This window comes from Manihot esculenta, chromosome 8, assembly GCF_001659605.2.
Source record: "Manihot esculenta cultivar AM560-2 chromosome 8, M.esculenta_v8, whole genome shotgun sequence".
NCBI lineage: Eukaryota > Viridiplantae > Streptophyta > Magnoliopsida > Malpighiales > Euphorbiaceae > Manihot > Manihot esculenta.
In genome coordinates this window covers 37373025-37443268 of record NC_035168.2, presented here as the reverse complement: position 1 = coordinate 37443268, position 70244 = coordinate 37373025, and the positions used below count along the sequence as shown (strand labels likewise).

Genomic DNA, 70244 nt, shown 5'->3' with positions numbered 1-70244 from the left:
GAAGCTCGGCGAGCAATGCTTGCCATCAATCGGAGACGAAAAAACCTAGTGCATCCAAATTGTCATGAATTATAATTTACACAGCACAGCCATTGTAAGTATGTCTATAATGCAACAAGTGGCTCAGCCAATTTCACAGAAACCTTAGTTATAAGGAAGCATCATTGAAAGTCCCATATTCTATGATGGCAACAAAATTGTATTCTACAACATTATCTAATGCAGACCCCACATTCCAGTTTGAGTTACCCAACTGATATTTATACTAAGTTTAGATATAGAAGTAGAGCAATTAAACCAAACACGTGCTGTGTCAGCATCAGAAAACAATTAGAATCTGCCATTGAAGACTTTGTACCCCATGCATATAACAGCCATATACATTTATATGGAAACAAGTATGGATCAGGAAAAAAAAACAGTGCATAACTGATAAGCAACTGTACACCACTTGAGCCTAGTTCAGATGGCAGCAGATGCATTGAGTAGAGATCATAGGTTCAAGCCACAAAACTCTTGTCTTCCATCACATAAAAATTATGAGTGATGATGGGGAACAATTATGCCAATACAGAAAATGAACCCATTATCAAAGAGATAACATGAATATATTGCATGCCACTAAAATATTATTTCCTATTGCTCATAATACTTGATCCATGTATCAACAAATAAAAAGGCAACCTTTAGCTCAAGCCATTTAACTTGTGTATCTATAAATTAACTAATGAAGTTAATACAAATAATAAAAGCAAATAAAAACACATTAGAAAACTAGTATTAGTGAAAAGAATGCCACTTTCAAGAAGTTCATGAAAGTACAAACATGAGTTCAACTATTAACTGATAGTGTTCCATGTAAACATTTAAATCATGCCCAAAGCGTCTATTGATCTGTGAGGTTCTTATAGAAATCCGAACAAAACATAGAGAAAACCAAAAGGCTAAAGCAAACACCAATTGCGTCACATAGAGCATTGGAACACAGAGGGGGCTTGTATATCCACTGAGTCACTAACCACAAACTTGACATAAAAAAAGTAAGTAGTGACAAACAGAATTGAACAATCATAAATTCATAATCCCACTTCACAAGTAATCCTAACAAACTGAGACCACTCCACAAATTATACAGGCATCATAAAGACCACATAGCCTCATAGGTTCAGCGCTCATCTTATCGAAAAATAAACATGAAGCACCAAAGTAAAAAAGAAAAGCCATACTCATATACAAGCATAACCACCTCACACATTACAATTTGATCTGTAGAATCAAAAGCCAAAAGCCTTGCATAGATAGAGTTAATCGCAATAGCTCACCTTAATCCAAATCTGCTTTAGCGTAGTTAAGAATAAAACTTTCTAAAATAAATAAATGACACCAGGTATGATAAAATGTCCAATTTCTGTTTGCAGAAAAGTAAGCCAAATCTAGATGGCTTATTGGGGGACAGCCACAGCTCACTAGAAAGCAAGCAATCCAAAAAAAAAAGGTCACAATTATTCAAGTAATATAACCATACCCAAAACACAAAATCGCCACCACATAAACAGTAATCGTCAATAGTTCAACTTAATGCAGATTTTATGTTCACTGAGGTTCAGGACATACTATTCCCAACAAGCCAAAGCACTTCTGAATCACACATAAAACCAGTCGATCTCAAATTACCAAAAAAAAAAAAGGTAACACAAAGCACTTCAAACACAACAGCTTACCAAATTAAAGCACAAAGTAATCTTGACACAAAAGGGGTAGCCGTAAGCAATGTAAATTTTCATCTAAACGAAATAGGTGCTCCTGACACCGGGAGCTCAGAGAAAACAAAGCAATCATAATGGGGTTACTAAAATAAACTATATCTCATAAAAATAACTTCCGCTAAGCAACTAATAGTTTAACTTTAAACAAGGATTTTTAATCGCCCCAAAAGAAACCCCCAAAAAGAAAAAAAAAAAAAAAACAGAACAAGGAAAAGAAAACTAAAGCAAGCAAAATCAAACAAAACAGCAATGAATATTAGAAAAAAGGGAAAGAAGAAAAATACCACAAATCTTGATGGGCGCTTCAAGCTCCAATAAATTAGGCTGTTGCAAAAAAATCTCTCTAGAAACAACACATAGCTGCCGGATCTCAGCCTCGGATAACTGAACCTGCTTTCCGGGCTTACCCCTAACCTCTAAAAGACGCCTGATAATATCATCGAGAACCGCTTGGTCCATAATCCGTTACTTCCCTCTTTTTTATTTCGTCTAAAAATCAAAGCAGGAAGGAAAAAAGTCAACGGGTTTATCTAATGGATGTGACAGAGAGACGAAAAAGCTGGGAGAGAAGGAGGAGGAGGAGGAGAGAGAGAGTGAGGGAATAACATGCCTTTAGAGGGATAGAGAAATGGGCAGTGCAGGAAAGGGGTGTCGTTTTGAGGAATGAGAAATGCCGTTTTGGGAGAAGGAGGAGGAGTCTGAGACGAGAGGCTTTGTGGTGGGAAGAGAGGAGAAGAGGGGAAGTGGGGGTGAGGTCCCGAGTGAGTCCAACTGGGTCTCTTTTGGTAAATTTCTAAGAACCCGCCCTTTTTGTTTTTCTACTTCCACTTGCTCTATCCTCCATCTACCCACTTGTGATTCTCACACCATGTTTTCACCATGTACATGTATTTTATTTAATAAAATATTTTCACATGTATGAATAATTATTAAATTTAGTTAAATTTTAGACTAATTTTTTAATTTGAAAAAATCAGATTGGTAATTTATTTTTATTTGGTAACTTTTAGATTTAATTAAACTTTTATTGAAATTTATTATTTTTAAAACAACTTTAATACTATTTTGTCAATAAAATATTTCGATTCTTTTTTTAACACGATAAATGAATTCTTTTAAAAATAAATTCACATAAATAATTCAAGCTTATAAAAATTATGGCCTAAAAATAAAAAATCAAGTATGAAAAGTCTGAAAGTGCAAAGATGGATGATGGAGTCAGCTTAGATACGGATGTGGATTTCAAAGAAGAGGTCTAGGTGGTGCACACTAGACCTGTTCCTAAAGTCATCTTCTCCTATGAATTGGAGAACAAGCTGGCAAGAAAATGGAGAAGAGTGGTGGTGTAATCAAAGTCCTTGGGAGGAAAATTTGTTATAAAAGCTTGTTCTCTAGGCTACAAATCCTACGGAAGGTGGATCAATTGCAACTCTTGGACATTGAAAATGAGTTCTTCCTGGTTAAGTTTAACTCTGATGAGGGCTATTATAGAGAGTTATCGGAAGGACCATGGACTCTCATGGGTAGCTACATCCTAACACAGCCTTGGAGTCCCAGCTTTGATGTTGATAAGGACTCTATTTATCATGTTGCTTTGTGGATTAGGTTACCAGGCTGTCTATGCATCAATATAACAAAAAATTTCTTAAAAGAGTTGGTTCTGCTATCGGCAATGCCATAAAATTTGATTATAACACCGTTGCTGAGTCTAGAGGTAGATATGCGCGGATGGCTGTCCCTGTGGACTTGAGGATGCCGCTAGTCTCGAAGGTTGAGGTCAGAGACCGTACTCAAGTGGTTGAATACGAGTGTCTTTATCAGATTTGCTTTTCATGCGGACATGCATGCCATAATAACACATATATCTTTTCAATCTGCATGAAGGGGGAGTTCCACCGGCCACTGTGGTAAAAGAGAAATCAGTACCATCGTCGCAAAGAGAAGATTTTGGTGACTGGATGGTGGTGCAAAGGCTGAGATGAATTGCCTAAAAAAGGAATGGCAAGGAAAATGCAACTAACACGGGGAGTGGATCTCACTTCGAGATTCTTGGAGAGGACAAGGCTCTAGGTGATCTCGAGAAATCGGCTAATTAGAACATTGCTTTACAAGAGACAAATAATAAAGGGATAATTATTCCTGAAATCCGTAAAAGGGATGCGATAGGTACTAAATCCAATAGGAAATCCTTTCAGAAACCCAAAAAAGGGAAAACTACTGGTGCACACTTGGATGCTCCTAAAGCACAGCGGGCCTCACTTGTAGAGGGTTCTAATTAGGTGGACCCCATCTCGAGATTCATTGATCAGGCCATCTGGATCAGATCCTCCTTTGACTCAAAGTTCTACAAAGTTATCAAAGTGGGCCCATCCAACTTTTCAGGCCCACAGGAGAAGGTTAGTGAAGGGGTTTTTTCCAAGCAGCCCCAGGTGAACCCTCGGATAAGTCAATTCTAAATCAGAGGCTCGCTCCTTCTCCAACGGCACATAATTCAGGCCCCTAAACATGCATGCATGGGGTTTCTTTAAGACACTCCAACTTCCTCTAGTCTTACATAATCTGGAGGTTGGTAAGGAGGGTATTAGAGTTGAGGATGAGCCTTCTAGTTCAAATTCCTTGGATGAGGATGGAAGTGACTTCGAGGAAAAACCCTTTATAGACCCTTACCTTAGGGACTAAAGTATGTGTCTTCTCTTTTACTTGTTTATTTTCTATGTCTATGTTTTTTTTGGAATTGCCAAGGGGCGGGAAGCTCGGCTTTTATCAGGTCTTTTAGGTTGTTGATGAACTGCCACAAGCCTAGTCTCATTGGGCTTCTGGAACCTCACATAAGTGGTATTAGAGCAGACAAAGTGGTGAAGAAGTTGGGTTTCACGTACTCTCACCGTGTGGAGGCCGAAGGGTTTTCGAGGGGAATCTGGCTTCTGTGGACAGAGGATTGGAATGTAGATGTTCTAACCAATCATCGTCAGTTTATCCATGCTAAAGTTAGATATAAGAGTGGAGATGAGTTCCTTATAACCATGGTATATGGTAGTCCCACTCCCAGCATTAGGAATATGTTATGGCATAACCTTAACTGTTTGAATGTTAGACAATCAAATGCCTAGGTTCTTGCTGGACACTTCAATGCCATTTTAAGAGTTGATGAAAGAAAAGGTGGTTCTTCCTCTCATATGGGCATTAGTTGTGATTTCATTAACTGGGTCTCTCATGCAGATATTAGGGACCTGGATTTTCGTGGTCCAGCTTTCACCTGGCAACATGGTTCTCTCTTTGAGAGGTTTGATCGTGTTCTGTGTAATGAGGAATGGCATCATTATCTCCTTGAGGCTAGTTTATTCCATCTGCCAAGAATTAGTTCAGATCATAGGCCTCTCCTTATGCATCTATACTACCCGTCGCAAGCTTTAAGCAATGTTCACCCCTTCAAGTTTCAGGCAACTTGGTTAACTCATGAGTCTTTCAAGCAGTTTGTTAAGGATAATTGGAGACAGAGGGAATGTTTTATGCGGACTGTGGCTTCTATCACTGAAGACCTCCAAATCTGGAATAAGGAGATCTTTGGCCATATTCTCAAACAAAATAAAGTCATGTTAGCTCGCATTAAGGGGATTCAGAGAAGCTTAGAGAAAATTTTTTCCTCAAATCTCTATGAGCTTGAGATTAGATTAAAGAAGGAGCTGGAGATCATTTTACAGAGGGAAGAGATCCATTGATTTTAAAAATCCAGGTGTTACTGGTTGCATGTTGGCGATAGAAATACATTCTTTTTTCATGCCAAAACTCTATCCAGACGAAAGTAGAATAGAATCAACATGCTGAAAGATGACTATGAAAATTGGGTTCATAGATAAGTTAAAAGTTATTGCTTGTAATTTTTATCACAAGTTATATACCGAGGAACCCACCGGAACTGTTTGTAACTTTCCACAGGTATGTTCCTTTGTCTTTCTGATGCAATTATTGATTCCCTCGCTGTCTCAGTTTTTATAGATGAGATTAGAGTTACTTTGTTTCATATGAAACCTTGGAAAGGCCTTAGTCCCGATGGGTTTCATGCGGGTTTTTTCAAAAACATTGGGATATTGTGACTGGCTATTTCTGTGTTGAAGTCTGCAAAGCTTTCATTGGGCTTCCTCTGGAGATGATGCTTAATAGCACTCTCATTTCCTTGGTTCCAAAAGTCTCCCTGTGCAATGTGGTATACAAGACTATTACAAAGGTCACGCGAATAGAATTAAAGGCCTTTTGCCTAGCATTATTAGCCCAAGCCAAACTAGCTTTATTCCAGGCAGAAAGATTACAAATAACATCATTATTGCTCAAGAAGTAATCCATTCCATACGCAGTAAAAAAAGGAAAAAAGGGTTTTGTGCCATCAAGGTTGACTTGGAAAATGCCTATAACAGAATAAGATGGAGTCTGAGGATTTGAGAAGATATTTGGGAGTTCCTTTCGAGTGACCACTAAAACATATCAATACATTGTGGATAAGATTAAAAGTAAATTGAGCTCGTGAGATGATAGGAAACTCTCCCTTGTTGGGAGGGTCACCCTTGCCTAGTCAACCCTAGCTATGATCCTAGTATATGCCATGCAAACTTTAGTTCTTCTCTCCACAGTGTAAGAGGAAGTTGACAAGCTCTGTAGAAATTTCATTTAAGGGGTTTCTAATAATACAAGGAGTATCCATCTTGTGCCCTGGAATCAAGTTCTTATGCCTAAAGAATTTGGAGGGCTAGGCTTTGGAGACTCGCGCACGACGAACAGTGTGTTCCTCATGAAAGTGGCTTAGGGAATTCTTAATGAACTGAGTGCATTTTGGGTTAAGCTTCTCTACTCAAAATATAAGCTTGATGTTGATAACCTACCTCAGCATATTACTCCACAGAAGTGCTCTAATCTTTGGAGAGGGGTAAGCTTAATGTGGAAGGACTTCACGAAAAGTTTGTCATGGTCCCTAGGAGATGGTAAAAGAATTAAGTTTTGGTTGGATTGTTGCCTTCCAAATGGTTTAAAACTTATTGATGTTGTGACTATGTGAGTACTCAAAAGCATGATTAACTATACGATGGAAAAGTACATTACTAGCATGGGCAGTTGGAATTGGCAGGTTTTTAGTGGTTATCTTTTGGCTATATCCCTCTTGCTCATTTTTGCTATACTAGTACCTACACAGTCTTTGGGTCTGGAAAATGTAGTTTAGCACATGTGAAGCTCTAGCCAGTTCTCTATCAAAACAACATATTGGATGCTTATGGAAGATGAGGTCCTGCAGATCGATCGGAGATGGAAGCTTGCAAGGAAATAGGAAGGGCTCCAATGTGTTCGCCTCTTTCTTTGGCTTGCCTTCCATGAAAGAATTCTCACTAACCTAGAAAGGGTAAGACATCACATGAGTAGGGTGCTAACTTGAAAGTCTGCAACCAAACCAAAAAAATCCTTATGCATGTTTTAAGAGATTGCCATGTGGCAAAGCATAGTTGGAGGTTGATTCTGCCAGAGAACTGTTGAAATATTTTTTTTCAATTCTGGTCTTACAGTACAAGAATGGCTTACTAATAACCTCAAGGATAACTCAGTGCTATCAATGGATTTCCAGTGGAACAACCTTTTCGGGTTCATGTATTGGTTCTTGTGGAAACAATGTAACGAGGTGATCTTCCAGGAGAAATTCATGCAATCTGATATGTTCATCTCAATAGTTATATCTTGGGCTAACGCCTACATAAGGGTCGTTAAGGAAGTGTGTCCCGCAGCTCATGAAACAACCAAGAAGGTTGAGTGGTCAAAGCCTCCTAGTTGCTGATTTAAACTCAATACAGATGCTGTTGTCATTGGACCAAATGGTCGAGCAATAGGAGGAGGTTTGTTTCGCAATGCTGGAGGAGGATAGCTAAAGGGTTTCATAACGTCCTTGGTAAAAGATCGGTTCTGAGTGCTGAGCTATTGACTATCTTGGACGGGGTTAGACTCGCGCACCAATGGGCCTTTCATTGGTTGATAGTCGAGAGAGATAATTTAAACACGATCAACATGTTGTTGGGTAAGCAGGAGGTTCCATGTGCATATCATGCAACGATAGAAACAATAAGAGACACAGCTCTGAACTTGTATCATGTCTCGTTTTTGCATATTTATTGAGAGGCGAATAGATGTACGGACATCCTAGTTCATACCACGAGCACTCATATGTCAAGTCTCCAAATCTCAGATTTTCCACCTAATAGCGTGAAAGTGTGGCTCTAGCATGACAAGAGTGACATCGCTATAAAATCTATATTGTAATCTAGATTAATGCTTTATTTTTTACTAAAAAAAAGTATAACAACACTAAAAAAATATTAAATCTAGCACAATGGCTATGAATTAGGACCCAGAAGATGACAAAATGATGAAAGGATTAACCAGACAGGGGTGGCAGGCTTCGCTTTTCATAAACTAGTGGAACCATGCTTAGATATGCTATTAAATCTCACTTGCCATAGCTAAATGGAAGAAAGTGTCGACATTTTGGTTGTCTAAACAAAGGTATACAGATTGAAGGAAGAGGTTTCCTAAGAGATCAACCAAGACCTCCCAACTGAGCTTTTCGCCTCCAAAACTTGCAAAAACCCAAAAACCAATTAAGATGTGAAAGAAACGTAATCGTATGATTTTTTCATACTAGCATCTCCTATTGACACAACTATGGCCACAACACAGGAAGATAAAAAAAAAAAAAAAAAAAAAAAAAAAAAAAAAAAAAAAAAAAAAACTTTTTCCAGAATATTCACATTTGCCTCTCATCTTTTCTATTGTATTTGCCTTCCTCCACCTACACAACTAAGAAAAAGCTATTTCAATTGATATTTCATAGAGCACACAATCTCATATTTGGTCAAAAACCACTTGTGCAAGTATTTTCAAATGTATTTATAAAGCTATTTGTAATTTTAAATTTATATTCTATTTCTTATTAATAGTTAGTATTTCACATTAAATGATAAAATATTTTATTCACATCATTTTAAAAAAAAAATTATAGTCTCTATTTAGAAATATATAAATGATTAATTTAATTTTAAATTGAATTTAGCGTGTAAAGGATTTTTTCTGATATTAACATGGAGAGATGATAGAGCGAGAAGTGATATTGGATAACATATGATTATAATTAAAAGTGAAATTCTAGCAATCAATTATGTCAAATAGATAACACTACTAAGGAAAACACAAAAGACAGCATGAAAAATGGAAAAGGATGGAAGAGAATGTTCACTTACAACAAATAAGAGTTACTTTTAATTATTGTTTTAATTAAAATCTATAATTGAATCAATTAATTTATTTTATTAATATTCAATTGAAAAAAAAAAGTGAAATTTTTTAGCCAAAATGATAAGATTAGTAGTTGGGAAATGAAGAAATTTGGCAGTTGGAGCTATACATGGGTGGTCCACGAAATATATGTCCTATAATGTTATAGATTTATATTTTTATATAATGGTCAACTAATCTTATGAAAATGACCCATCACCAACTTATTATTTGGATTCCACTATTTTGTCTCGAACATTATCCAATTTCATATAAATCTTTAATAAAAAAAAGAAAGTTCAATCTATATAATCCTGTCAAAATTCAGAATGGACAAATAAATATATTCAAAATTCATAGTACAAAAAGACATTGAATGTAAGTACAACCGATCTCAGTGATTGAAAAGAACTCATCTCTATATAGATCGGGTGAGCTGAGCACGACCTGATGAGATTGGAGTGGGATGACAATCTCCTACACATTGGTCGTCTTCTTGGTACATTACCGAGATCATGAATACGCATGCAGTAAAACAAATCAACGTGACGTACACGATAGATAGGGTATGAATTAACTGACTTCATATTTATTAGCTGACCGCCTAACATTAATGAGTCGTTTGACATACCTAAAAGAGGATATTTTCGTTCAATTCGATGGGATATAACACAAGAGGTGTCAAAATGATCGACTAGTATATATCCCTGATTTAACCTAAAAGAAGAGGAAGTTCTCCGTCGGATCAAACTCTCTCTCTCCCACACTCACACGAAAACTCCCAAATATATTTTATCTCTCTTTTCTTTTCCTCTCTCTTTTATTTTTTTTTACACTATTAAAAAATCTCAAATCTGACTTGAGCATCAAAGAATCTCCACCAAAATATTTTCAATAGACATATGATCATTTTTTCTATATTTTGCAGACTCTTATTTTAGAATCGAGCGTTAGGAATCTATATGAGATTTTAAAGGCATTATTCTCTTATCGAGAATCACAGTTCATTCAACACCCACTAAACCAAACTACAATAAGATGTCCGCATTTCGTCAACCTACCCAATTTCTGTTTATCACATTCTCTGATAATTTTTTATAAAATTCTGTCTATTTTTTTTTTTCAAATAAATACGTAGCCTGATTTGAGAATTTTATTAAGCATGAGATAAAAAAAATATTTTAATGTAAAATGAGAAATAATCATTATGAAAGGTTAGGATACTTGTAGAAAAAAGGGAGTAATTTTTATTTGATAAAATAATTTATTATTAATTTTAAATTTAAAAAATAAAAGATATTAATAAATTTTATACAAAATAATATTAATAAATTTTCATAATACGGAAAATGACTTTTAAAAAAAAATTAATTTTACTTAAAAATGCATTTGATAAGAGAAATATTTTTTCATTAATTAGTTTTCTTGAGTTTTTTAAACGTTAAAATTATAAAATTTAAAATGCAAGGCAGTGTGTCTCCATGAAAGCGAGAAGGAAGTGATTCGTTGATTCTGGAGAAGAGAACCCTTAGATGCTCACCATCTGCAATCCTTAAATTGCTAGAATTTTAAATTGAGGAACTCCATTGCGAAACCCTTAATTCAAGGGTTACTCCAAATCCTTAGTGGCTCCCAAGGTGGCAATTTCAATATGTTAATCCTTATCATCACTAAGCTTCTGTTTGGATAAGAGGAAAACAGTGGCAGAAAGAAAATAATCAATGAAAAATATCTTTGATAAAACATTTTTTCCCTGTTTGGTTAATAACAAAAAAAGAATGAAAGAAGGAAAATTTTATTCTATTTACCTCTAGGTGTTGTCTCTTTGGGAAAGATGCATCTTATATGTAAAAAAAAATTTGTATATTTAAAATTACTTTTTATTAATTTAACATTTTTTTATAAAATTATTAATTTATTTTTTAAATAAATAAATTTATAAAAATATAGTTTTTATTAAATTTAAACCTTATAATTTAAATGTGTTAATTTTTTAAAAAATAATTTAATTTAATTAAAATAAATAAATTATTTTTCTTTCATTAAAAAAAATAAAAAATATCAATCAAATAAAAATAATTTTTATACTTATTTTAAACTTTTTATTCTTAACAGAGTTATATCCTAACTAAATAAGAAGTTTAGTGTATTCCTATACAGAAAGTAAAATTACTTTACATTATCCAAACCGAGTTGAAACTGTAGAAACTCCCTCTATATATACGCATTAGTAATTCCAAAACGAGTTGAGACTGTCAACCTCGAGAAAAGTTTCCTCACTGATTCCGCAACCTGAGAACACCGCCAACGCCCTTTGAAGACGAAGAGGAAAGCCAAGATAGTGATACCCATTGCCCAGTGATGAGCAGAGGAGGAGGTGGTGGTGGAAGAGGAAGGAGCCATGGTAATTACACGAACCCCTGCTTGACCATGCACCAACCATGGGCTTCCCTGTTAGTTTATGGGATCAAGCGCATTGAAGGCAGGTCATGGCCTGCTCCTATTCGAGGTAAATCAGCTATTCAACTTTTCAATTTGCTCAAATATCGATACCCATTTAATATAGGTACCAACAGGAATTTTTAGTTGTTTATGTTTTTAAATGCGGAGGTATGTTGCTACAAATTTGGAAAAGAAGAGAAGAAAAAGACTGGATTTTTTTGGTGTTTAAGAGGCTTTTGTTTGTATCTTATTTTTTTGAATTTCACTGAGTCAGCTGAAAGTTAACTCATGTCTTTGGTTTCTGGCTGAATTATTGTGTTTTTGTTACTTTATGACCAGAAAACTGCCCTATTGATGATCATCGTCAGTGAGTTTGTTTTTAATATATTGCTACGATTGCCCCCTTCTTAAAAAAATTTTAGGAGTTTAACATAATTATATTAAATTTAAACTTATTAAATATATACTTTGCTCATAAGTACTTTGTTAGTGAATATTTTGGCCTCTAAATATGCCCCCTTTAGTGTAAATGCTGGGTGGGTCACTGATCATGGTAGCAACTTAATTTGGAAAACAAAAGTTTAATCTTGTCTTTTGTTTCCCTTTTTATACTTCCTATGCAAACAAAGGTTTCCTTTTTTTACCATGTATTGAAATTATATTGGGCAGTGACTTCTGCAAGGTAAAGAGTGTGAGATGGTGATCCTGCCTATTCCCTATGTACTATCCCAAAACAGCAGCAATTTTGATGAGTTCTTGACTGAATATTTATTGTTTTTCATTTAGTTGATTTTAAATCATTGGAATTTCAGGTGTATTTAGGTGATAGTGTATATTTGCAAGATGCTTTTTCTTTCTTATCGTGTGTATCTGGAAATTTAAGTAATAACTGTATCTTGAGAAAAAAAATCTTATTCTAGTTGAGTTTGGACAGGAACTTTGTACTTAGAAACCTAAATGCTTTTAGTTCACATAAGAAACAAGCGTAAACTGCTTTGAATTCCGTTGAAACGCTATTACTTTGACTTCACTCCATCTCATATCTGAGTAAACAAGTTATATATTATGTCTGTACTCCGAAATTGGTTTATAGAGAAATTTAAATTGAGAGGCAAAAAGTGGTTTACTGGCATTATGCCTGAACAACTCAATCCCTCTAATATAGTGCTTGTCTGCTTGAGCAAGCAAGGCCATGAGCCTTGAATTGTGTATTACAATGTGTTATTGCTTCACATTGCATCCCCCTTTTCTAGTTAAAGATGTTATTAATTTTGGGAGTTTTGTCTTGTGTGTTGAAGGCCGCCTTTGGATTCATGCTGCAAGTAAAGTTCCAGAAGAAGCTACAATCAAAGCAATGGAGGACTTCTATAAGGAAATCTATGCAGTGAATGGCATTACTGAAATTAAGTTTCCAAAGCATTATCCTGTTTCGAGACTTTTAGGTATCTTAGTTTTTATTGTTGTTTGCTTTTCTCCTTGGTGAATTCTTTAAATTCTTGAAATGATTTATTTTGGCTTGCTGTTGCTACCTTGGGCCATTCTGTGTTTCTAAATACGGATTCATTGTAACCTATTATTTGCTGTATTGGATAATTGTATTTCCTTCTATGACATGTATATGTATCAAACCTGGAATTTACTCAAACTTGTGGAGTCAACTGCTTCCATAATTTATATTCATTGAGAAAGGAGGAAGTAAATTAACTATCAAAAACCACGTACTATGTCTACTATCATTGGTTTTTGCATTGTGACCTGAACATGTGTCCCTGTTGACTAATGTAGGGATTAGTTTGTGGCATAGGTTGCTGAGGAAGAAAAAGAGAAGTGGTCATAATGGCGCTTCCTGCGCATATAGATATTTGCACTGAAATCAATCAAATTTTCTCTTCCTTTGTAGGATGAGCTGGCCTAAGTGTAACTTCTTTCATACATTTTGATGGCAAATTAGAGTGTTCATGTGTACAACAGACCACCTTATATACCCATCAATATGATGAATATAGCATTCTAGGCTTAGGACAACCAGTTATCAGATCATACTTGGACTAAATTCTATAAATATAGCATCTAGATTTTGGGCTTTAGACTGAAAAAAACACCCTGATTTACTAAACTGTGGGAAGTTTTTTAGAACATTCTTAAAATGATTGTTCTTAATCCTGGCAATTCTTACATTTTGATAATTTATAATGTCTTCACATATCTTTAGGGTGTGTTGAAGTGGTTGGCTGTGTTAGACGCGAAGAACTTGCAAGCTGGGAGGCAGTACCTGAAGGGGTGGGTAAACTAGCTTCTGACGTTTTTCATCCTTGCACTGGATTTCAATTGATGATCCTCTGCACTACATTCACTAATTTGTGTCGGTTCTTCCCTTACAGGCAAGGTTAGAAGGACAAACTGATTTTTGCTGGCTTTGTGAAGAGCCACAGGTATGCCCTTTTGCACTTGTCGTACTTCTGAAAGCATACTTAGACATTAATTATTTGCTTCTTGCTCGATGTAGAAATTGTTAGTTCCATTTGAGATGCGAGGCTATCAAGGTGTTTATAACTTGGAAAAGAAGGTAATTTGTTGTGAAAAAAGTTAATGCACCCGTCTGTTCGCGTGATGCAAATATAATAATGGATAAGTGTTGTGCATTTGACAGATATATGAAGCTGCTGTTAGAGGGCTCGCCCCAGTTAAAGGTCCAATGCCAGTAAAATTTCCCCTTCCAAATCCTCGCAATCGTTTTTCCTTAAAACCAGGGTCTGTTTTGATGCAATTACCTGAGAAAGCATCTGAAGTGGAGAAATCATCAAGTCTCACAGCAGCCATTGCTGGTGCACGTGCGGCAGCTAACCAGTTCAACAAAAAAGTTCAAGAACCGTTAGTAAATACCGTCCAGAATACCAATTCTAATTCCGGACGAAGTGACCAAGTGAACAGAAAGGCTCTGGAAGTACATAGAGAACCTTCAGTGTCAAATGAGACAGAGCAAAGCAATTGCATAAAGTGTGAGAAAAGCAGGTGTGGTCAAACTCGTCCAGATATGAAACGGCTTCATGGAGGCCCTGCTAAGGTGTGCATCTTTAGTACTTCCTTTTTTAATTAATTTTCATGTGAAGGGTATTTCATTTCTTTTCTTTGACAAGTTTCATCTATGGATTTGTAGATTTTTGCTGCCGCAGTTAGAGAGCTGAAGTTTTCCTGATCTTATGTTGGACCCCATTGGAAATGAGTTTTGCATAGTAATTCTCCTATACAAGTAGTCTCCAAAAGTTTATCGTTTCTCGCAGAGATTCAAGTCAGCTCTTGTTCACTAGTTTAGGTTTACAGTAAATATATTTTGATAGAATTACGTATTAGGATTCAATAATGGTAAGATGCATAGATTTTTACAGAGTTGAGATTGTCGGAAGGATTTTAAACTTGGATGTATTTCACTCACAGAATTGTCTTAATGTATGGGAACTTCAAAATGTTTGTCTATGAGAAATTCTTTCTTGATCTCTCTGTTCACACGTTTATGTCAGCAGCTTTAAGTTGCTTTGAATTTATTAAAAGAAAAGGCCCCTCTATGAGCTGTCAGATCTAGTGTGGCTGTAAGATAACATGATCTAGTGTGGCTGTAAGATAACATACTTTAAAATACATCGTCTTAAATCATGTATGGGATTTGAAATTATTTATCCCAGAATAATTGAAGGTCAACAGATTCCCCGAGTGCCGAAGCTCTGTAAGCACTAAGCACCTCAATGTTGAATTTAATGGAGCGACATTGACAGCCCACTGCTCTTTGACGAGTTTCGTTGACAAATTGTAACCAGCTTAGGTACTATACCTTGTAGTTCTTTATGGACCGTGAACGAATATAAATGAGATTGCATCGCTTGCTAGCCAGCCATCAACTAGGCATCAACAATGAATTTCGTCTCGTATTTGTTAGCTTTCTTCTTGATTCATGGGCTGCTCTTGCAATCTCATGCTCGTTTCGCAGGCGAGGTCTCTGCATGGGAAGCTCCTTCCTATGCATTTTCTTCTCATAAGTTGAATGTGGTGACTAGAAAGGTTAACGGAAGATCCCCACCACCGGCTCCCAGGCTTAATCCTCCTTTTATGTTCAAAAGCCCTCCTCCTCGGCCGCCGCCACCACCATCACCAGTGGCATACTCACCACCGCCACCACCACCGTGTAATTATTGATCTGCCAGCATATTTAATAAATGGTTCAAAAGCTTATCGAGGAAATCTTTTCACTGCAAGGGCTTCTTTTGCTTTCCTGTATGTACGGATGTTTGCTATAGTAATGGTACGAAATTTGAGTGTAATTTTTCAGTGAAGTCTATGTACTTGGAAATTCATATTGTAAACAGTAAGTGGTTTGAAATTTATCACAGTCAATGTTCAACACTTGAATCTTCCAAAGATTGCGAACTCCGTTGGCCGATCAGACCTGCCAAACCATACAAGTGCTTCAACTTTTAGATCTATAAGACCATTGATGAAGTCTTATATGTTAATCTCAACAAATATAAATATAAAATGGCATTTTTAACTTTCCTCTTGATTCATAGGCTGCATAGTTATTAATGGAAGGCCTTTGAATGGCCTGAAGCTGAAGGTGATGACAACATCCTAGGCTTAATTCTCGTCCTCATCAGAAACCACCTCGGATACCACCATCACCGCCACCTTCTCCAATATAATCACTACTGTTGACGCCATATTTCATGAATTTTTCTTTGACAATTACAAAACATGCCATATATATTATAGGGGACTTCTGCTGCAAACTTAGCTTTGAGAAAATTCATATATTTTTCAGGATTCTCCTTCAGGCAACAGTAGTTGGCTCTTTCTAGCTCCTGATATTGTAAGAAGGTTATTTTTCTTTTAGTTTTCTGGGGTCAACTTATATTAGGTCTAGGATTCGATGGTTCAAAAGCTCTGTTTGAAACTGTAAGATTTCTTTCTTGCTTTTTTCAGTGTTTACTTTGCTGATCTTTGTGTGGTAAAGGTTAAGGAGAGCCATAAATTGTGAGAGCCCACAAAATCAAAATGGGTTAATCCATTTTGACGATATAAGGCCCACAGTTCAAGATCGATACGGCAGTCTCAAGGTTCGCTTCCACTGGAGAAGCATGGATATGTTAGTTATAATGCAGGGAGATGGGCCATTTTGATTGCTAATTCCACATTCCCGAGGTCCGGTCCAAAGCTGTGCGTTTGAACTTTTTAATTAACTTCTTCTACAAAGTTTTTTTTTTTTTTTTTTTTTTTTGGGTACCACTTCTAGGAAGATATTTTATAGTATCTAGAAGTTTACATCCATTATTGGCATAAAGGTTATAAATTGTAATTAATGCCTTAAAAAAATTTAATTAATTCCATAAAAATGACAATATAGAAGTGACAATCATAACTCTTACCAAAAAAGAAAAAGGAAAGCAAGAACATGAAAGCTACTATAATTAAAGATTATTCACATGGCGTTGTGTATTTTAGCTAGGTGTCACTCTCATTTTTCTTTCTTACATGGATACTTCCCTAGTCTACAGGACAGTAATTCAAGACTACTCTTCATTTATCTGCAACGACGACATGTACCAATCACAAGCTCTTGAATCCGTTTTCCTACAATATCTGCACTGCCCCAAGTGTAATTTTCACTGTCGACATCCCATCAATTTATAATCACAAGAGAACAGATTTCCACAAGAAAATCCTGAGACCAAAAACAAACTTAAATGGCCGTGGATACAGTTGCAAAAGCTCTCTCTCTCTCTCTCTCTGCTTGTTGACCCATGTCGAGAATGGAGCCACTATATAATAGATCACTTGCAGGGAGATATGATCTCATACAAATTGGCTTTAAAACCAGAGGTTGTAGAAATGGATGCCATTTCTTTGTGGTTCTGCAGGTTTACGTTAATTTATTTTCAGATATTTTCTTACATGATAGAGTCAGGAGATGCGTCACGTAAGTTTAAGCTACTTCAAGAAGTTGCGGTGATGACACCACCAACCGTTCTTCCACCTGTAGAAACGGAACATTGTGGACACAGAATTTGTCCTGGGTCACCGGCGGCACCAAATATTCCACCTCCTCGGGTGTGTGCACCAGCACCACCGCCGCCATGTTCTCCACCGCCGCCTCCGCCATGTTCTCTACCCCCGCCACCGCCACGTTCATGTTCATCACCAGTACCATCACTACCACCACTGCCACCATCTGATCTATTTCCACCACCTTCCATTATAAAAGATCCTTCTTCTCCACCTGAAATCAATATTCCTCGAATTCCTTCAAGTCCATTTCCATTTCCATTTCCATTTTCACCACCAGCACCATCTTAATTAGTGTCTGCCAATATGTACAAGTGTTTTCGTTCACCGCTATGACTAGAATAACGTGGAAAACTTGTTTTCCTCAAATAACACCATTGGAATTTGTTGTCATTAAGATTATCATATAATGTTTTTATTTTCTTCCTTGTGGGTAGAATTATTTTTCAATATATTGATTTGTGCAAACAAAATTAATTTTTGACCGAATGACTTTTTAGGTTGAGCATTGAGACACCAAAATTATTTTGACTTGCTAGACGAAGACAGTGCGAGAAGCAATATTAATGTTAGTGAGTGTTATAAAAATAAAAGCTAGCTAGTGGATGGACTTATTTGGTTTAATTTGTTAATTAAATACAAATTGCCACAAGCCATGACAGCACAATTTGCTCTGGTTAACTCTAAATGCAGCCCAAGCTGATTCACAGTTGGCAAAGTTGACTTGAACTTTAATTATGGAGTAATAAAATTTAGGGCATTTATAGCTATAAGTTTGAATTTCAAACCTATAATTAAAAATGGAAAAAATAGAATGCACGTAAAATAATTTATTGTCAACTTTCCATTATATATATGCTGAGATATAAGAGAGTGTAAATGAATTAAATCGTTCATGATCTATTCGAGGTTCAATTCGATAAAAATTTGATTCAACTCGATTCAATTTTTAAATAATTTAAATTCGAGCTTAATTTTAGATTCATTTGGTAAACGAGTCAAATTTGAACTCTATAGTATTCGACTTATTAAAACTTGTAAGTTCGGCTCAATTTTGAATTTTTGAATAAACTCGCGACTACATTTGTGAACAGTCTCGTTAAATAAGCCGAAATTATTATCATAAGAAAAATAAATTCAAATCCTGCATATATTTTCATGAGCCAAATCTAAATTTTTTAAAATTCAGTTTTATATAGTTTAGTTACACTCTTAAACTTACATATATTTGGATTATTAAGATTTAAAAATTCATCTTTATAAATTTACGAGCTAATTTATAAATATACTTATTTAATTAAAATTATTTTAACTTTAAACTAATTAGTTTTAAACTAAAATTTATTATACACGTAAATAAATTAAATTATTCGTAAACTATTCGAAATTAAACTCAATAAAAGTTCAACTCGTCTAAACTCATTTGCTAAACGAGTCAAACTTTAACTTCTTAATACTCGATTCGAATTCAAAATGAGTAAAATTCAAATTCAGCTCGAATTTAAAAATATTTTAACAAACTAAATTTAAACTTTTCAAAATTCGATTCGGTTCTGTTTATTAAACTAAATTTAAACTTTTCAAAATTCGATTCGATTCCATTTATTAACACCTTAAGATGGAGCCAGCTTCAGCTCAGCATAAAATCACCGAATTGTAATTTAATTAAAATTTAAATTTAATAAAAATAATTAATTGATTATTTGCATTCTTTAATATAAATATTTATAATTTATTAACCTTAATATTTTTTTAAAACAAATTTAATCAATCTTGTTGATCGAATGACAAATCATTAACAATTTACAAAAATAAACCAAAAAAGAAAATCACATTGCACAACTTCCTGGAAGGTTCTTGCATGGTTTAATGGAAAGTGGAGGGTTAAACTTAAAAAATAGATATTATTTGTATTTGACCTTGATATACTCATACATAGTTTTGTTTTTCTTTTTTCTTTTTTTTGGTTTGAAAGAATATAAAGTCAATTGTTAGATAATGGAATTTGGAAATTAATTAATTATTCCAATTTGGATTTGAAATTAATTTGGAATTTGGAGAATTTTTACAAGTTGGGACACAGCTGGTTTAGATCAAATTAAGCAATCCACAAAATAAATATGCAATTATATATATTCCATTTCCTTAAGACCTCAGCAATTAATTATTAATAATATCATTTTAATCCCACTTAATTATTATTAATAATTACATAATAGTCTTTCAGTGGTAAAGATTTATTTATTATTTTTTCATAAAATATGTATATAATTTAATAATTTTTACACAATTTACCAGGTTGCATGCATGTATCTTTTCCCTATAAATATGATTCAGAGAACACTAAAAAATCTCACAATCGACACGTAGCTCTTCAACGGCAAAATAGCAATGGAGACTCGTGGATGTATGCTTGTAATTATATTGCTGATCGGAGTTTTGGAGCTAGCTCACGGCGGCAGGGGTGGAGATGTTTTGCATTTCTACAAAATGGAGCGTGAAAGAATGGCCTTAGAGGTTGCTGAACGTCTATCATTTAGAAGGATAATTCCCATAGTTATCAAGTTGTCTCCTCCGGCCGCCGCAACTGCCCGTCATCAAGGTGCACCGCCGAACGCACCACCTGGTGTCAATAATTGAAATCAATTTATGTCCCACTTCTTTATATATAGAGTTGAGTTGCTGATTGAATAATTTCATGTTTTATATTCAAATAATATTCTATGTTTGGTTTTTCTTCATTTATATATAGAAAGTTTCAGATGAATTGATTTTTAAATTTATTGTTTTATATTGAAAATTATTATAGAGATTAAAAATTATATTTTAATTATGATAATTTATTTAATATAATTACAATATATTTTAAATTAATTTTTTCAAAAAAAATTACCATTAACAATTAAAATTTAAAAAACAAAATTATTGCAACAGCAAAGAATTAATACAAAATTATAAAACGCTTAAATTTTTAGAAATGGTCGTCTTTCTAGTTTTAAGCTCAGCAGGCCCATTAAACAACAGGCATATAAGGAAATTTTAGCCACCATACGGGCCAATAGAAGGTCCTAGCTTCTACACGTCCATCTAAAACTATTCGAACCCAAAATGGGCTTGCTACTTGTGCATCTCAATACTACTACTAATTATTATTATTATTTGAAGACAATGCGAATAGAATTTCATCAATCAAAATAAAATCAATACCATAAGGATATGGCTTTTTTCTTAAAATTTGATATAACACAAACAAATAAACTACAAGCTGTAAAATCAACTACTTTGGGTTGATGTAGCAGAGAAATAACAGGAATTTAGCCTGTGTCTCATGTAGAGAATAGATGAATCTGGGAAGGGAATAGGTGAGAGAAAGGGGAGAAAGAAGAAAGCCTTAATCATAGAGGTTGAAATTGTGTTATACGTAGATGATTGTTTATACTTTCAAAGGCCCTACTTTATGTTGTATTTTATTTTCTCTTTTATACTTTTTTGTTTTATGGATTTGGAGTTTGTTTACGGTTGTTTTGTTTTTATGCTGATTGTTTGCGGTACGCTTTAGATTCGGTGAAGTTTTCAATCCTTGTATTGATGTTGTCGGTTTGATGCTTTATTTTTATTTTTGCTTATTTATGTCCACACTTGCTGCGATAGTGTCTCCGTGGGTCTATGGTCCGCCAAAGGTTCCTGTGACGCATGCGATGCGGTGTAATCGGTAGTTTTTGACCCTTTGATTCTCTTTTGTTCTTATGTGATTTGATTTGTTCTACTTTGTTTTGATTGGATTGGGTTTGATTTGTTCAGTTTTTCTTTTTATTTGTCTGTTTGGTCTTTACTTTCTTTCACCCTTCTATACTTAACCCTTGCTGTATATGAGCATTCATCAAAAACAGGAGAAATCACATGAAAGAGAAAAAGAAAGGGAGAAAGGTCGCGGATGGAAGGAGATCTCGATCATTATTTGCTCTAGATTTCGTTTGGATTTCATCTTTGTTGCTTTATTGTTTTGAATATATTTTAGTCTTTTTCTACCTTTGGGCAGGAGAGATTTCTCCATCCTTTGTACATGTCCCTCGTCACAGGAGGATGGTGTTAGTTTCGTTTCATTGTTTTGAGTTTTGTTTTGCAAGTTTGCGATAGTTTCCAAAAAAGGGATGTTTTATTCTGATATAGTCTTGAGGGTTGGTGGCTCAGTTTTGAAAAGCAGGGAGGTCTTGATTCGGTTTGATGCTGGCGATTTAGAACTGCACCAATACGTTGAATGGTTCGCGCTCCTCTAAATCAATGTTCGGCTGAGTTTCTGCGATGTCGCCTCTCACTTTCATTTTGCCGCCTCTTAGTTCTCCTGCGAAGCTTTCTTATTTCTGCTAGTGCATGCATAATAGTTGTCCCTTTCTTGCCGCCCTTTGATTGTTTGAATGCTGGGTTGGATGTCGGTTGGGTGGACATTGCAGCTCCGTTGATCAGTGGCTACAACGGTGAAAGAGATGGCCATGCAAATTGGTGTTTTTGGGAGTCATTTATTGGGATGGGTGTTTCTGGATTGTGAACTATGATTTCTGGGCCGTAGATTATTATCGGCTGATTATGTTTAGAACAAAAACAGGCAGCATTTTTCAGTCTTAGCTATTTTTTTTTTAAAAAAAATATGTGGGTAGTTTTGTATTTGACTTCTTGAATGAGTGCATGGGCAGATATGATATCTATGGATTAATAACTGTCACAATCTAAGCATAACTTTCTACTTTCAAATAATTAATAATTACTTTAGATTAAACAAAGATTAGTGAGATAACATTTGCTCCCCTCTCTTTAGCCAAATGGCCCCACCACCATCAATCATAATCAAAAGCAATTCTATATATAATGAACCAAAAATATATTACCTAAGGAAAAGTCAGAATCTCCATCATCTAAAAATTGTACCATTTATTTAAAAGGACTTAGAAAATATTTAAAACCAATTGAACTATTCAACTAATAATTGGGTATTCATTAATAGAGCTTTAACTTGGTGATATTGAAACCGAATTCAGGTCGAAAGTTTTGAGTTTAAACTCCGGTTAGAATTGATTGTATAAGGAAGAAAAATAAAATTTAGAAGTCGAGTTTTAGCATAGAGTCACCAATGAGTAGCGGTCTCGGAGAAGGTTAGAAGCTCCTCCAAGTACTCAGCTCCAAGGTCTTCTAATACCACCACATTTTCATTTCTCATTTCCTTTCCTTTATTTTTCTTGCTTTCTGTTTTCCTCTTCATTGAATGTATCTTTTTCAATGCTAAGACTGGTGAATAACCTTCCTTGAACTGGTAGTTCATTTCTTGAAGTGACTCGACAACTTTCTCCATAGGAAAATTTAGTACAGCCGTTGTACCTCTGATAGCCAATGCAGCTTGATCATAAGCTAAAGCTGCAGCTTCAGCTGTATCAAATGTTCCCAGCCACACTCTTACCCCATTCCTCGTTGAATCTCTAATCTCCGCCGCATATTTGCCCCAAGGCCGTCTTCTAACCCCTCTATAAGCAATTTCTTGAATGGGTTCCTCTTGATAATAATCACCCCTTGAGCTTACCTCCTCGTAGTGGGTAGCGTTGGTGGAGGAAATGGTATCAAAAGAGTTCATGGGTGCTTCATTAAGAACTCCGAAGAGAAGCATTTCCTCTGAATCATTTTCATTAAAGGGAAGGGATTGGTTGTAGAAGGACTCAAGGGAGCTGAAGGAAGAAGAAGATTGATCAGGAGAGAAATGGGAGTAGTTTTGGTATTGAAAGAAAGAAGAATAAGAATCCATTTGTTGAATAACTTGAATGATTTTGAAGACACTTAGATAGTGAGGTGGTCTTTGGTCGTAGGAGGATTTTGAAGGCAAAAGGTTTATATAGGCACAAGAGAAAGAGAACAAAAGCGAAGCATAATGCAAGCAAATGAATGGAGGGCGAAAGAGATAGATTACATGAATATGGTTAATGGCGGGCACTTTCAAAATTTTTGGTCGTTAATGGGGCCTGCAGAGGAGTTAATGCACGTGGGTCAAAAAGGTCATTGTGGGGCATGGCGGCTAGGTCAAATGAGGGCTCATGGTGACATCAGCTTGGTGATTTCATGAAAAGTAAGGTGGCTACTGGCTCCTCCGGTCCTCCTCAAGGGTACCTAGCTTGTCCGGTAGGACCAGCAAACTCCACTTGGCAAATTTCCGATCATTCCTTGTCAATTTATCTTACCTGATTTATTATGAACTCAAAGTATAAATAAATAAATTCTTTCATTAAAAAAAATTAAAAAATCCACTTTCATGTGTTTTTATCCGTAATGTACCAAATCCATATGAGAATTTTTCTTTTTCCCACCATCTGCGTGAATGATTCCTTTTGAAGCAAACAGATCATGCAGAGAATATATACTCGATAACAAGGTTTTATGGATTCCACAGTTGATACTTCCACGTTTATGTTCTTGTTTTGATAGTTTTTTTTTAATCAGAAATTAAGAATTGAAGGAATAAAATTTGAGATTTAGTTAAATACACGTACCATTAAACTAAATTTGTGGGTACAATATATTTAATTTTGATAATTTTATCTAAATTAAATTATAAAAAATTATTTTATTTAATGAATTAAATACAAAAAAAAAAAATCATAGTTATAAATGCATGCATGATGATGATATTAACGTAGCAAAACTTAATAACACTATACTTTATAGAAATACGTAAGTTTATATTACAATAATTATGGAAATGATTAATCAATTTACCTATACATAGAACAGAATTTTGGATCATTTTCTTTTCCATGGCCACTTTATATTTCCATTGATAATTTACTTTGCTTGATAATTAAATTTCGTCAAATACATGATTTTTTTTTGTTAGAAAAATATTAAAAAAAGGGAAGGAAGCGTTTGGTACAGGAGAATACACAACAATCTCACTAACTTTAATCATTATTCTAATAGAATTTAGTGAGTTCAGCATGAACAATTAAGTGTATATAGTAATTTTTTTATGATTATTAATTTACTGGAGATGGTTGAGTTCATATTAATTTTTGACCTCTCCACCAATGCTATGATATGTTCAACTTTATTTGGGCATTGCCAAACTAAAGAACCCATATAAATATTATCCAGTGAAAGATTGTGATTACTCAGTGGAAAATTGTTCGACTATAGTATTATATATAATGATGGACTGAAGGTTACCCTTTTTTTTTAAATTTTAATTTTTAAGTAAAAATAAATTGAATATAAATTTATTTTTACCCTTTAAATTTTATTTTCAGATATTACTGCTGAATTTTTATAAAATTTGTTGAAAATTAATTTAGGTAAATAGACATAAAAGCTATAATATGTCTCCACCAATGGCTTAAAATTATTAGTGGTGAGAAATAAAGTTGGTCAATATATGCATATTAAATAGCTAGGCCTCCACCCAATGACTATGATTGTGATTTGTGAAGGAAATAAAATAATAAGGGATTGTGATATGGCTGATGTCTTCTTTGAGTTTGGTCAATTTCTCAAATTATAGCAGATTATGTTTTGAAAGTCTTTGGAACTTCTAATTAATGTTCACACACATATTGATTTGGTCAAAAGTTTCAATTTCATTCATTAATTAAAAATATATTGTTATTATTATTCATTAATTAACCCTCTCTAATTAATTCACTTGCAGCTAAACCTCTGAATTTAGAGATGTAAAATCAGCACACAGATGCATGCATGCCTTCTATCAAATCAATAGGTTCTTACTTTTTAAATTTTCTTTTTTGTCCTAATAAATGATTTATTTAGTTATTTGCTTCCATTAAATCATGTTGTTGAGGTTCAATTTTGAATAGATGAAAGCCACTCTCAAGATTTCAAAATTAATCATGGATTAATGTAGGGAGATTCTATTTTTGCATCTGGGTAGTGATGGATCATGCTTATTTTCTTGGGGAATAAAGATGGTGCATGCATCAATAGTGACACCACCTGGATCTTGATAATTCAATTATATGCTTATGTTTGATTTTTTTTTCTTTGAAAAAATTCTGTTAAACAATGTCAAATCTTGCCGTTCACGCTTGATTGAACTAGCCAAATTGATGTTTATTGATCCCTTCTTTGACTAATTCCCCACAGCATAGCCCATTAAAGTCTCAGTTTGAATGCCAAGCATAAGCTAAAATGAGAAGATTATCAAGTTTTAACACTTGAAAGTGTACAAATCCAAACTCTAAGTTGATGCAGCTTATGTAGTAATTGCCGAAACAGTTAGCTCTTTATGTTTTTCTAGAGAAATCGGAAAAAGGTTGAGCATGCACCTATCTTTTCATCCTAAGTTCTAAATTTAATTTTCATGAGCTGCTATATAAATCAATATTTTACATTATGGTCAGCTACTGAGTGTATTTAACAGAATTTCCAGAACAAATCAGTTTCTTCAAGCAACAAATGAAGATGATCCAACACCCACTACTGAAATCGGATCTTATAAAGGAGTTTACGCAGATCAATTGAATGTACAACTGGCTCAAAAACTGTGGCACATTCAGGCCACATCTTATCATTGGATTAAAAGGTTAATTAGATGAAACCTACATTCTCGTTCTAACTTCTAAATCAGCAACATTGCCAGCCCTTTAGACCTCCCTCTCCTCTCCCTGCCCAGTACCGCTCCCTCGACACTGCCTCTCTTCGCCTTGGATCTGGTACATATACGTCCCTTTGATCTTCTCTCATTCAAGTTGGCTTCACCCCACCATCCACTGAGGAATATGCTGGCACTTCTGGGGTTGAGCAGAACCGTCAAGTGGTTGCAGCTCAAGTTCGCGAAGCTCTTGTTCAATCTAACACCGACCCAGCAATTGTCGCTGTCAATCTAGCATTATGATAAAGAAGGAAACTTCATCCTCTTTATCAATTCATAGCATGCATGTGCAGCCCAGCCGTTTGCTATGTTCTTGAATTATACGATTGTATTAGTTATAATTAATGTGTTCAATTTTGTTTAGCACGTTATTCAACAATGATAATCAGCATGGTTAAAATTTGCAGGGAATCAAATGTGTCTCAGAACACATTAATGTGTATTATTTCATGGAGAGGGATCAAGGTTTTTGCCTTCTTGAAACAAAGCCACCATGCTCAATTTTAACTGAAAGAGGGGACTGAATTGAAAATACATGGCCTTTTCGATTTCAGAAAGAACAAAAACACCTCATTACAAATCTATTTTCCCATATATACTCCAGAAGGATCACTGCCCTTTGACAATTCGGTAGAAAAGTTCAGGCCGACCTCAAAATGCAAGTGAAATAAATGACAAAGCATTCATAGATTTATCTGAAATTTGACCTCAACCCTCTGCAAATGTAATATCCACTCTACAAGTTCTTCCTAAGAAGAAACATATATCTATCGTCTACAATGTAGCATTCCTCAGTAAACGGCCGCAATAAAATCCCAAACCTTGGGCAGGCACATTCAACTTCAAGAACTTCAATGGCTAATTACTGACTTGTATTTCAAACCTTGTCTTATCAATTCTCTGTTATCTGACCACAATCTTCAATGACAACAGTTTTTCTAGTCCTTCCACTTTCTGAACCTACCTCCTCCATCTCCTTAACCACACTGTAGCCATCAACAACTTTACCAAATACAACATGTTTTCCATCAAGCCATGAGGTCTTCTCAGTACAAATAAAAAATTGGGAACCATTGGTGTTTGGACCAGCATTTGCCATTGAAAGAACACCAGGCCCTGTATGCTTTACCTTGAAGTTTTCATCTGCAAACTTCATTCCATAGATTGATTCTCCTCCAGTACCATTCCCTCTTGTGAAATCCCCACCCTGGCACATGAAGTTGGGGATTATTCGGTGGAAAGTAGAGCCCTTGTAGTGTAGTGGGTTTCCAGATCTTCCAATCCCTTTTTCCCCAGTACAGAGAGCACGGAAATTTTCAGCAGTTTTTGGGGTGCTATCAGCAAAGAGCTCCATAACAATGCGACCAGCTTTCATCTCGCCAATAAGAATATCAAAGAAAACCTTTGGATTTGACATTTTCAATCACCAATTAAAGTCCTGTTAAATCATATAAAAAAGAACAAAAAAAAACAACAACAGAAGGTGAGTGCCCAGAATCACAATCTACCATATGCTAATCCAACATTTCACATTGACACCAGAAACAAATAGTAGGTGCTTATGCTGAAGTGGAAAATGGAACTAAATCAGATAGTAAAGCCAACCAAAGAAATATTCAGCAATGCAATCATAGAATACATAAAACGGCTTTATTTCTGATACCTTTCAATACAAAAACAGGACAGTGCACTGCAAATGAGCTGTATAGTTAAAAAAGGAAAAAAATTAACTTACTATGTCTCTCTTTTATTCTTCTTCAAATAAAAAGGAATTGAAGAAAATGTGCAGCAGAAAAAATTGTAGCAACTTGTTCGAGGCCATAATCAAAATGAAATTAAGCAATATGATAGGCACGGAGAATTGCCATTTATATTGCCAACCTTCAATGCAAATCACGCCATTTTCAACGCCCTTGCTCTGCAAATTGGCTTGGTAAGATCAAGAAAAGAAACACAAAAATGCATCCACATTTTTTATTAACATCACAACACATATTCAGAACTGATACTTACACTTGAACGTAAACTAGAACAAAAAAAGTCAAAATCCACAGTAAATATTTTATTCATTCTGATCTATACATTATCAACTAACAATTCCAAATACACGGATAAAATAAATCGGAAATAATCACAACACAAAGTGGAGTATACATTTTTCCCACTTCCAAGATGGAAAGTAGAGATTAAATAAATAAATAAAAATTTAGCAATTTGTTCGAGGCCATAATCAAAATGAAAATGAGAAATTTGATAGGCACGGAGAATTGCTATTTTTATTGATATTGCCAACCTTCAATGCAAATTTCGCCATTTTCGACGCTCTTGCTCTGCAAATTGGCTTTATAGAAACCGAAGAGGAACAGAAAGACCAATCTAAGCAAACGATATGTACATTAACTCACATAAAGATAATAACATAAAATAGAAACAGACTCAATATATTCACAAAGAGATAACACGAAATCCCACAAGGACATGAAATGTACATCATCCAGGGTAGATCCTCAAGCAAAACAGTGAGATAAACCTAGAGGGTATTATTTGCTGGATGAGTTATAATATTGCACAGGTTTTGAGCTAACAGAAGCTTTAGTAAAATCAACTGCAAGCCTTCGATTTGTGCGTACAAAATCACACATAAGGATATAGCTTCCCATTGATCAAGTGAACGTCAAATGCAATAACGAGAGGTTAAACGGAAATGTAAGAATAGCGCAGAGAAAGTACTCACTGTAGAAGAGGGCCCTGAGGTAGCAGCTGGAGACGCCCGATTAGAGATGGAAGAGTAGGGTTTTAGCGGTGATATATATAGACGGAGGAGTGATGACCGAGGTTTCGGGTTTTATTCCTCGTTGCTATATTACTGACTCTGGTTTTTCACATAATTTCTATTTCGCCCTCTATTTAGATAATTACATATTTGCCATTTTCCCCTTTACCCAATATCTGTTCAATTTATTTTTTAAAAATTACTTTGATAATTAAATTATCTGCATATTTTATTTAATCTCATTTTTAATAATTTTAATAACGTATGTTTTTTTAAATTAATTATTATCAAATAAATCACTTATAGTAAATTTTGCAATATAGTAAATTTGATGGCTTTTGCAGTCTCCTCTCCCTCGGTTTATCCTTGGTACCCTTGGAAATTTCAGAGGATACCCACAGTAACTTTCAACTCCATGATAGTGAGATTTTTTTTCTAACTTGATTTTGGAAACAAGCCAAAGAAGGAAAGCATAACAAGTGAAGCAAGAAGGAAATCCTGAAAAAGAATGTTTTACAATGTAATTCATGTTATATTGGAATACACATAACTTCACTTGAGATTTTCAATTTGCTTCCGGGTGGTAGCTGTCATCAGTACTGTTGTATTACAATGTGAAATAATGTATTAACCAAGCCACTGTTGAGCGCGACGATCTCCACTGCCACCAACAGAATGTCGAATACTGATTTTTTCAGTTGCATATTTCTGTTGAAGCCATTCAAAAGCAGTCACATCAAGTTTTCCATTTACTGATTTCCCTTGTTTTCTACGAGTATGTTGTTCCCGTATAGAAGTCCAAAGTTTCTCTATTGCATCCCTTTGTCGAGATGTGAATCTTGCAACATTATCAAATGCATGTTTTACCAAAATGTCTATCACTGTTTGGCACCTAAAAAGAAAACATTTGATTTCCCAATATAATTATGTGATCAACCAGAGAGAGAGAGAGAGAGAGAGCAGCCTTGTGCAATAGTAAACAAAAAAGTTACACATAAGCAACAAAAGCATAAGACTTACCATGGAATTTTATAACGACGTGCAGCAATCTCTAAACAAATAATCAAGGATTCTCTCTGACCTTTCAGGAAGCTCTTTTTCCCTTCCTGATCCTCCTCCTTACGCATCTTGGCTAATGTATCTGTCTTTCCCTTTGCCCTTTCATCTTTCTTTGTATGACTCATAAAAGCATCGAGCCCAAATGGATCAGACTCATCCATTTTATTTCCTTCAGCCGAAGCACCCAAACATACATCCAGCTTGTTTTCGTTATCCTCATTAGTTGTTTCTTTCAGATCATTTAGCGTTGCAGCCTCTTCCGCGTCATCATCCTTGGATGCAATTGGAAGACTAGTTATGGATTCTTTTATTCGTCCTGCTGCTTTTGAAAACTGCATGAAGGTCCATAAAACCATTAAAACCAAAAAAAATTTCAAGCAAGATGCAATTGCAAGTAACAGGAAAGAGAAGATAAATCAAAACTGAGATCAATTGAATCATGCTTAACCAAGCAAAGCATAGAAGTTGATGTCAACAAATTAAATATTCTAATCCCAAAAAGCAAAATCTTTCCTTTCACATGGTTAAAAACAGATTCAACTTATAACAGCATATCACATGGATATTCCAACACACTCAACCAACTGATAACATCCAACAAATATAACCTGTGTTAAATGATACAGACGTTTAGGTAAGAAAGGAGAAGAAATTTAAGCATTCAAAGAGCCAAAAACTCGCTACACATACACATGTTAAAGTGCATATCAAAGTGCTTATAATTCCATTATCCGAAGTCTCAAAAAACAAATATATCTTTAGGACATGTATTTTCCATAACTACTGCTGCTACTTTGCCTTTTCGTGCCTCCAATGCTACATCAATATAAACCTGATGGTCCTTACCTCATCCACTAACCATCCAAATAACCAATTAGACACTTTAGAAAAATCTGCAACTTTATATTAATTTTTACCAATAAAACAGACTGAAACGATAGCATTTTTGTAAGCTTCTCTGCCCACAAATTCCCAATTTTTTAATAACACTTGACCCAGAGAGAAATGAGAAATTATAGAAAGAAAAGAAAATGAGAAAGAAACAAGAAAAGGAGATAGAAGAAAAGATTAGGAAGAAGAAGAAGAAAGTAGAACTAGAGCAACCCTAAATAACTCAGTTGAGATGAGAAGAGAAAGAAAGAAGGAAAGAGGAAGAGAGAGAGAAAGAAAAGAAAAATATTTCAGTATTATTGGATGAATGTAGAAATGTATCAATTACAATGCAAAGTCCATACACAATCACTCCCTACTTTTTGTTATTCTTTACAAATACAATCTCCACTCAGCTAACTATACTCACTTATTTCAAATCAACTGACTCAGATACTAACCAGCTCACCTGCCTTAACTTTTATTGACATCCTTAGCTATAACAAAATGAAAGGCAAATTAAGCCAAGTTGTCTAATGTGCCACAAAAGCTGAAAGGAACATCAGTTATTTCAAAGAAAGGGAAAGTAACCAAAATCATGCAGTGCATTCAACAACGTAAACATCTGTAATCCTAAAATTAGCAAAGCATGCTTGAAAATAACAATTTGTTGTATACCTGGTACACTTCCCTTCCAATGACTTGCAAAGAAATTTATGAAAGTTAAAGACTCAAAAATCCTAATAATAACATCTAACAGAAGTAAAGAGCCTACCACAAAGCTGTCATCAGTGCACAAGTCATTTGCCACCACTGCTCTAATTGTCCATACAGCTAATTGATTCTTCTGGTTCTTACTGAGGCACTGCCAAAAGACAATATGGTAAGATAAACCTGTAAAGGTGACATTTTCTACCAAAAAGTTCATCAAATATGGATTACAAACTCCATACTTACTTCAGCAGCATCCTGTGCTTCTGAGAACAAGGCATGATAATCTGCCCGCACAGAAGGATCATTACAAGACATGGTCGATGACATTGCAGCCTCAAGGATGGCAAAGAAGTGGTCACTAGTTCCTGGCTTTACACTTCCAGCCTGAATTAGCTGTATGGCAAGCTTGGAAGCCTTAGCAAACTTTGTTGGATTCTTGATGTGTGATGCTATCTTCTGCATGGCTTCTATTACTTGTTTCTCTGAGGCATCTGTTGTGGTTTTAAACCTCAACCGCTTTTCTTTTGGAGTTTCCTTTTCAGGCACAGCGTCTGAGAATTGAAGCAAACATTTTACCCTCTATTCTACATTATAGGGAAAAGGTCACCTTGAAGTACAAAACAAAAGTGTAGGAATCTGTTTTAGAAGAATAAGTCAACACATTCCAAGAAGCACTCTCACTATTGAAAAGGCAAACCATGTGAGTGGATTTCTTGCCTCTATAGCTCCCAAGTAAATAAATCCTTAAAGATTCAAATTCTTCAGAAATAATCCTCTCTTCACTTCTATTTTCATTAGTTAATTATGCTCTACAACTCACTTGAAAATCAATGAAACATGCCCTTAAGTGAATTCAGAATGAGACAATTATCCGGCCCTACAAACTTCACTATCCCAATTCGATTTCTATTATCTCAACTGAAGACCCTTATGCAAGCAATCAGCCAAATTCTTGACAACTTATACAAGAACACCATCCAGGAGACAACAAAAAAAGGGGGGGGGGGGGGTGGTGGGGGGTGAGTCTAACGCTAATATAAGCTCGACCTAATGTAAAAACGAGTTTAATAACCATTATAATCAAAGTTTATGTAATGAATGTACGAATCTACATGCAAATGGAATGGTGAAGCTCATTCTCATGCTTGTGCTCTTCATAGCCTCATCCAGAAAAAAAATATATATATATATACACCCAGTTATGTCCTATCCTTACGCTAATCTTTCCCTGGAACCAAACTCTGTAATTTAGATGGGAAAATAAGGTAATTGAACAACAGCAAAAGTACAACGTAGCATTGATTCACAAGATGAAAGAATTTTTTGCTGCTATTTTACTTCCAAAAGCAAGCCGAGCAGAAACCCAAAAGAAACCCCAAGTGAAGGAGGGAAAAAACCTCGGAAACAAGATGGAAGAAATGTAAATAATTGAGAGATTTAGCAGGATTTCAAAATTTACCTTCATGGTCGGGGATGAATTCAGTAGGCTTGGGCCGCTTGAGGGCACTTTTCAAAACAGGGATTGGAGCTGGTGGTGGTGGCAGCGGAGATGGTTCTCTGTTACTTGAAGTTTTCTCTTCTACTCGTTGATTTTGTTGCTGTTGAATAGAAGGAGGAGGTAGTCCTTCGAATAGATTATCACCCATTTCCCCTCTCTCTACTGCAATTATGGATTCGTGAAGCTCTCTTTCAAAATTTTCAGAACCTCCTCATTTCCATGGAATGAAGACGACTATGGTTATATAATGGGCCGAAAGTTGCCTTCGAGTTTCATACCAATACTTTTTATTGGGCTTGAAAATGGGTCTCAGATTCTCTGCCTTCCTCTATCTCTATGCGTTCGAGAATAGTCCCAGCATCGGATGGATTCGATTTATCGAATAAATCAAAAATTAAAATTTTAGTATTTACAAAAATTAAATCGAATTAATTTTAATCAAAAATAAAATTAAATTTAATTTAATTTAATTCAATTTAATCGATTTAAATTTTTAATAAATTTTTTATTTTTATATTTTATTTTTAATATTTTAAAATTTAATTAAAATATTTTAATATATTTAACCTCTTTATATTATTGATAATAATATATTATTATCTTTAATCAGTTCACTTTAATTTTTTAATTTTTTTCTAATTAAAACTGAACCGAATTAAAATAATTAAAATTAAAAATCAAACGGAACTAAAATAAATAAAAAAACGAACTGAATTTTTAAATTCATCCGTTTCAATTAAGATTTTTGGATTTAAACTACAAAATAATGAAACAAACTATTTTATATTTTATTTTTCTCCTCAGATTAATGGAAGCACCAATTAATTTAATTTCATCAATTTTAATTAAACTAGGAAAATCTTTTCACCTGCCTATTACTAATTTTATTTTTATATTTAATTAAAGTTATTAAATAATCTAAAATAAAGTAATTAATTTTACATGCTGTTTATCTTTTTAAACATTTTTTAAAAGGTTATTTAATTAAGCGTATTAATAAATTATTGTTAAAAACTATATTAATATATTACTCCTTAATTAGATTTTATTAATTTTTTTCACTTGTTAAAAATCATTTATCATCATTATTTATTATTTTGAGAGTATTATATACAATTTTTGCCTTATAGTAAATATAAAAATTATTATTTTTTAATTCCTAATAAAAGGAGATAGCATATCCTCTCATTATAATTCTTTTATTTGATGTAATGAATTTAAAAATTCTATATCTATTCATCATTTTCTTAACTGAATTTTTAATAAAAAAATTATTAATTTACAAGTACATAGTATATAAAATTAATTAAAATATTTAATTTTATTTATCATTTTTAAAAAATTTATATGACAATTAAAAAATTAAATTATTTAAATTATAATAAGATAATATAAATAACACTCACGTAATAAATATATCTGATTAAATCTGAAAAATTTCATATTTTATTTTTTTAATTTTTATTTTAAAAAAAAATCTAAACGTAGGTAATGAATTTAATAATTATTAAATTTATTTTCAATCACCATATTTTAACTATATTATTATATTTATTATGATAATCTTAAATAAATACCATCACAATCAGTAACTAAAATTTATTAAATATAATTTGAAATAATATCTTCCAAGGATTAAACGTAAACCACCTTGTTAATGGATAGTGTAATGAAGAGCATCAATAGAAAAAAAAATGTTGGGAAGCGAGAGAAGGACGTGCACCCCACCTTCTCAAGAGCACGCGACCCCACACTCAAAACCCTAATTTAATTTTCAAGAAGACCTTCATTTTTTTCCCATTTCCAAATAAAAAACCCATCAATCTTATAATCTAACAGAGATTTTCATCCTCTAATCCCTTCTTCTTCTTTCAGCTCTCTGCACCTCTTTCTCTTTAATTACTCCTAGGTCTCTGTAAAGGCAAGTTTCTTGCATCCTTCTCTTTTTTTCTTCTTCTTTTATCACTGATCAGATCATTATTTGCTTCCCTTTTTGATTCGTATGTTTACTTCTTCACTAAGTGTTTAAATTTATGGACAAGCAACAATCTTGAGTTTGTTCATATCAGATCCGAAGGAGATCAAACTATTCCTAGCAAGTTATCTTGTTTCTTGTGGTGATTAGTGTTTCTTTTTACAGCCATGGCGAACCGGTGGTGGGCCGGCCAGGTGGGTCTACCGGGAATGGACACATCAACCAGCTCATCATCTCCTATGAAGAAACCAGATCTAGGTATTTCAATGTCCAACAGCAATAGAGAAACAACCGAGAGCAGTAGGAGAGAAGAGGAAAAAGAAGAAGAAAGAGAACACAGCGATGAACCTAAAGAAGGAGCCATAGACGTTGGCACTCGCCGTCCTAGAGGTCGCCCACCAGGATCAAAAAACAAACCTAAACCACCCATTTTTGTCACCAGAGATAGCCCTAATACTCTCAAAAGTCATCTAATGGAGATAGCTAATGGTTCTGACATAGCAGACAGTTTAGCTTGCTTTGCAAGGAAGAGACAAAGAGGTGTCTGTGTCCTCAGTGGAAGCGGGATGGTTACTAATGTAACCCTTAAGCAACCATCAGCCCCAGGAGCAATCATGGCACTACATGGCAGGTTCGAGATTTTGTCACTCACCGGAGCTTTCTTACCAGGACCAGCCCCACCAGGAGCGACAGGATTGACAATATATCTAGCTGGAGGGCAAGGGCAAGTGGTTGGAGGCAGTGTGGTGGGATCACTGGTAGCTTCAGGGCCTGTTATGGTGATTGCAGCAACGTTTTCGAATGCTACTTATGAAAGGTTGCCACTGGAGGAGGAGGAAGAGGGCGGTGGTACTGGCAGCGGAGGGCAAGGGCAGATCGGTGGTGGTGAAGGAGGTAGTGGGGGGATGGGTGATCCGGCTGCATCAACGCCAGTGTATAATAATTTGTCACCAAATTTGATGCCTAATGGGGGACAGATGAACCTTGAGGGATACGGATGGGCTCATGGAAGGCAACCCTTTTAGAAGGAGACTGAAAAAAGAGAAGGGATTCGTCTCACCGTCTGGGTTAATTATGTTGGAAACCATTGAGAGATAACTAAGTTAGGGATGAATAAAATAGACTCATATTGCCTGTATCTTGTATATTTCCTTCTATGTGACTATGGCCTTTCACTTAATTTTGGAGTGTAAGTATCTTTCTTCTTCTTCTTCTTCTTCTTCTTCATTTAAGAACTTAAACAGACTAATCAACTCAGACTTGAGCTCCCTGAGTTTTAGTAATAATAATTCTCTCTTGGGTTGTATAGGATTTTTCTTTTTTAATTTATTTATTTATTTACATCATACAATACCAAAAATTTCAGATCCTAATAATAAATTTCAGAAAATCAAATGCGCTTCCTAGGGAAATTTCTTCCATAAATGGCAAGCCAAAATTTTTAACAAACTCTAATCAGTTTATTGTTCTTCAATTCTAACATACTCTTTCTTGTTTGATAATGCCAGCCACTTGATTTTGATAATTATACAATCTCAGGCCAATTGCTTCATGGAGGAAAGTAGTGGCATAGTTGTGTAGCACTAATGCAGGGAGGTCTATGGTGTTAATTTTCTCTTAGATAACATGATGAACGATTTTTCATAGATAGCTTAAGGCTTTTGTTTGTTTTGAGGGAACTGAAATATGGAATATTATCATCATTTCTTTTTTTTTTTTTTTTAACAATAGTTAAAGAGAAAATAGAGACTAAACTTCTTAATTTTCCTCTAAACCTTCAAAATACTTCACAATAATAATATCATAATATAATTATTTACATTTTTTTCTCTATTTTTTTTAAAATTTTTTATTGCATGATTAAAAATTCAAACAAATGCTTAAGGGCGGAAAAAGTGAGGGGGAAAAAGAATGGAGCATAGTCGCCTAGATAGTGCATTGCAGGTGCTGTGCATCCAAAATGAATTGCTGGCTACTAAAAAATAAAAAATACTTTCTTTTTTTTTAAAAAAAGAATTAGCTTCTACTAAAAGTTTGAATTTTAGATATTTCGATTTCGTAGATTGCTTTAGCACCTATCAATAAAATCCATTGATAAAAATAGGGTAAATACTTTAATCTACAATTAAATCTGGTTATTGAGGTAGGTGTAATGAATTATTAAAAATTCTGAATACTTGAATTCAGTTGAAATCAAGGATTTGAAATTATTAATAAATTTCAAATTGTATTAAATTAAATTATCAAGAAATAGTTAATATGGTTACCTGAGTGTTTAGATGGAAATATTTAATAAAATATGTGATTTGAATTTAATAAAAAAATATATTGTTTTATTCTATTTATTAGAATGATAAATTTACATTAATGTTTTAAAATATTGATTGTTTATCATTGTAATTACATTTTCACTTTCTTGATTTGAAATTTTTAAATTTAATTAAATTGTTGAGAAAAGTTAATAGCAACTCCATATAATACATACATAATTAAACACTTTAAGCATAAGCCTGACTAAATTCTCAAACAAATCTAGTTATTTAATAATAACAAGAAAACAAATCTTGCAGAAGTTGATTAAGAATAATCAATGAACTTTCAGAAACATCAAATCTTGCTTTCAAGCTTATCCCCATAGCTGAAATAAAAAAAAAGAAAAGGGAAGAGAGAAGAGAGAGGGTAGCTAACTGAGCAGCTATTTTCAGCTAAGTACAATGTTTTTTTTTAAGACATTCAAAGGATCCAAGAAAAGATAGGACCCTCATTCACATGGATTCACATGCCATTGTTAATAAACCCTAATTTATTTAATATGGCATAGTAACTTGCATACAACATTCTAATGGTTAAAGCAGCAGTGGTTTGTTGGAGCCCACCTAGGGTTTGATAATTACCATTGTTTCCCAACCCATTACTTGGTTTTATTATTTATTTATTTATTTATTTTGAAAGTCTAACAATAAGCCAATTAAGTATAATAATTTGAAAAGGAACCCAACAAATCAAGCATTAAGAAAATGAGGACCACTAGATAAAGCCTAAATTATTTGAACAATAAAGCAAAATTAACAATTAATTTAATAATAATGATAATGAGGAATCATGCATCAGCTACTAATGGAACTTTGAGAGCTTTCCAAGCCCTAAATTCTGATAATATAATAACAAAAAACCAAATAAAATTTTAATTTAATTTAATTTTGTGATAGTAGTTGCCGTGGAGTACACGTTGTTCGGCGGCCGGATTAGGTGCCTTTTGACCTAACCTTCAAAAGTTTGTGCTTCATCATCTTTTGTTAGAACTTGTGTAATTTGATCCAATGGCAGTGTAGCATCTTTGATGGATACACATTCAAACCATATAACTCGTTAATTAATTAATTAATTAATGAGTTGTTATAATTAATTCAGTGACATTATCATGACATTACTCCAAATTATATTTTAATACCATAATCTAAATGAAAAAAAAATTAATAAAAAAAATTCCAATAACAACGAAGCTGCTCATCAACAAATTAATTAATTATTATTTTTTGGATAATAAATAATTAATTAATTAAGTGCGTATTACTCTCCATTTTCTTTAAACACAAAGCACGAGGTGTCATGTTATGTTTTGTTTGCCTCGTTTCATACTATATTTCTAATTAATTAATTTAGAATTGAAGCATTTTTTTCAAATCCATTGATTTGTCTCAATTTTGTCTGAAAAGGATTAGGTCTACGTTAATAAGTATAATATTTGTATTAGAGAAATTAATATTCTACTTAATATATTTTAAAATAAATAAATTATACAACGAAAATAAATATATCAGTATTTTAATGAATCGAATCGAATTAATTTAAAATTTTAATTTAATTTTTTATTTATTTTGGTTTAATTTAATTTTTAATTTTAAAAATTAATAAAAAATTTATTAAAAATTTAAATCGATCAAATTAAATCAAATCAAACCAATTCAATTTAATTTAATTATTAATTAAAATTAATTTAATTTAATTTTTATAAATATTAAAATTTTAATTTTTAATTAATTTAATTTAATTTAATTTTAAATTAAATCGATCAAATCGTCCACCCTAACCTTCCTAACCAGATTCGCTTGGGAGGAAAGGCAGTGGTATTTTCTCAACCTGAACGAAGGTGATTGGTATTTACTCAATTATAATATTAGATCCAGTTAACTAGTGAAGTAGACCAACGTATCAAACATGTAAATCCATAATAATTAATTTATTATTATATATAATTTAAAAAATATTAATATAATTAAAATAATAAATTTAACCCATACTAAACAAAGTGTTTTATAACAAGAATAAAAAAATATTATTTTCAAATAAAAATGACATGTATTTAAGATAAATAAAAAATAAAAGTAATTTTATATTTATAAGATGAAGAAAATATTATGCAATATCGTTTTTATATATAAAACAGTGCATAATAAATATAATCTCATATATAATAATTATTTATTATATATTATTTTGTGTATTAATTTTGGACGGAAAATGCCAGGGAGACAATGCTAGTTCCAAAGGCCATGGGTCCCACCTACTCTCATCTCTTTTTCTCGACGGGTCTCCGTATGACTTTAGGAGAAAACGTTAAAGGCTTTTAGGCCACCTGGAACTGGGCTCTCCCTGTCCAGACCATGGTCATGGATACGCACAAATTAAACTAATTAAGGATAACAATAAACAACATATTCCTACAAATAATTTTATTTAATTAGAGAACTCATCTCAAATTTAATAAATAATAATATTCTACATATTTCAAACTTACTTATTATTATTATTATTATTATTATCTAAATAGATTAATTTTATATTTTTAATTGGTCATTAATTTAAAAATATGTTTTATTAATAATTTTATAAAAACGACTTCAAAAAAATATTTTTATAAAAAATATCAAACTTTTTATTTAAAATATAATATGCATCATTAAAATATTATTATTATAATATTTAATTTATATTTTATTAATCTAACAAACAAAATTTAAATTTGGTAACATATGCAAGGGGAAGCATTCTTGTTCTGGCGGAGGAATATAAATGCAGAGCAACCACTTGGGAAGAAACCAAAATCACAATAGAATTTGGCTTAAAACAGTTCTGGATTTTCACTATGGATCATCTTCTATTGGGTTTACTCAGCCTTGCAGCTGTAGGCCCAAAACCCAGCAAATTAAATTTACTTAAAAAAGAGAATTTGACCTCAAAATCAAACTGAACTATTCACTGATTTAGATTTAATTTCATGTTAATTAGATAAATTAAATGAAGTCTGGTCTGACTTATGTTACTTGGACATAGAATGGGTTGAGGGTCAGAATATTGGAAGCATTTGGGCCCATGACATTTCTCCAATTCCAAGCTTTTGTCCAAATTTACTCTCTTCACTCACTTTCACGTGTCCCACAGCTGCTTTACAACATTGCCACTGCCCTGCCCTTTTTTAACACCAAAGCTTGCTACCTTTTCAAACAAATGCGAGGGGACATTTAGCCCTTTTTTTCTAGAAGAAAACTTCTGTACCACGAACAGTTAAGGCGGCAGCTGGAAAGATCACTATCAGAGAGCAATGTTTCATATAATACGTTTGATCAGCCAAGGATAGTAAGCTAGCCATCGTTTCAATTGGGAACTATTTACAAACACCTACCAGTCATGTTTTTCTATATAATGTCAAATAAAGTTCTGTTCATGATGAGATACATGCATATGCCGTTGTCTGTCTTGTCTCAATTCCACTGCTCATTAATGCTGTCAATCATATCAACTATCCTTTGTTTCTCTATCAGACAAAACCTTGACTAGTTTTTCACATGAAAGTCATAATTCATTCTTCTGTGAAGTTCTAATCATAGAGCTCAATTTGAGAAAATGATCAGCAAAAAAATGACAGTTTACATTTTGTATACCCTTGTGTAAATGTATGCCTGAAGGTGAGATGACCAATGCGCCACGAGAATTTTCTGGCTCTTACAACCCTTCACCTGCTCTTTGCAGAACTCTTCGAAGCTCATCGGCCATTCCTTGTAAGAGGACAGGTTTTCTGATTACTCCGTTCATTCCCATTTGTAGGCATCTTTCCCAAACATTATCCTCAGCACTGGCAGTCAAGGCTATAATCAATGGCCAATTACGACTTCGGAACTTTCGGATTCTCATTGCTACTTCAAAGCCATCCATTTCAGGCATCTGAAGATCCAAAATAACTACGCCAAGAGAATTTTCAGCAGAACTAAGCGCGCTGAGGCATTCAAACCCAGATGCAACAGCAGTCACTTCACAGCCTAGCTTCTCAAGCAGCTTCTTGGTCACAGTTCTGTTTACATCATCATCGTCAGCAAGAATAACTCGGAGGCCTCTGAATATAGAATTGGAATTTGGTTGTTCTGAGGTAGTTCCAGCGGCAAATATGGCTCTTCCATAAGAAGGTCGGGTTTGAAACCTAAGAACCAGAGTCATGCTCTGTGCTAAACCCACAGAGTTCTGCGATATCCAGATATTACCTTGCATCATCTGCACATACGAAATCATTTCTTTGCTTAGGAGATGCATTAAACAGTTGAGCCTAAATTATTGATGCAATCTAATAATGCAATGAGTTAAATTTTGAACAAATTCCTTGTGGCAACTGAGATTTGCTTTGATGAAGGTATGAGTTTAATTCCATTTAGTGAGTTTATCAAGTCTTGACTTGCATTTGTATACATCCATAGATGACTTGTCGACCAGTAGGAAGAAAAAGTCATGTATTGCAAAGGCTTCACTAGTTTCTTGTATGGATGCCTCAAAGGAAAAGAAAAATTACTGTCTAAAGCAAACAAGAAAATGTCAAATTTCCGGACAGAAATGACTTCAAATTTTTTTATATAGAACTAGCAAAAAAGATTGTCCATGAAAGAAGTCGCATATCTACCATGAAATGAAAATGGGTAAAAAAAAAAACCAATAAAGCACAAATACACTTTGAGAAACAAAAAAAATATTCATCTTTTGATATCATTGATCAACATGACAATATCTCAATCCTATGGGTTTCCTAATCACATTAGACAACATTTCAGAGTGCTCACCTGCACAAGCTTTTTGCACATGCTGAAGCTCAAGCCTTCCTTAACTTCATCGCTGTTTTGCCTTCTTCCGGAAGAATGTGCGGTTGAGACAGATCCATCTGACAAAGAACTTGTCTCCTTAATCTCGATCTCAAACTTGATCAACACAAACTCCTCAGGAGCATTTGATTTCCACATCCCCAACATTCTATCATTCTTGCCCTCACTACTACTCTCTGAGAAAACCCGATATATGACAGTTCCACCTGCATCGTGGGCATTCAATAGATATCCAACCATATGCAGAATCACTTGAAAAGCCCTCCGCTCGTCTCCTATCACTAAATCAGGCAAAGAACTCTGAACATCAATTTCAAAACCAAAGCCTTTATATGCACAAAAGCACTTAGCAAGGCAAGAAGCTTCCTTGATCATGGAGTGTAATCGGAAAGCCCTCACTTCTAATGAAAACCTTCCATTATCTTTTGTTGATATCTCCATCACATCATTTATCAAAGTCGATACAACATTGCTGGTTTTCACCAATGTATCAATAATAATCCTCTGTTCAAAGCTCATGTTCTCATCTTGGAACATTGAAAGTAGACCTGAGATCGAGTGCATTGGCCTCCTCATTCCATGACTCATAACCTTCTGAAAGGAGTTCCTTGCCTGGCTTGCCATCATAGCATTCTTCCTAGCTTGCTGCAACGCACGATTTTGCTCGCTCAGCTTCTCTCTCATTAGCTGAGATTCTTCAAGAACTGAAGCATGAGATAATGCCACAGCCACCTGATCAGCAACAACTTCCACTATTTCCATTTCCTCATAGGTCCAAGCCCTAGAATTCATGCCTGGAAGAACCAAAACAAGTATAGCATAACAAGTATCCACTAGTTCAGGTGTGCCCCCTTTGAAATTTGAAACCTGAAGCATTGGCATCCGAATTGCTGCCAAAGCACCTGCCTCCTCAGACCCACCACCACTTGCCACCCCAAGTGCTGAATCTGGCCTCAAAATCTTTACCCCCTTGGCATCTTTTATCTCTAACACATCCGGGTCATTGACAGGAATAGAAAGGTGATAATGCTTACCGCTTGGTTTCAACTCGTGGGTGAGATTCATCTCTGTTCTATTCTCATTTGGCATCCATACAGCACAATTATGCAAATCCAAAGTCTTAGAAAGCTCAACCAAAGTTGTATACAATATGGTATGCTTATCAAGCGACTTCCTGATCTCTCGAGTAAGCATTCGAACGTGCAAACTCGCTTCCTTCTGCTTTTTCATCATTCCCACTTCTTGATCTAACTCCAACACATTTTGCTTCAAGAAAAGCTCTCTCACTTTCCATTTCAGGAGAAGAGGAATCAAAGTCAAAAGGGTTATAGCAGTAGCACATGAAACCAAAGCAGTAAGGAATTTAGCAACAGTGAGAGACAGCATCAATTGAAATGAGTGAGGCCCATAATAAGTCCATCCAGTGAGCAAATGCGTCAACCCACAAAGGACTATGAAAGCTATGAACTGAAGCAAGACCCATTTAAGTGGAAAGTTGGAGCAGCTAACAAAGTAAAGAAGCTCGATAGGAATTGAGAAATAGGCTACTGCAATTAAGAAATCACTCACCTTCTGACACTCAAGAATGCTATGCACGCTCCAAAAGCCCTCATCATCGCAGTTGCAGTTAACAAATTCATGATCAAGGGCAGAGACAGAGATCATAATACATGATATGAGAAAGAATAGTCGAGAAGCTAATGCTCTTAACATTGCACCCAAGTCAACAACACTTGCTCAACACATTCTTGTCAAAGTTCCTCAATCTTAGAAGCCCCTTAGATTCTAGAATTGATAGTAGCAGAAAAGGGCATGGCCTTACAAATCCCACCAATTATTGTAAAACCATCAGAAGGAGTTCAAGATCCAAAACACTCACCTCTATTTTTCAGTACAAAATAACATCAGCATCTTCTAAATTTCAAGATCTTGCTCAACGGCCTGCTTAGAACTCCATAATATCAGAATAATTCTCTATTTTCTCCACATTTATCTTCTGCCTTGTACTTCTTATTACTTGTTTCTCTAATGTTCTCGAGTTTTGCACCAAAGAACAACAAAATAGAAAAAAAGAGAAAGGGAGAGAAATCTAAATTGAAAGAAACTTACAGGAAAAGAAGCAAATGACAATGACAAATTAGAGATGGAGAAACATCCACGAAAAAGGGGAGCTAAAAAGAACACACCTTGTGCCTCCCGTGTGGCAAAACCATCCAAAATATCCAAGCTTTATCAATCTCCAATACCAAAATTAAATCTTTTAGATTTCTGATAACTTAATTTCCCTCTTGAATCATCCCCAGAAAAGAAAAACAAAAACCCGTTTTCTCATTAAAAAAAAAAAAATCAAAGAAACAAAACCCACTTTAAAAAAAAATTCAGCCACTTAAGAGAAAAACAAAGAATGCAGATATTGAGCTGAGCTATGAGCCTATGACCCACAGAAGAGCAAGAAGAAGCAGAAGAAGGAGGAGAGAATATATATGTGTTGAAGAGATCTTATTAGAACACCCCTCTCTCTCCCTCTCTCTCTCTGTCTCTGTCTCTCTATCTTCCTTCTTTCTGTTGAAAGAGAATGTAGAAACAAGTGTCTGAAAGTGGTTAATTTTTTTTCCCCTGAGGAGAAGTAAGGGTTTAAGCATTGGGACCCACAAATTGTATGTGAAGAGAACCTAGTCGCCCTTCAGTTTCTGGCCCCTTAAAATATCATGTAATCCTATTCACTATTACTGTAATTTTTCCTTTATTTAATTATTATAGCTTTTCTTTTATTAATTATTACTTTATTTTTGTGCATTGTTTTCTTATTTTAACGGACATGATTGGAGAAAGATCTTTCGTAATCAAATTGGCACTTCTGGATCCTTGGCTTTATCAACCTTTTCTTCTTTTCTACCCAAAAAAAAATTCTTTTTTCTCTTGTTTGTTTCTATTTATTAATTTCTAAGTTTTCATAAAGTTTTTTTTCCTCTATCATATATAAAAAATGCAAAAATAATTTTATATGATATATGTGATTTCACCATTATATTAAATAAAAACCACTCTCTATAAATCTGAAATAAAAATATAATTTTGTAAAATTTAATTCTATTATTTAATTTATAATTTTTTTCTGATGATGTCAATAACGCTAAGAAAAACGCTAAGAAAAACGGCGTGCGACATAAAGGAGAGGGCTATAAATATATTTGTTTTGTTTTGTGATGCACAATACAACAAAATCTTTAGAACGTCAGTTGATGATTTGTTCGGCCCAATTTAAAATTAAATTAAATTAAATAAATTAAAAATTAAAATTTTAATATTTATAAAAATTAAATCAAATTAATTTTAATTAAAAATTAAATCAAATCGAATCGATTTAATTTGATTCGATTCGATTCGATTTGATCAATTTCAATTTTTAATAAATTTTTTATTTTTTATACTTTATTTTTAATATTTTAAAATTGGGTAAACTGTAATTTAGTCCTTCTGATTTAGTGAAATGCAACATTTCGTCCCTCTGTTTTAAAAAATCTTTAATTTAGTCACTGTAATTTTTAAAAATTATGCCATTAGTCCCTCCCGTTAGATTTTTAGTTAAATCACCGTTAATTTTAGTTAAAAAGACTAAAATACCCATTCTCTCTCCTTCCTCTTCCTTTTCTTCTTCTTCTCCTTCCCGATCTCCTTCTTCTGCTTCTTTTTCTTCTGCTTCCCGATCTTCTTCTTCCCGATCTTTCATAAAGCTGTTGTCCCAGCTAAGTCCTCTCCCACAATTCAGATCTTAAGTTCCACATTCCTGCGTTGTCAAATGTCAAGAAGACTGTTGCCCATGATTTTGGAAATACTTGCACTGTTGTCCTGCTAACTGCGTCGAGAAGATTGTAGTGCTTCCTCTTTTCAGGTGCCTATGTTCCAGACTCCAGTCTGTTGATCATTTGAATTCGTTAGTTATATTTACCAGTCGATTATGGGCATTCATCAATTGAAATATGTATACTTACGCGACTGTGAAAAACGAATACCCATCTAAATGCCATGATTGCATGGCTTCCTCATGATTCTCAAAGATGATTTCCACAAAATTTCTGAAAGTCATGTTGAGGACAATGGGTTCTATCACAATCTCACCGATTTTAACAATAACAGTGAAGTCATCCTCAGAAGCATCATAAGGGACAGGAATGAGCAAACGACTGTTGATATGAAGGCCACCAAATGCACCATTTGCTTTGTGAATCGATGTGCTTGGGTAGTAAAGAAAGCTCCCAATTTGGTCCTTGACTTGAAAATGATAAGTGTGGTTAGTTCCAGGGGGAATTGGGCAGTTGGTTCCAAGCACACCCTCCTGCCAAGAATTCTTCCTCTGTTGGATGCCGCTCCTGCAAAAAATTCAATCAAGATATAAACATCCCAAATTCTATGCTGAAAAAACAAAACAGGAAACCAAAGATTATATCATGTCAAGAGAAAAGGCTCGTCAAGATTATTGAAAAGATTGACAACAACATTGTTGTTGCTTGTGGAGTTTATGACAGGCCCTGGAAATTGATCGTTGATGAGAATCACTTGCTGTGGTTTTCCCAGAGGAAGAGGAAGGAGAAAGAGAGATAATGTGTATTTTAGTCTTTTTAACTAAAATTAACGGTGATTTAACTGAAAATCTAACGGGAGGGACTAATGGCATAGTTTTTAAAAATCACAGTGACTAAATTAAAGATTTTTTAAAACAGAGGGACAAAAAGTTGCATTTCACTAAACCAGAGGGACTAAATTACAGTTTACCCTTTAAAATTTAATTAAAATATTTTAATTTTAATATAATTTAATTTTTTTATATTATTAAAAATAATATATTATTATCACTGATCAGTTCATTTTTATTTTTTAATTTTTTTTATCAAAACTGAATCGAATTAAAATAACTAAAATTTTTAAAATTAAAAATTAAACCGAATCGAATTAAATAAAAAACTAAACTAAAATTTAAAATTAATTCAATTGGATTAATTTTTTTAATTTGAACCTATGACCACTACGCATTAAATCAACTCCCCATTCCCCTAAGTGCATTTCCAAATCCTCAATTTACGGGATTTTCCTATTGAATTTTTTTAAAAAAAATTAAATAAAAAAATTAATTAATAAATTTTGTAATATTATAAATATTAAATAATAAATTTACAATAAATTTATTAAATGCTTAGCATTTAAAACGGATCATTATGTTTAACGCAATAATTTTCTGAATTAAATATAAATATAAAATGAGTAGTTATGGTAGTTTCCTTGCGGCAGGGCACGCCGTTCCAGGGCCATTTGCAAACGTTGGATGGTCTAATCTGATGTGGCGAAGATGCCAAGTAGCTATTATATAGGTGCTTACGTGGACATCCTGCCGTTACCAACAATGGCCGTTGTTCATCCAATTGAGTTGACTCAGACTCGCCACCACCAAATATAGCAAAAATCATATCCACATCGTCTCACATAATTATTATATTAATTTTAATATAGATTATATATTTATTTGTATTTAATATAATAATATAATATAAAATATATACATGCATTTTGAGAATATAAATAAATATATTCTTTTAAATTTTTTTTTTATATATTTTAAAAAAGCTATGTCTATTCCTCATGTACCTCCATTGGAAAACTGGGAAGAAGCATCTCGTCAGAAAACGGGGAAGAAGTAATCACGTGGCGCACGTGACGTTGACACCGTGGAGATTGGAGAAAGACAACTGGTCGTTGAATTTAGTAAAATTTATTTATTTTTACTATAGAGAGAAGATTCACTCTGCTCACTTACATGACACCATCCTATGCCTCACCAATGTTTTCCTGAATTTGGTTCACTGTAGGTTACATTTAATCTCTCTCTTTCAAAAAAAAAAAAAAATCCTTTTTTTAATATATACATTTTGAAAATGCAATTGCATAATTACAAAGCCTTCAAAACCCTATGAATATGTAATTTTAATTTTTGTTACATTATTAGATTTTAATAGCTGATCTAATAAATTTTATCTTCACAAAAAAAATATCATAGCTATAAATTAATTTTCTCTTCACAAAATTTTATCCAATTTTACAATTTTTGCATAAAATTTATTTTATGATTATTTAACCTAAAATTAATTTTTTCTAAAAAAATATTAATCATAATTACTATCTAAACCAACGAGAATATTCCTATTAGGAGAAAAAAGATAATTGATTCAAACTGATTAACAAAACTAAAGCAATTAAATTCTATCATTCTACTCTTTTTTAAAATTTAGATTCAATATTTTAAAAACATTTTCTTTTTTCATTTCGGTTAATTCGTTAAAAATATTTATTAATCGAACCAAACCGATTTCCTTGTGTAACCCACTACCATTTTGAACCTAGGTATTTATATTAATGTAAACTTTTCACACACTTTCCCTTAAGAGTGTGCAATTCTGATGGTGGATTGTGTCTATCTAGGAATTGGAACCAATAGAAATTTCATACAATTTCAATTTCGCTCTTTGTTGTTCTTCCATTCCAATTTAGTATGATCATCAGTTGTTTATTTCAATACAATTGGATATGATTTTAATTTAATTTTTAATTTTTAAAATAAATATATATAATTTTTTTTATAAAAAGTCATACTTAATTAAAATTAATTATTAATATAATATATATAAATTATTTATGAATTATATATATATATATATATATACACAAAATTAGCGTTAAAACAATAATATAAGCACATCATTAGTATACCTTTTAATTACTGTTTTATTATATAATCTTCGATCATAGGGAACATATGTAATAAATTATCAAATATACTTGTAATTGGAAATGAACAAATAATTTTGTATTTATAACTAAATTAAATTTAAAGATAATTAAATAATAGATAATAATAGCATGTAAATTTAAATACTTAAGTGTAAATATATTATAATATTAGTGTATATAAATATATTATAATTATGTTCAAAAATTATAATATACCTTAAAATATGTTTAGTTTTATGACCGTCCAGACGTCCGGGTTTGATGAAATCCAAACTAGATGTGTTGGGTTTAAGTCTTAGGAGGGTTAATATGTGGCTCTAAGCCCCTTAAGAAATCAGGATCAGTTCAGACAAATCGTTCTGGACGGGCATGTACTAGTAGGATTCTAACTTCAAATACTCACTATTCTGCATGAAAAAACAGATCCTGTGATATTCGGAATGGTGTTCAGGTGGCGCAGATAAAATTAAATGGCCGTTTAACGATAGAAAAGGACACAGTATATCCGCACGTACTATATAGTTATGGGCATAGGACCACGATTACACATCATTAAAAGACAAAATGAAAAGAGAATAAAGAGAAAAACGAAATCCAAATTTACAAAAATATACCTGAGTCTAGACTCATTCTTGAATCTCATACCTGTGCCTTCCTCCGAGCTGCTATTCGTGGACTCACTAATCACGATAAGTTCTTTGGGGACTTCCTTTGGAGTATGTGGAGCCTTAGAAGAGGCCAGCGCCTTGGGAGGGACCGATGTCTTGGAAGCCACAGAACGAGAGCCTTCCAACAATGGCACCAAAGCCAAAGAAGGTGTAGGGGTACGAGCAGAGGGGCGAGCTGACGATGCAGAAATCACGACCTATAAAACCTCATTGGCCCCATTGACGACAGACTTGTTGGCCTTGAAATTGGCCAAGGTATCTTTCATACTCTCCCTGGATAAGGTGAAGTTCTTAGGAAGCTTAATGGTACCCAATAGTACATCAGAGGCTGAAAAAGAAAACTAGATTAATCAGAGTTCAAAATAACAAAAGAAGAACACATAGAGAAAAAAATTAAAAGGTACCAACTTACTGGCAGGCCTGTAGGTTGGACATAAATATGCACTTTTTAACATCATATTTCTTCCTTATGTCAGTTGAAGAAGACGGATTTGGTCCACTAGAGTTAATCTAGAGAATTCGTTACAGTCATGAGGAATCTCCCCTAGGAGAGGTCAATATTCCAATTAATCCCTGAGCTCTCATTTTGCTCGACAACCATAAAATTATGTGTCCAACCCTTAATTGAGTCCTTATATTTTGCGAATATAGACAATACAACTCGAAAATCGAAATAATAAAACCCATGGTTAGACCTAACGAGGAGAAAGAAAGTACAAAACAGCTTGACAGAATGGACAAAACTCAACACAGACAAACAGACTCGAAATAATATATGAACAATATAGAGTTAGAAGACAACATTCGAGGAGTCACCCTAAAATAATGAAAACTGTAATGAAGGAGGTAAAATGTAAGGTCACTCCGAATTCATACTGTTTGACAAAAAAGACCAAATTATGCTTCTGCTGAGTGTCTATAAGGCCCACCGGTGGTGGGTTAAGGAGAACAATACGCTCATTAGGTAGGGAGGCCCTAATTTTAAAGATCGAGGTATCAGCAAGGTCGCGGGAGAAAAAATGAAAAAAAAAAAGAGTGACAAAAGAAGTCAGACCGGCTATCTTAGAAATCCTAATAAAAGCCATGAGAGGAGCAAGATGTACCTCATATCGAAAATCAAAGATTATGGGAAAGAGAAAGAGCAAGATAGCAGAAACAGCGCAAAAGACAGAGCAATGAGCAAAAGCACAAATTTGAAATGGAAACAAGCACGTTTTGACAGAACCCTCCTAGAGTCGCGTAGTAGAAATTGGGATCTTAAAATTTATCTCCTCATAAATCATGGAATAATTAATAAGCAGGTAAAGGGGTACTTGATAACTGCCGAACTCCAGACGTCCAAACTAGATGGATCGGGCTTAAGTTGTAGGAGGGCCCAATACGTGGCTCTAAGACCCCTACATGATCAGGGCCAGTCCAAGCGAACTGGATTGGATGCGAATCTACTCATAGGATCCTAGCCCCGAATGTCCACTATCACACACAAAACAAATAAACTCTGTGATGTCCAGAACAGTGTTCAGGTAGCGCAGGTAGAATTAAATGACCACCTGACAAAAGAAAAGAGCACAATACATCCGTAATGTGGTAGAAGGGTATAAATATGGAAGGTATAAATATAGAACCAGCGTTACACTTAACTAAAAAATAAAATAAAAAAAACAAGCTTATAAAAATATAAGCTGAGTCTTGAATCTCATTTCAACTCACTTTTCTTTCGTTTTCTCTCGCACAAATGGAAACTATGACCACCTACATTAGTTTTTTAATTAAATATGTATCTGGACCTTTATTTTATATTAATTTATTAAATATTTGAATTAAAATTATATTTATTGAATTTCTAAGCTTACAAAAATTTTAACAATTAAATATAAATAAACCATATCATTAATAATTTATAAAAATAAAATAAAAATAATTCAATTTATTATTATCTGCACTCAAAATCTTACTGATTTAATTCTAAATTTTCATGAAACGGCAAAAACATTCTTCTACAACTTTGTCCATTTATAAAAATTTAGAACGTATTCAGTAAAATTTAAATTGAAATTAGTAATACATATCAAATTTTTATTTTTTTTAATAAATTATAAAAAAATATGACTAATTTGTGCTTAATTATTATAATTTTTATATGTTGAAGTATTGAGTAGATTACGATTTTATTCAATGGATTAATTCTAGTTAGTACAAAGGTGTAAAACATATATTATAGATTATGATTTTGTTCAATAAATTAATCCCGATTAACACTGAGAGGTAAACATATATTCAGTTTTAATCCTGTACTCCGCTTCTTTTTTTTCATCATCATCACAGATATATGTATTCCATGGCGTTGATTTCTGGATCTCACAATCTCCGCAATTGCTATGTCATTGCATTCGTAGATCTGTTGCTGCAAGTTCTTCATTCCTACACCGCATACTCCTTATGTCGTTCATGCCTAAGGTCCTCTGAGAGTCGCTAATAAATATAGCTCCAGAAGATTAGGCCTACACATCCAATATCTCAAGTGTAGTTTACGAAATTTCTTTAATTTGAAAATTTGTGATTTATTTAATTGTTGAAGTAAAAATTTGTGTTTGTTTGGACTTTATTTTTTCTGTGTTGAGAAATTGTTGGAATTTTCTTACAGATAAACACATGTTGTATTTTTGAGGAAAGAGCAGATGATTTGGGTTAAATATAGTTTTTTTTTTTAAATTTTTTTTTATATACTTTGAATCAATTCAATTTGATTCCATATATATTCCAATTCGATTTAACTTACTGATGAATTGCACATTCATACAAGATAATATTAAAGTAGCAAACAAAAAATAAAAAGTGGGGTTCCAAGCTTAGTTGCGTGATTAGATTGCGCATGATAAAATATGATGCTAAGCCTGCAGAAGTCTCTGCCTTCCTCTGGTTTTCTAAGCAAAGCAGTGGCAAACACTTCATACCTCCACCAATATGTGGATAGTGCCTCGAAATCCACAGATGACGGTGCATAATTGCCAGTTCCATTTCATATGGTGGTGTCAAGTCGAAAAACTGAATTTAGCATACAATCAAACAAACAAGATTTGACTTCACTGCAATAAATATACAAAACGACAGACAGAATATATTCTACAGCACTAAAGCTCAACCTGAGTAACGTTGGGTCATCCCTTTCACACAACATGCCTTAATAACAGTGATTATCTTGTGTTGCATTATTCAAACCTTTTCCCCGATGGAAGTTTCCATTAAAATTCAATTCAATCTATAAAACATGAATCAGCCAATGACTTCAGGATGCATAACAAAATCTTGAAATGTGGAGACTGGAGAGTAGCAAATATTTCAATGGTACATGCACTGACCAAGAGATTATTAAGGCCAACATTTCTGATTTAGAGGATAATTTAAGAAAACACAAGTTAACAGAGTTAAAAACTGCAAGTGACCTGTACAGATATACCCATGTTACATTCCCAAGGAGATGAAAAAAAGTTGTACATGTATTTCTCTTGTCAAATTACCTTGCTCTTTAAGAGAGAGAAACGGTGATTTGAAGCTCAAAACTGATATTTAGTCCGGAAGTTGTTCATAGTCCCCATTTTCCGGAGATTGGTATGCTCCATGACCTACTCTTCCTGAAAAAAACACAGCATGTTAATCTGTCTTCCTCCCTTCCAGTTTCTATTCCGGAGGGAAAAATAAATAATACCTGTCAGTTCAAAACCGGCATTTACTCTAGGATCTGGACCACTCAGCCAATCTGGGGTCCTTGAAGGTGCCACATGCATGCCTCGAGGATGAATCATGAAAGGATTTCCTCCAATATTCGCATGATCATCATTTCCCGTGACTGGATTCCTCCCAGATGATTCAACTGGAGAAAGGAATCCAATATTTGAAATCGATGCCCCTCCAACTGGAGAAGGCAACTTGTTGGTAGACGCATCAACTTTCACACCACCGCTAGCATCCTTCTTGTTGTCAAGCAGAAATGTACCAACAATGACCTGTAGATGTCTAACTACTAAATTATATTTACAAAAGGCCTGTAAAACTATTAAAGATATAAATTGTGCTGGCTTATAATCATAGATAAGCATCAGATTCTTGTTCCAAACAATTATATAAAAGAAATACCTGAACAGGGCCACCAGCTGTTAGAGGTCCACCAACACCTCCTCCAATGAGTTGGCCATCTGTATTAGATAGGCATACACTGAGACCACCAGTTCTCCCTCCAATATCAGTGCGCACATATGATCCAGAAATTGAAATGATCTCAAACCGACCCTGATGTAAGAGTAAGTGGAAAACAATTAATTCTGAAAGTAGTAAAGTACATAAATTATCTCGTGTCAAGGACTTTAAACCATGCTTCAATTTGTTTCAGAGCAAACAAAACAATCTACTAGGTAAATGCACAATCCTTTATGCAAATAGAAAACTGGTACTTATTTTTGACAAGGATGCATTAAGAGAGGGTATCTTTGGTCAGAACACAAAAAGGGTAAATTTCAACACTCCATCTACAAAGCAATCTCGTATGCCAATTTGAGTAATATATCAAATTAATTTTCTTTTGAATCTCTCAATCTACGGTAACATAATCTTGCATGGCAATGGCATATCATCCACTGAGCAATGTAACTACACTTGCACCAAGCAGGTCTGACCCCAAGAGCAAACTTGTTCCCCATACAGTCACTCAACTGGTCATTAGATCTTAAAATCATCAGCTTCACTTGTTTCTTAAAAGTCATTAATTTTTTATTTCTGAAACAACAAAAATCAAATGAGATGAAATTCCCAAATGTTTAGATTTCAGGATTAGTAACCGTGGACCTTAGCATATTTAACATTATACTTTCCAAGAATAATTCAACTTTTTGGATAGTAACACATAATAATTCTAAGATGAATACAAACAAGATTTCAGATTTGTTTGTCAGAACTCATGACCCAACTTTCGTTAGACTCCTATCTTTTGCAGTTAGTTTCTATTTCTCCCCACCCTCCACCCCTTTTTCTCTCTTTAATACCAGAATGAATATATTGAGATAATTTACACAAACAGTACATCAACTTAGGGGTCTGTAACAATAAGGTACCTAAACTTTATTTTATCATGTAAACCCCCTCAATCTCTATTTAACATAAAACTCCTTTTAACCTATAGCAGATTTTCAGGTTGCCTTTGTTGATGTGACACCCATTAAATTAAAATTATAACACTTGACTAATGTGGCATTAATTAAAATTATTTAACCAATTAAAAAAATATTTTTAATCAACTCTATCTCTCCTTTGACTTTCTTCCTCTCCATTTACATATCTCCTCCTCCAATACCCATTTGTCTATGTAAACAATACCCATTTGTCATGATTGGCAGACAATGTTTCCTGAGATTGAAAATAAATCAACAAAGTTCCATGAAATTTGTGAGATTGGACTTGTAGCCAGGTACTTGTCTCTATGGTTACACTTCAATGTCTAGAAACCTCACACTAATCTATGGATGCCCATGGTGGATCCAACGTTGAGTTATGCCTTTGCATGCAAGCTACAAATGCTTACAATTCCTATGCAGATGAAATCACCTACAAAAACCAAGACTTGTAAAGTATTGCAGAGCTCACCTTACAAGTCTGGTTTCACAGGTTACAGTTGGAGTCAAGGAACCGCACAGGTTCTGACTTGTTGCTCTTCATGAGCTCTGGAAGTACCAAAAGGAACAGAGTCCTGATATGAGAACTCCCCTTCAAGGGCCTGGTCCACAAGATCGCACAAGACTTCAAGATGTGACCGATGAGATTATTGTAAGAAAGATCAAGAATATTAAGCCTATGAAGCAACAAAATATAAGGAGGAAAAGATCCAGAGAATGAATTGTGGCTCCGGAAGAGGGATTTCATGTGAACAAGAAGGGAGAGATCGGGAAGGGGACTGGAGAGAGAGTGATTATAAAAAATAATTCGTTTAATTAATTAATTTTTTAAGGAGAGATCAAATATATCTTTTTAACTAATAAGTGCCACGTTAGCAAAAATACATGGAAACTTGCTATTGTAGGTTAAAAGGGGTTTTGCGTTATATAAATCACAGCTGAATGGATTTTAAGTGATAAATGAAGTTTGGATACCTTACTGTTATAAACCTCCAAGTTGGTGTACCGTCTATGTAAATTACCCAAGTATATTGTTCCATGTTACAGTCTACAAGCAAGCATACTTCTAGTCAAGCAATTAATCGTGACATTAACAAAGATAACCAGAGACCATATAAGCAGCATATGTCCATGAGTTCGACAAAACTGATTCATTATGGATCCTTTTATGATGATATTTCTTCTCTGGTTTCACAATACCATGCCTAATTTCAAGTTTACGGGCTTCAAAATCAAAAGGTGAATGCACTTACCTCATATGTAATGTTGCCTCCTGAAGTTGCTGGCTGCCGGAGGGATGCATTTGAGATGGAACCAGATGCAGACAAAATGCACATCTCACGCTTACTTTGTTGCATGAACATCATAAGTTTCTGAGCTACATCCTGTTGAGCATCCACATTAATTTACTACCAAGGAATGAACAAAGAGCCATGTTGGTTTATGCATAAAACACCAATATCAGCACCCAAACTTGCTTCAGTTATTATGACAACTGAACATGTTAAGTGAATGCAAAATTATGTCTCTAATATGTGCATGGTTTGCACATTATATAACATCTAATGAACAAAAACATTCATTATACAAAGTAGAACAGGTATCCATTCAGAAAAACGGGAGAAAGTGCAACCAATCAACCAGAATGAGCACAACATTTCAAACTGTGATTGCAAAGTAGAAAGCGAAGGCAACTCTGAAGTGTAAAGTGACCAGATATGATAATCAAAATTTACATCAGAAAAAAAACGTATCTTCTAGGTCATAGACACAATATATGCAGATTTCACAACCATCTACTCATTCTCCAATTTTCCATTAATAAATGACATACTATCTTTCCATTTGAAAACTAAACACTAGAAGTTGGCCACTACAGCATTTACATATACAGATACGCAGCTACATCCTAAAGCACTTGATACAAAAAACAAAGTCAGCTTTCAAGGGAAAAAATTCTGTAACTAGAACTGGTAGTTCATAGAATCCGGAACAACATTATTAAAAGAACTATACATATAATCAACTTCTCCCAATCCTTTGGGATTTACCAACATAACATGCTGTTTATAACACAATCCAAAATCTTCCACATAGACATCCCCTAGTCAGTGTCCAGTATTACAGTACACCACATGCCTTTGTCAAAACATCGTATACTGACCTTTATAATCAGCCAAAGATATTGAACAATAAACAGAGATTCTATCTTCTCAATTACCAAGTAGCAGAAGACCATTTCCTAGACATCTAGAAGATGTAAGGTATTAATGTAAGGCAAAGGAAATAAAAAACTTCTCATACTAACTAAGGGAACCGTATATTCAACTGTCAATGATAGGTTATTTAAATTTGATTTTAAGAAAACCAGTTCAATCACACAATTTCAAAATAGAAAGTTGGAAATTGGAATGATGACACACATTTTCTTGAAAGATCATGCATGCACTACATATTCTATACACGTATTATTTGAGCAACGTGAAAGACAATATCATCGAAGACAACAAAGTTTTCATACCTCGCCTGCCGCCACAGTTATAACATGTGGAATAAAACCTTGCCCTGCGTTGCCTGCAACAACCGATAAGAAGCTGAAAAATAAGTACTCTAATTTATACTGCATCCTACAAGAAACTAGAAGTATTATTTAAAAAAGAAAAAAGCCACATAATGAATATAGCTAATATAAATACGAATAAACATTCCACTAAATGAAGTATACCATAACCAGCAATATTGACATGGTTTTTCCAATTTAACATGGCATTTGAACGAACATAAAAGTTATGGCTCTGACCAGAAATCAGCTTTAGTCACCAGTTAAAAGAATAAACTCCAACAATTTAAACAAAAAGATATTAGTGTCTTAGATAACTAATGAAGAAATATACACATTTAATCAGCAAACTATTCAAGCATAATTAAATATCACTTTCAAAAAAATATCACTAATACATATTTTCTCAAGCCTTCCAGTGTATTACAAGCTTAATTATTCTATCACTAATCCACATTACATCTTAGCATATTACTAAAATGCAATTGATAAAAATTGTTGTGTGCTACCATTGAAACCCTTGCACTACATACAAGCAAATTATATTACAAGCTTCAATAAGGTAGAAGAACTTTAAAAACCCTTCTCCAATGGTAAACATGCATTAAAACACTCAATATCTGGCAAAAACTTTAAATTGTAACAGAAGCAAATAAACTGCACCAGCCATAAAATTCCAAAGCGAAACATATATATATATTTTTAAAGAAAAAAATAAAACAAAAGCTCACAGGGGATGCAAAGAAACTATTATTCTTACAAAAGTAGGGTCAAGTAGGATACTACACCCAAGTATATGAGATTGACATGCAGTAATAAATCCCTGAAAAACTCTAGAACAACCAGAGAGTGATTATCATCCCCATTGCAGCCACCAAAATGGGAAGTTAGCTCACACAGCATGCACTGATATGACCAAATAGATTTAGTACAGAATCTTTTAACGTTTCATTTGGACCAAGAACAAACAAACTTTTCATAAAGGCATTAACTACTTGGTACAAACAATAAAGTATGACACAATGCACCAAAAATTCTTCAGAAATGCTAAATATTTGCACAATTGTCCAATGAGTAGAAACTCACAGACTCTAGATATACTGGTGTCATTTGATAAAACAACATTCAGAATCAAGTATTTAAATGAATTGCAACAGAGACACTAAACAGAACAAGCATTAAAAAAATACAAGAAATAACCAGAAATCACAGTACCAGTTGTGTTCAATTCACTAAAACAGCAAAAGCAGATTAACTAGTTGGGATTTCTTCCAAAATTAACATGTGCACATTAAATATATAAAATATGCACATAAACAGAGAATGACCCATGGATACATGTGGGAAGATCACACTGAAAAGAGAAAATATAGGTCCACATAAATGAAGCAATTAGAGCAAAAATTAAGGCTTATCACTTAATAATCACCACTACACACCAATAACAAAATGAACTTCAACATAATGTTGAATAATCACCAATCTTAAGAATTTTGCCTCTAAAACTTAAATTCTTGAAGAAATTCACAAGTAGTGACTCGGCAAATGAAGATTATTATTATTAACGTCATTGCAGAGGGACGATTAAAACTTCTTATAGGACCTCTATCCTCTTATGCAAATAAAAGGCACGCAAAGCCAGAAAGCCAGGGGACTTCCAAATCCTCCAGCAATTGAAGTGAACTTAAATTCACCAAATCTTAGACACAAATAACCAAATTGAATTCCGGATTTCAAAATGACTAAACCAGAACCTTTCCGAAAGCAGAAGGTACAACATTTCATGCCTGCTCACACAAACCGTTGAACACAAAATTCTATGATGAACAGAGAATCTGACTTCCAATTAAACTAATCAGAAAACAAATCCTTATAAATGAACTAAATTCACAATTAAACCATAAAAGATCAAAATCCTTGCGCCGAAGCAATGAGGTGTACAAAATGAACTACAAAAGTTTTTTTTTTTTTTTTCAAGCGACAAGTATGAGAGAGAGGAGTAGGAATTGCAAGAAAAAGCCAAAAATGAAGTGAATTCCGGAGCAAACCAGCAGCACCAAAGTAAGAAGATAACACTACAATAGCAGTAAGAGCAGGGACTACCAAGAGCAAACAACTGTTGAGACTTCCTCGAGGAACCCGAATACGAAGTAGCGCCTTCTCTTTTCTCCTTAGGAACAGAATTCGAAGAAGACGCCGTTTTCTTTGCTGCCAGTGCTTGCTCTGGCGTTCCGTACTTCCTCGGCCTACCTCGCTTCCTCCTGGGGGGCTCCACTGGTGCAGTGGCGACAGCGGCCGAGGATGGACCCACGGAATGAGGATAGAGCATATGAGGCCCGCCTCCACTATCGGAAGTGGAATTGGGATGTGGCGGCATAAGGCCATTGGTCGGCGAAGGGGTGGTTGTGGTGGTGGCGAAGTAGGAGCTGAGGTGGTGCTGGCTCTCGTTGGGTTCCATTTTGTACAGAGAGAGAGAGAGAGGAGAATCGTGAGATATTTTTTTAATTTTTTTTTGAGGAAATAGATTTTTATTTGTGATTTTTTAGGGTTTTTTAGAAAAAGGGGACTGATTTTCAGCCGTCGAATTACAGTTGTGTTGTGATCTTTGACTTACCTCTTTAAGGTCTTAAACGCAAGAGAGACCGATTAACGACCGTTGGATTGGCCCTTTTAGTTACCTTTGATGACTTCATTTGACCTTTTTGGGTTTTTTTTTTTTAACTCTTGGTTTTATTTATAATTTCACTTAGTAATTATTAATAATAAAATAAAACTATCACAATTTTCATGTTGATTATCACAATTTTTTATGTTGACTTTAAATTTTGTGTATATCAATTATGATTATTTTATTTTTAAACAAATCATAAAGAAACTTTAAATTTTGTATAAAGTTAAATTTATTTTTCATAAATTAATTGTATTAAAAAATAAATTATATTAATGAAAAAAAACTTGGAAAGGATATTAAAATTTAAACACTATGAAATTTGTATACTTTATTCTTAAATTTACATAAAATAATAAATATTTTATAAACATAATATTTGCAAGCTAGTTATTTGTACAAATGATTAAATTAATAAAAAAGTAATTTTTTTAAGATATTAAAAATAACACTTTAAAAATATAAAGGTAGAACAAAATTTAGTAAATAATAGAATAAATATTATTTTTTTAATTACAGTAATATTATAATTAAGTAATTTAATTTAATATTTTTATTATGCTAATTTGCAAAAAGAATAACTTGAGGTTATTTAATGTATTTTTTAAAATAGTTATTTTATATAAATTTATAAAATATAAATTTCTGTAAAATGTAATTTTCTTTTAAAAATAAAATAATTGTAATTTATTATAATCAAAGTAGCAACGAAAACTATTATTTCTTATTATTTACATTATCTACAAAATATTTTGATTTTTCAGGAGATGTGGCGTTTTTGTTTCTAGATGTTTGTGTCCGCGTGTGCTTTAGATTTGGATATATGGGTTTAAAGCGTTTTGATTTGAGATTTAATTACTGAAATAAAAATAAAAAAAAATAAAAAAAAAAAAAAAAAAACTTTACCAATTTTCATAAGAGAAAATTATTTTTTAATCTCTAAAGTTTAATATAATTAACACTTTAGTCCCTCTATTTTGGCAACCCAACACTTATGTTCATCACTTTCTCTTCTGTCCAAATTCGTAATCCTTCCGTCCAAAATAACCGTTTGGAACACGTAAGTTGATAAAATTGACCCTCATTAAAAGTTCCGCTATTTTAAAATCACAAAATTCAAACCCAATGCTTATTCACTATAGATTCTGATTCTTTTTCTTCTTCTTCGTACTATTTCTCCAACTCTCCATCTCCAAATCACTGATCCCTCATCCCTCAGTTCTCATGTCAGCTTCCTCACTATAACTCCTATCCTTTCTGCAACAAATCCCTCTCTATTTATGTTAAAGTTTATTCTCTCATTTCTCTATTGATCCTCTAAAAAAAATCTTACGATTCTCAAAGATGAAAAAAAGAAAAAAAAAAGAAAAATTAATAATATTAAAAAAAATAAGAGAAAAAAAAATCAACTATGTCAAAAGGAAAAAGGAAATTTAGAAAATATGAGGAAGAAGAAAGATTGAATAAAAGAGAGAGAAAAAAATGAGAATCAATTATAGATAAAAGAAAATGGAGAAAATATGAAAGAGAATAAAGATGAGAGATTTCACATTAAACGGGTTTTAACAAATTTATTAAGGGTATTTTTACAAATTTATTAAGGGTATTTTTGAAAAAAAATCTCACCTTTCACTTTTGATTCTTTGATCAAAACGACTATTTTGGACGAAAGGAGTACGAATTTAGACGGAAGAGAAAGTGAGAGATTTAAGTGTTGGATCGCAAAAATAGAGTAACAGACGTAATTATGTTAAATCTCATAGATTAAAAAATAATTTTCTCTATTCATATTTATGTTTTAAATTTTAAATAATAAAATTAATTCATTCACATATATTATAATTTTAACTATTACCTTTAATTAATTTCAATCAATTTTTTAATTCATTTGTTATGTCATATGGTTATTATTTTCAAATTATAATTAAAAAATTATATTAAATTTTAAATAATTAACTATAAATTACTGTATAGTCTATAAAATTTTGTTTGATGTTCTTTATTTTGAATTTTATTGGAAATAAATTTATTTTATATTTATTATATTTAATATTAAATATATAATATTGAATAATATTTATTACAAATAAATTTTTAATATTTAAATATTATATATAAATATTATATATTAAAATATTTTATTAAATATTTATGATTAACATTATAAATTCTATACGTATTTTTAATATATATAAATTTATATTCCATATTAATAATATTAAATAAAATGAGATATTATATGGTTTAGTTTATAATTTTTTTTATATTTTAATTTTCTATTAATCTATTATATGTATATAAAGATGAAAATGAAAAATAAATAATGATATTACATTATAAAAATAAAAATATATATTTTAAGAATTATTTTAGTAATTAAAAAAATAGAGATTATATTATAATTTATTACTATTTTTTAAATTTAATTTAATTCTCTTGTTAATAATTATTATAAATCGAAAATGTTTACTCCCTCCTCCAAAATTTGGATTTTTTATTAGTTGTTTTTATAAAATAAAGGTATTGATGTTTAGATATTTTATTAGTAGTTTTATAAAATAAAAATATTTTTTATTATTGGATTGAAATTAAATTTTATTTACGCCCGTGAATATTTATTCTATTTATTATAATAAAATTTTTAAACTCAATCAAAAAAAAATATCAAACACCTTATTAATAGAAATAATAGTTTTAAAGATAAACGTTTTTACTCGATTTTAAATTATAATATTTTTAATATAAAAAATATTAAAATTTTTATTTTAAAAAATGAAAAAACTAATTAAATTATTTTTAATTAATTTAATTCAATAATATCTTTATAAGGCCTACAAAATCAAATAGATTTAATTATATTTAAAAATATCATTTATGACGGTTTTATTTAAATATTGGAGAGATAATATAACGGATAATTTCTGACTAAAGAGTTATGAACTTATGATAACATGAACAGCAGCAACTATGGTACGCATGCCTCTAATTACATGTGAATAATCAGATAATCTAAATCTCAACACTGAAAAATCGATAAAAAATAATATATATGAAAATTCTTACTTATAATAAAAACAATTAATATTTTATATAAATTTTACTCTAATTTTATATTATGAATTTTTTATAATATATATTTATTTATTTTCTTAGCAAATCGATAAGCAGCCATGTGGAGATTGGAGGATGTTTTTTTTTAATACATTTTTTGAAAAAATTATTTTTTTTTTCCTTTATCCGTGATCTGATGTATTCTTACATTATCTTTAGTACATCCAACTCAAGTCATAGTCTTCAAGAAATTTTCATGAAGCCTACAACCGTAGCTTTTGAAATAGGAGTTTCATTTGGATATTAGCTTTGGAGACCTGCACACAAAGTGGATCAAAAGTCCAAACGATTAAAGAGAAAATTATTATATGTAACTATAGTATATATCATGATTTAATCATAACCATTGATTTATATAGAATTTATTGCGATAACCAGCAAAAGATCATAGAGTTGCATATCTTAATCGATAATTGTAATAAAACAGTTTTATATACAATTATTGTAGGATAAAATTATTGGAATTGGTGGATGCTGTTGATTATATTTCTAGAATTGGATTCAATACATCTAGATGATAATATCATAGACCTTGACTATAAGCAGTGAAAGGTGATGCGATAAGTGAGAAAAATCATTGACCAAAACAACTATAATTGTTATCATCTTCCAAAGTTTATATTTTTATATTAATGGAGACCGTACCAATAGCCACATATCCAAGATTGCCTATCATGTTGACGTCCATGCTCATGTAATTTGTATCCCCAATTATTCAATTCAAAGTATTGATGTGGGTATTTATTATATTCTTAACGAGGCTAAAATTAAATAATTAAATTATTTTTTATTTAAAATAAATGTAAATATTAAATACAATTGATAAAATATATCGAATGATTTATACTAAAAAAAATATTCAAATAAGTAAATTTTGGATACCGAATGATTTATACTTAAAAAAAATATAAACTAAGATAAAAATGTGATTAATTTCTATTATAGATATCTATACAATAAATAAATTAGAAGATTAGATAAGATTTAGCTCTCAACAGTGACTTGAAAACCTTAATGAGAATTTATTGATATTTTATTTTATTTATTCTTTTATGAGATGAGCTATATATTCTAGCTAGCCAATCTTAGACATTATTTCTTCATAGATAATAAAAACATTTACATATCATTTTTTATTTCACATAATTATATTTCAAATATTTATATATTAAATGATGTTTAATTATTGAAAAAATAAATTTTTAATATATTAGAAAATTAATTATCTGTATTTTTTATGTAGAGGAATTTGTATTAAATTAAAATAAATAAATATATATAGGTATAAGTATAAATTTTTATATTTAAATTATAATTAATTTTATTGATTTTTTCAATATTTATTAAAAACGGACATACTAAGAAACGAATAAATAGATTAATTCTAAAAAATTAAAGTGATATATAATTTTAAACAAATATCAATATTTTATAAATCCACTCTTAGAAAATAGAAGGAAAGATCAGAATTATATTAAATAAATTTATTTTCCATAGTTTTTACTAATTCCATTTTGACTGATTGCAGCCGACACTAATTAAACAATTAAGGAAAAAAAACAATAAGTAGCACGTTAATCATTGTGATTTAAACACAAATGTGATGGGGCAGCCATTCTAGGATGCTGGCCAACATCAACGTTTGACGATCCTTCTGGTTTTTCAATTTTGTCTTCTTCCAACCTTCCTCGATCTTATAATCCATGCTTCCTGGAAGCTCAGTTCTCTACACATATCCTAACTCTATTTCCCTATAAATCCTGCAAATCAACAGCACAACACCCACCATTTATCAACACCGATCTCCACCTTTCTCTCTGTGTAATCTTGTTTATTACATCGTACGAGGTTCTTGCAAAGTAATGGACAAGCAATATTGTTCTCAGCTTCACCGGCCTAGGAGCCAAAAACCATCGAAGAACAAGAAAAAACCAGTTAAGGTTACTTATATATCCAACCCAACGATGGTGAGAGCTACAAATGCTTCAGAGTTTCGAGCAATTGTTCAAGAACTGACTGGTAAGGATTCCAAGATTGTAGACACTTGGGATCCTTGTAATTATGCAGAAGCAAGCCAAGTTCTTGTTAACTCTGAAACTTTGCGTTTAACGATGGATAGTGAAAATGCAGACGATATTTTTTTCAACTGTGCATCTTCTTCGTCGACGTTAGAGATGAATGATAGTTTTTTTTGGAAGGATTTTTCTGAGAGCTTCTTTGAATTCCAATCTGCTTGTGCTTTTGAGTGATGATTTTAATTTAAAAAAAAAAGGAAAAAAAGAAAGAGCCTAGTGTTTGTACCATGCGACTTTTTTATAAGAAGGTCTTGCATATTATTATTATTATTATTAGGGAGATTTACAATTTAGTCCCCGAATATTATCATTATTAACAAGTCAGTCCCTATATTTTTAGAAACCTATTAAAACGTCCTTATGTTTTCTTTCCGTCAACGAAATAGTCCTTCCGTCCTCTTTTCCGTTAAAATTAGATAAAGGAGGAGAGAGAAAATTTTTAAAATTCTATTTTACCCTCAAATAAAACCATTTATTTAGTCATTGGATATTGCTATTATTAACAAGTTAGTCCTTACATTTTCAAAAATCTATTAAAACGTTTTTATCTTTTTTCATATTTATTAAAACGTCCTTATCGTTTTTTTTCGATCAATAAAATAGTCCATATCTTTTCTCATATATATTAAAACGTCCTTATCGTTTCTTTCCGTCAACAAAATAGTCCCTCCTCATCGTTTCTTTTTGTCAACGAAATCATCTCTCCCTATATTTTTAAAAATATATTAAAACGTCCTTATTGTTTCTTTTTGTCAACGAAATAGTCCCTATCTTTTTTCAAACCTATTAAAATGTTCTTATTGTTTCTTTTTGTCAACGAAATAGTCCCTGTCTTTTCTTTCCTCCTCTCCTCCTCCTCCTCCTCAAAAGAAGAAAGAGAAGAAGAAGAAGAAGAAGAAGAAGAAGAAGAAGAAGAAGAAGAAGAAGGAGAAGAAGGAGAAGAAGAAGAAGAGAAAGGAGAAAAAGAAGAAAAAAAAAGAAAAAGAAGAAAAGAAGAAGAAGAAGGAGAAGAAGAAGAAGAAGAGAAAGAAGAAAAAAAAAAGAAAAAGAAGAAAAAAGAAGCAAAAGAAGAAGAAGAAGAAGAAGAAGCAGAAGAAGAAGAAAAAGCAGAAGCAGAAGAAGAAGCGGAAGGAGGAAGAATTAATGAAGAAGAAAAGGAAGGGGGAGGAGGAGAAAAATAATAGAGGGTAATTTAGTCTTTTACTATATTTTTAACGGCAAAAATAGACGGAAGAATTATTTCGTTGACGGAAAGAAAATATAAAGATATTTTAATAAATTTTTAAAAATACAAAAACTGACTTGTTAATAATAATAATATTCAGGAACTAAATTATAAATCTCTCCTATTATTATTATTTTTTTAAATGGGAATGGAGTATTAGAAAAACTACAACTTTAAATTTTTTTAAATTTATTTAAATATAATTATTATCTGATTAGGTTTGTAAGTCTAGTTTTATATATTATTATTATTATTATTATTATACTGTTTTCTGCGATATTTGGAATTGGAACGTTGTGGGCTCGAGAAATTTCTTAGGGTTTTCATGGAATTTTCTTTTTAAAAAAAATATAGAGAAAATTCATGTTACAGTGACACATTGACTTACTACCCCACAAAATTCAGAGTAATTAAAATTGAAACCCGGCCCACAAATTAACTACTGATAGATTTTTTTATAAGAGGAATTTATAATTTAATTTTTAGATATTAATATTATTAATAAATTAATTTTTATATTTTTATAAATTTATTAAAATATATTTTTTTATCAACGAATTAGTAGTTTTTATATTTTTAAAAATTTATTAAAATATTTTTATTTTTTTTATATTTATTAAAATCTTTTTATCCTTTCAGTTAATGAAATAGTCCATTTTTTTTTCATATCTATTAAAACGTAATTATCATTTTTTTCCATCAACGAAATAGTTCATTTTCATTATTTTTTTTCGTCAACAAAATCGTACCTCCCTATATTTTCAGAAATCTATTAAAACGTTCTTATCTTTTTTTATATCTATTAAAATATTCTTATTATTTTTTTTATCAACGAAATAGTTCCTATCTTTTCTCACATCTATTAAAACGTTCTTATCGTTTTTTTCAGTCAACGAAATAGTCCCCCTCCTCCTACTCCTCTTTCTCCTCATCCTCCTAAAAAAGAAAAAGAAGATGATGACGAAGGAGAAGAAGAAGAAGAAAAAGAATAATTGATGAAGAAGAACAAGAAGAAGGAGGAGGAGAGGAGGAAAAGAATGGGGTAATTTGGTATTTTGCTATATTTTTAATCGTAAAAATAGGCGAAAAGACTATTTAGTTGATAGAGAGAAAAGATAAGAACGTTTTAATAGATTTCTGAAAATACAGGGATTGACTTGTTAATAATAGCAATACTCAAAAATTAAATTATAAATCTCTCGTTTTTTAATAATAAAAATAGGTATTATTTTGATTGTCCACTGAAAAATAAAATATTTTAAATAAATATTTATTTTATTTATAAAATATTAAATTTTTAGTATCAATTAAAATAAAAAATATCAAATTGATCATTTTAATAATCTCTAACTATATAGTTTCTTTTTAAAAATTATTATTAATGATAATTTTTTCAGTGAAATACGTAACCCTATAATCCATAAAGGAATTCAAAATTCAAAGAGCGGAGCTGATGCCTTTAATTTGTCAATCAAGCCTAACTAATTCCAAAGGTTTAACCTTTATTTACCATCATATCCTTTCTAGAACATTACGGAAGATTGGCTTGGTATTACCAGCACGTGATGTTTACTAATTAAAACCAGCAATTAATTTGCCTTCATAATTTTGAACACTACTTCAACATTTATTAAAGTCAAACTCAGATATTATTGATGCTTATTTTATTTTCTTTAATTATTATCAAAATATTAAAATATTTTAATTTTTATAAACAATAAAAACTTATCCAATTAAAATTCACAATTAAATTCCCTCACCTGTATATATCTATAGATGTATTTTTAATTATTTACAATATATTCTAGATATGCCTCGTGATAACTCTTAATTCATATTTAGACTGCGGTTGGACTCACAGTAAAAGGTTAAGCTATAGTTCATCCAAATTTAATGTACAGACCGGATTATTAGTATACCGTCTAGGTTTAATTCGGACAAACCGAACTCAATAAAGAATAGACTTATGAAAAAAAAAGTTCATCTCACTAGAAGTGATAGATACACGAAGCAGCAGATCTTCGAGCATTTGGAATCGTATCTGCGTGATACTAAAGGATATTAGATGGTCGTTTGACGATGAGAAATAAGGGCAGTTCGTTTGTATATACAGTTCCACGTAAAAATGACAGATTGTAGGGGTATAGACGACACTTATACGTCACAAAAAGACAAAAAAAGAAAAGAGATAAAGAGGAAGAGAGATAGCAAACGAGACTAAGCTCATATACAGGTACTTTGATCCTATCTTTAATTGAATCTGAAAATGTCAATTGGCGTCGTCTGTGAGAACGAAGGAAGATTTTTTCGTCACCTGAAATTCTCATCTTCATCGTACCCATTGAGATCCACATGGCCAATCCCAGCGAAAACCACACTCAAAATATTTCAAATGACTTGAGTAGTGCTTAGGAAGGATAACAATTTTCATTTTTCAACCCCACTGAATCAACCACCCATATTGTTTAATTTCTCGCCGAGCTCGGCAGAGACTGTTCCTAGAACCACTCTGTCTGACCAAGATTTACAAAATATGACTTTTCAACTCCAAAACATTGTCCATTAGTTAGGGCAAATGTTACAATAAAGGGGACTCAATACTCCATTGAATGTACCACCCGTAACCGAAGGATTCAACGTTAACGAACCCCAACCTACCTGAACCACTAAATCCCTCAACAAAGTAACAGGAGGACAGAAGAAGGAGAAGGAGATGGAGATGGAGAGGTCAGCAGGAGAAATGAGCTTGTGGTTAGAGCAATGGGCCGAGTGGTAAAGGAGCTTATCAAGAACGACAAAGTCAAAAGCTATTCTTCTAAGCCAATAGGAAAATTAGAAAGTGAAGAGTTAAAGAGAAATTACCGTCTAGAGAAGCGGCGAAGAAAAAAAGAAGCAGACATAGATCAGAAACTGGAGAGGCTGAAGGAGCAACTCCTAGTAGAACTGGGGGCACGAAAAAATAGTAGCCCCTAATATCAATCTCATTCCCGTTCGTGAGATAGGTATAATAAGAAACTATTTCTAAAAAGTTCATGATGTCATCAATGGTCGCATACAATGACACATGAAACTTTCGGGAGCATGTCTTGAATTACAAAATATTTATGAAACTTCAAACACACTTTGATGCTCTGATGTGCAAGTTCTTTTTTACCACTCTTACCAGATGAGTCCGAGTATAGTTTAATAGCCCGGAAATAGGGAGTATTAAAAGTTTCATGGACCTAGTCAGTGTTTTTATCAGCAGGTTCATTACCGGGTTCCAGTGGAGAGAAAAACTAATGTTCCATTTTAATATAGTTATTATATTCATATATAATTTTAATTAATTAGTTAATTGTCTTTTCATCCTAGATAGAAAAATCAAATATATGAGATAACGAACTTCCTTATTTAATCTAATTAATTCAAAATTAAAACTCTAGTTGTTAATAAATTATTACTAACCATTAATTTGATTAACGTTAAAAAAAGAACTCCCTAGTAGAAAGCAACTCAAGTTGGCATTAAGGAAATTGAATTAGCTTATTCTTCAAATTGTAATAAGATAATTAGGCAGCCATTTTAGAAAGTTATTGTAAAGTGCCACCAAAACTTGGAAACTATATGACATGTGGTTTGGCTAAAATTTTCTCCAGTCATCATCTTCATTTTCCAATTTTGTTTTCTTTCTCAATTTATCCTCTTTTTTTTTTTTTTCAATTTTGTTTTTTATCCTTGCTTCTTGGAAGCTCAGTGGCTCCCCTCCTATCTCTCGATTGTATA

General features: G+C 32.8%; 10 protein-coding genes and 2 non-coding genes across 15 annotated transcripts in view; 3 read left to right on the top strand and 9 right to left on the bottom strand.

Moving 5' to 3' along the window:
- Positions 1-2556, bottom strand: part of LOC110620842 (serine/threonine-protein phosphatase PP1 isozyme 2) — a 6370-nt gene extending 3814 nt beyond the window's left edge. Inside the window, exon 1 of the mRNA XM_021764759.2 lies at positions 2051-2556. Coding sequence (XP_021620451.1) covers positions 2051-2225 — 175 coding nt within the window. The 5' untranslated portion in view covers positions 2226-2556. The remainder of the gene's footprint in view (positions 1-2050) is intronic.
- Positions 2557-4271: 1715 nt separating this feature from the next.
- On the top strand, positions 4272-5485 carry LOC122724450. The gene is made up of 3 exons (XM_043959414.1): positions 4272-4398; positions 4509-4792; positions 4877-5485. The coding sequence occupies exons 1-3, from the start codon at positions 4272-4274 to the stop codon at positions 5483-5485; spliced, it is 1020 nt and encodes a 339-aa protein (XP_043815349.1).
- Positions 5486-11311: 5826 nt separating this feature from the next.
- LOC110620373 lies at positions 11312-15002 on the top strand. Its single transcript, XM_021764078.2, has 7 exons — positions 11312-11577; positions 12809-12952; positions 13723-13790; positions 13892-13942; positions 14017-14076; positions 14161-14574; positions 14668-15002. Exons 1-7 carry the CDS (start codon positions 11430-11432, stop codon positions 14704-14706), a joined length of 924 nt encoding a protein of 307 aa, XP_021619770.1. The 5' UTR covers positions 11312-11429; the 3' UTR covers positions 14707-15002.
- Positions 15003-17491: 2489 nt separating this feature from the next.
- Positions 17492-17955, bottom strand: LOC110621597 (rRNA 2'-O-methyltransferase fibrillarin). The gene is made up of 2 exons (XM_021765866.1): positions 17937-17955; positions 17492-17847 (listed from the first exon to the last, which is right to left on the bottom strand). Exons 1-2 carry the CDS (start codon positions 17953-17955, stop codon positions 17492-17494), a joined length of 375 nt encoding a protein of 124 aa, XP_021621558.1.
- Positions 17956-22125: 4170 nt separating this feature from the next.
- LOC110621756 (ethylene-response factor C3) lies at positions 22126-23402 on the bottom strand. The gene has a single exon (XM_021766041.2). The coding sequence runs from the start codon at positions 23347-23349 to the stop codon at positions 22681-22683; it is 669 nt and encodes a 222-aa protein (XP_021621733.1). The 5' UTR covers positions 23350-23402; the 3' UTR covers positions 22126-22680.
- Positions 23403-26720: 3318 nt separating this feature from the next.
- Positions 26721-29086, bottom strand: LOC110620788 (peptidyl-prolyl cis-trans isomerase CYP19-3). 3 transcript variants are annotated; one of them, XM_021764654.2, is made up of 3 exons: positions 28934-29078; positions 27935-28117; positions 26721-27637 (listed from the first exon to the last, which is right to left on the bottom strand). In XM_021764654.2, exon 3 carries the CDS (start codon positions 27614-27616, stop codon positions 27092-27094), a length of 525 nt encoding a protein of 174 aa, XP_021620346.1. In that variant the 5' UTR covers positions 27617-27637; positions 27935-28117; positions 28934-29078; the 3' UTR covers positions 26721-27091. The 3 variants fall into 3 exon arrangements, with proteins under 3 accessions (XP_021620346.1, XP_021620347.1, XP_043815119.1); XM_021764655.2 differs by lacking the exon at positions 27935-28117 and having other exon boundaries at positions 28934-29086; XM_043959184.1 differs by lacking the exon at positions 28934-29078 and having other exon boundaries at positions 27935-28927.
- LOC122724468 lies at positions 27997-28118 on the bottom strand. Its single transcript, XR_006351841.1, has one exon. It is a non-coding gene; the product is annotated as a small nucleolar RNA snoR86 (small nucleolar RNA).
- On the bottom strand, positions 28403-28530 carry LOC122724467. The gene has a single exon (XR_006351840.1). It is a non-coding gene; the product is annotated as a small nucleolar RNA snoR86 (small nucleolar RNA).
- A 366-nt stretch (positions 29087-29452) lies between the features above and the next one.
- Positions 29453-33345, bottom strand: LOC110620786. Of its 2 annotated transcripts, none has more exons than XM_021764652.2 (5): positions 33075-33345; positions 31859-32166; positions 31677-31766; positions 29993-30363; positions 29453-29864 (listed from the first exon to the last, which is right to left on the bottom strand). In XM_021764652.2, exons 1-5 carry the CDS (start codon positions 33259-33261, stop codon positions 29600-29602), a joined length of 1221 nt encoding a protein of 406 aa, XP_021620344.1. In that variant the 5' UTR covers positions 33262-33345; the 3' UTR covers positions 29453-29599. The 2 variants fall into 2 exon arrangements, with proteins under 2 accessions (XP_021620344.1, XP_043815118.1); XM_043959183.1 differs by having other exon boundaries at positions 31859-32194; positions 33075-33208.
- Positions 33346-34808: 1463 nt separating this feature from the next.
- Positions 34809-36268, top strand: LOC110620787 (AT-hook motif nuclear-localized protein 19). The gene is made up of 2 exons (XM_021764653.2): positions 34809-35034; positions 35254-36268. The coding sequence occupies exon 2, from the start codon at positions 35256-35258 to the stop codon at positions 36111-36113; it is 858 nt and encodes a 285-aa protein (XP_021620345.1). The 5' UTR covers positions 34809-35034; positions 35254-35255; the 3' UTR covers positions 36114-36268.
- A 4577-nt stretch (positions 36269-40845) lies between these two features.
- Positions 40846-44834, bottom strand: LOC110621168 (protein EIN4). The gene is made up of 2 exons (XM_021765298.2): positions 42192-44834; positions 40846-41634 (listed from the first exon to the last, which is right to left on the bottom strand). Exons 1-2 carry the CDS (start codon positions 43941-43943, stop codon positions 41092-41094), a joined length of 2295 nt encoding a protein of 764 aa, XP_021620990.1. The 5' UTR covers positions 43944-44834; the 3' UTR covers positions 40846-41091.
- Positions 44835-52920: 8086 nt separating this feature from the next.
- LOC110621821 (AT-hook motif nuclear-localized protein 14) lies at positions 52921-59906 on the bottom strand. The gene is made up of 6 exons (XM_021766127.2): positions 59504-59906; positions 57362-57414; positions 56094-56225; positions 53813-53965; positions 53385-53682; positions 52921-53310 (listed from the first exon to the last, which is right to left on the bottom strand). The coding sequence occupies exons 1-6, from the start codon at positions 59856-59858 to the stop codon at positions 53246-53248; spliced, it is 1056 nt and encodes a 351-aa protein (XP_021621819.1). The 5' UTR covers positions 59859-59906; the 3' UTR covers positions 52921-53245.
- Positions 59907-70244: the final 10338 nt, after the last annotated feature.

Bases quoted from the DNA above. Each gene is read 5' to 3' on its own strand.
- LOC110620786 (XM_021764652.2), bottom strand. From the start codon at position 33,261: ATGGGTGATAATCTATTCGAAGGACTACCTCCTCCTTCTATTCAACAG. The intron at 32,167-33,074 runs GTAAATTTTGAA...TTCAATTCTCAG, and splicing joins ATTCATCCCCGACCATGAAG to ACGCTGTGCCTGAAAAGGAA. The intron at 31,767-31,858 runs GTAAGTATGGAG...GTCTTTTGGCAG, and splicing joins AAGCACAGGATGCTGCTGAA to TGCCTCAGTAAGAACCAGAA.
- LOC110621756 (XM_021766041.2), bottom strand. From the start codon at position 23,349: ATGGATTCTTATTCTTCTTTCTTTCAATACCAAAACTACTCCCATTTC.
- LOC110621168 (XM_021765298.2), bottom strand. From the start codon at position 43,943: ATGTTAAGAGCATTAGCTTCTCGACTATTCTTTCTCATATCATGTATT. The intron at 41,635-42,191 runs GTGAGCACTCTG...TCGTATGTGCAG, and splicing joins TGTGCAAAAAGCTTGTGCAG to ATGATGCAAGGTAATATCTG.
- LOC110620787 (XM_021764653.2), top strand. From the start codon at position 35,256: ATGGCGAACCGGTGGTGGGCCGGCCAGGTGGGTCTACCGGGAATGGAC.
- LOC122724450 (XM_043959414.1), top strand. From the start codon at position 4,272: ATGCATGCATGGGGTTTCTTTAAGACACTCCAACTTCCTCTAGTCTTA. The intron at 4,399-4,508 runs GTGACTTCGAGG...GGAATTGCCAAG, and splicing joins TTCCTTGGATGAGGATGGAA to GGGCGGGAAGCTCGGCTTTT. The intron at 4,793-4,876 runs GTATATGGTAGT...TCAAATGCCTAG, and splicing joins ATGAGTTCCTTATAACCATG to GTTCTTGCTGGACACTTCAA.
- LOC110620788 (XM_021764655.2), bottom strand. From the start codon at position 27,616: ATGTCAAATCCAAAGGTTTTCTTTGATATTCTTATTGGCGAGATGAAA.
- LOC110620373 (XM_021764078.2), top strand. From the start codon at position 11,430: ATGAGCAGAGGAGGAGGTGGTGGTGGAAGAGGAAGGAGCCATGGTAAT. The intron at 13,791-13,891 runs GTGGGTAAACTA...CTTCCCTTACAG, and splicing joins GGGAGGCAGTACCTGAAGGG to GCAAGGTTAGAAGGACAAAC. The intron at 14,077-14,160 runs GTAATTTGTTGT...TGCATTTGACAG, and splicing joins TTTATAACTTGGAAAAGAAG to ATATATGAAGCTGCTGTTAG.
- LOC110621821 (XM_021766127.2), bottom strand. From the start codon at position 59,858: ATGGAACCCAACGAGAGCCAGCACCACCTCAGCTCCTACTTCGCCACC. The intron at 56,226-57,361 runs GTATGAAAACTT...GATGCTCAACAG, and splicing joins TAACTGTGGCGGCAGGCGAG to GATGTAGCTCAGAAACTTAT. The intron at 53,966-56,093 runs GTAAGTGCATTC...CTCTTACATCAG, and splicing joins GAGGCAACATTACATATGAG to GGTCGGTTTGAGATCATTTC.